The sequence below is a fragment of the Prionailurus viverrinus genome, chromosome C2 (genome assembly GCF_022837055.1).
Source record: "Prionailurus viverrinus isolate Anna chromosome C2, UM_Priviv_1.0, whole genome shotgun sequence".
Classification (NCBI taxonomy): Eukaryota; Metazoa; Chordata; class Mammalia; order Carnivora; family Felidae; genus Prionailurus; species Prionailurus viverrinus.
The window spans coordinates 42282473-42354049 of record NC_062569.1 but is presented as its reverse complement, the minus strand read 5'-3'; the positions used below and the strand labels follow the sequence as shown (position 1 = coordinate 42354049).

The 71577-nt window shown below is 45.0% G+C and overlaps 2 protein-coding genes across 2 annotated transcripts; one reads left to right on the top strand and one right to left on the bottom strand.

The window, feature by feature from the left end:
* Positions 1 to 36741: 36741 nt before the first annotated feature.
* ZIC1 (Zic family member 1) lies at positions 36742 to 40196 on the bottom strand. The gene is made up of 3 exons (XM_047875894.1): positions 39215 to 40196; positions 37629 to 37792; positions 36742 to 36939 (listed from the first exon to the last, which is right to left on the bottom strand). Exons 1-3 carry the CDS (start codon positions 40194 to 40196, stop codon positions 36742 to 36744), a joined length of 1344 nt encoding a protein of 447 aa, XP_047731850.1.
* A 6174-nt stretch (positions 40197 to 46370) lies between these two features.
* On the top strand, positions 46371 to 59674 carry ZIC4 (Zic family member 4). The gene is made up of 4 exons (XM_047873993.1): positions 46371 to 46518; positions 47696 to 47780; positions 53895 to 54512; positions 59178 to 59674. Exons 1-4 carry the CDS (start codon positions 46402 to 46404, stop codon positions 59672 to 59674), a joined length of 1317 nt encoding a protein of 438 aa, XP_047729949.1. The 5' UTR covers positions 46371 to 46401.
* The last annotated feature ends 11903 nt before the right edge of the window (positions 59675 to 71577 follow it).

Genomic DNA, 71577 nt, shown 5'->3' with positions numbered 1-71577 from the left:
TCCCAGATCTTTAATTCCTGTTTTATGTGTACACATCCAGATATATCCTCTGCAATTATTTTCATAGATATTCATATGGAGAGATAAATGATGGCATTTGAGGCCTTTATATTTATATCATGCTGATAACATTATTCCGAAAGGTGTTTTTACTTAATCTTGTTTGTGGTTAAGAACAGCATAGAGTCAAATCCCAACTCTGCCCCCCCTTTATCACTTGTGTGACTTCAGACAAGTTATTTAACCTCCTCCCTGCCTCAGTTTTCCCATCTGGCAGATGGAGATAATAATATTACCTCCCTCATAGGGTTTTGTGAGGTTTAAATGCAAATCCTTTAGAACAGTGCTTGATACATGGCATAAACTCTATGCATGTTGGCTTACTATTATCAGTGCTATTGTTTCCCTTATTTTTCTTAATTTCTGAATATTATTCCAAATTCTGAAATGTGTAGGGATCTCCTCCATCTCATGACTTTAAATACCATTCACATGCAGCTCTCAAATTTCTGTCTCTGAGCTGTACCTCACCACCAAATTTTGACTCACATATAGAACTGTGTACTCTCCATCCCTAGCTGGATGTCTAGGAGATACCTCAGGGCTAGCATGTCAAAACCTATACTCTTGGCCTTCCCCCAGCACAGCCACTCATCCTACTCTCCTTCTAGCTGATAAGGCTAAAGCCCTTCGAATCCTCTTGGACTCCTTTCTCCCATCCAAGTACTAACCAGGCCCGACCCTGCTTAGCTTCCGAGATCACACGAGATAGGGCACATTCAGGGTGGTATGGCCATAGTGTCTGACTCCTTTCTGTATCTCTCACCCCATATCCTATCGATCAGGAAATTCTGGTGACCCTATCTTGCCTACATACACATCCAAACAATTCTCACTACATCAACAACTCCAACTCTGGTCACAGATACAATCATTCTCATTTAGATGATTGTAATAGCCTCCAAACTGATTTCCCTGCTTCCACCCTTGCCTCCCTTAGTCTGTTCTCCACACAGCATTAGCAAGATCCTTATAAAATACAAAGCAGACCTTCTCACTCTTCTATTTGAAACCCTGCAATGGCACAATGGCTCCTCTCATTCAGAGTCAAAGGCAGAGTCCTCACTACAGCCACCAGACCTACCTACAAAATCACCCCTACTTCTGACCTCACTTCATACTCATCTATCCTCAATCATTCTCTTCCATGAGAGTTACATGGCCTCCTTGCTATTCCATGAACCATCAGGCATGCTTTCACTGAAGGATTGTTGCACTTATTAGAACCCTAACTAGATGATCCAAACATCCACATGTTTCCCTCCCTCATATACTTTCAGGTACCCGTTCAAATATGACCTTTTTATTGAAGGCTCTCTGATCACAGTATTTAAAATTACAAACCATCCTTCCCATGTCCCAACTCTGGCCCCACACTTTCTATCTCATGACCTGCTTTCTTTTCTCCATAAGTATTGCAACTTCCCAATACTTTAGTTTTTAAATTTGTGTTGTTTGCCTATCTCTGTCTACTATAACACAAGCTCCCTGAAGGTATATATTTTTGTCTCTTTGTTCAATGCTTTTATCTCCAGTGCCTAGGATAATGCCCGGCACAGGGTAACTATTCATAAATGTCAATAATACTGAGTGTCAGAAAATATTTGGCAAATAAATAAGTCAAGGCACTATGACTTGACTTATTTCTCTAATGAGTGACATTTAAATTGTCTTCTGTAATGTGAATATCTGTGCATGTCTTCCTAGAGTAGATATTAAACAGGGGAAATGCAGGGTCAAATATTTGTACAAATTCATCTTAAAATTTACTGACCACCTGACCTCCAAAACATCTATAATAACTTATATATCCAAGAACAGTATGTAAAAGTACTCCTTCAAAATCCACCTCAAACACTTGTGTCTTTTAATCTATAGCTCTTTTTGTTTAGAGTACCCTGTCTTTAACTCCCATTCTCTCCCTAGTGAAACTCTACTCATCCTTTAAAACCCAACTCAACTGTCATGACTGAGAGGCAAGCAATCCCCTCTGATTTACCTGGTTGGGGCAATTAGCCACTTCCTCCTCTATGCTTTTACAGCACACTTTTATATACCTCTGTTTTAATCTTTATCGTGTTGTTTTGTAATTTGTGTTTCTGGATTTTGCACTACACAATGAGCTCCCAGCATCTAGAATATTAGTCTACCTTTAGATCTGGTGGAATGTAGGCAGAGAGAAGTCAATTTCTTCTCTAATATATTTCCTTGAATGATGTTGATTCTTTGTCATCTCCTTCCAAAGATTCTGATTCAATAGCTCCTAAGGAAGACCCAGGTATCTGAACATTTATTCAGCACCTCCAGTGATTCTAACTTAATCCTTCCACCAAGCATGCCTTGAGGGATACAATTACTAAGAAATACTAAGGACAGTGTACTAGGATCAAGCATTGTAGAATTATATCCTGATGTACCACTCACCATTCTTACAGGTGTGTTTGTTAAAAAATCATTTTTTAGCCACTTTATTAGGCTATGATTGACAACAAAAAACTGCACACATTTAATGTATACAACTTGATAAGTTTTGAGATAAGTATACACCCGTCAAACTGTCACCACAATCAATGCCATAAACATCCATCACCTCCAAATGTTTCCTCCAGCCCTATTTTGTTGTTTAAAACCTCAGTATTATTAGGTATCTTCCCCAAAGCTCATGAATATCAGCCAACTGATATCTTCCCAAAAGCTCATGAATATCAGTCAATTGATTCAGTGAACTGCACATGAGAATAAAGAATTTACTGGCTACAATTCAGTCCAATTAAACTAAATCAAAGAGTGCAAAATAAGTCTTGTTGTTTTAGTGCTATGCTTCAACTTACTGAAATATGAGTCAGCAGAGTTATTGTAGCTTTCAAATGGGAGGAAACAGGAGTATATGGGAGGAGAGGATGCTGTTCTGCACATACCAGACAAACAGAATAACTAGAACAGATATTCTTATCAATCTTTTATAGAGATGAAAACCAAGGTTTAGAGTGGTCGAGTGATTCACTCAAGTACACACTTCCTAGTAACTGATAGAATTTAGATTTTAAACCAGGTCTTTCTGGCTCCAAAATTGATGCTTTTTCCCATTATACCACATTTCTCCCATATACTATCATGGACATTGCATCCCTAGAATGAGTGAAGAGAGCAGTGCTTAGGATGACAGCCATGTTATGTTTTGGTCCTAACAAGTGGAGACAAAGTGCCTAAGACCCATATTGAAGTACCTACTTCCAAATCCCAGCCCCACCACTTCACTGGCTATTTGAAATCTGACAAAATATTTAATCTCTCTCAGCTTCAGTAGCCCATCCACCAAATGGGGATCGCAGTATCTTTTTCAAAACAGGAGTGAATGAGCAAGAGAAGCTGCCACAAACCAAATCTCAGTTGTCACTATTTTTATTATACGACAGTGTAATCAAGTAGTCAATGTAGGCATCTAAAATTTCCATTCTCTTACAACCAGAAAGAAAATCCAATATGTTCAGGTACCAGGGGTTAGCAGAGAGTGTATGCTCCATGTTGATGCCTGTAAGAGCCTAGAAGTTTGACTTAAGGTTTCAGTTTGTGTTGATTCAGCGTTGCCTAAATATCACCTAAATAAAATTCTCAGGGAACTGGCTACTTTGCATTTTATGTGCTAATAGAGATTGTGACCTTCTTATCCAGGTCTGGAAACCTTATCACATTATCTACACTGAGCAACAATGTATGCAATATTCTATTTATCTACTTAACAAGATCACTTATTTAATATTTTAATTATTTTCTTTATTTTTTTATTCTCCATGTGATAAAAGCTAAAAGAATATTTTTTACATTAGTGCATTAAGATAATGTAAGCCAGGTGCCTGGCTGGCTCAGTCGATGGAGGATGACACTCTTGATCTTAGGGTTGTGAGTTCAAGCCCCAAATTGGGTGTAGAGATTACTTAAAAATAAAATCTTTGCAAAAAATAAATTAAAAAAATTTAGACATGTAAGCAATCATGGCTTATAATAAATTGGTATTTGTTTTCATCCTAAAAGTCCTTATGAAATGTTCATGGTAGAAACAAAGCTTATGCTATTTAAAGAAACACAAAGGGGGCGCCTGGGTGGCGCAGTCGGTTAAGCGTCCGACTTCAGCCAGGTCACGATCTCGCGGTCTGTGAGTTCGAGCCCCGCGTCAGGCTCTGGGCTGATGGCTCAGAGCCTGGAGCCTGTTTCTGATTCTGTGTCTCCCTCTCTCTGCCCCTCCCCCGTTCATGCTCTGTCTCTCTCTGTCCCAAAAATAAATAAAAACGTTGGAAAAAAAAAAAAAAGAAACACAAAGATATTTGTGTACCTTAATATAACTTTTTAGGGTTTTTTTTAATGTTTATTTTTTGAGAGAGAGACAGCACGAGTGGGGGAGGGGCAGTGAACGAGGGAGGCAGGGAATCTTTTTTTTTTTTTTTAATCAAAACATTTGTTACCATTTTGTTTGTGACAAAACAATTGGGTGACCTATGGAGACTCCGAATCTGAAGCAGGCTCCAGGCTCTGAGCTGTCAGCACATAGCCCAACACAGAGTTCAAACTCACCCATGGTGGGATTATGACCTGAGCTGAAGTGCAGTACAAGAAAAGTTTATAACACCATATTTTAAACAAGTGTAAGCAATTTTATAATATTTGATATTATATTCTACATTTTACATAGGAATTGTTGAATGCCATTATTATACATTATGTTTGTGAAGTATGTGTGCAATCCTCATACAAAACTAATGTTTAGTTTGTATTTTATGTAGTTATTTATTTATCTTTAAAGGTTTATTTATTTTTGATGAGAGAGTGAGCCACGGGAGGAGGAGCAGAGAGAAAGGAAGACAGAGGACCCGAAGCAGGCTCTGAGCTGACAGCAAAGAACCCGTTACAGGGCTCCAGCTCACAAACTGTGAGCTCATGACCTGAGATGAAGTTCAATGCTTAACCAACTGAGCTATCCAGGTGCCCCTAGTTTATATTTTAACATTGAAATTAATTACGGAAAAATGTTCTTTCTGGTAAAATCTATTACACATCAGAAGGCATGACTATGTAACTGAATTAAAACATCGTTTGATCTGGTTAATTTTAATCTATATGTGCTGTATATACAATACTTTGTAGAGCAAAGGAAATTGTTATTTAACTAAGGTTTGAGAAAGCATGTAGGCATATTCATTCCCACACAAAAAGTTGAAGGGAAGACAGGTTATATTTACATTTTATTAAGAAGTAATGACTATAGTGTCCTGTGAATTTTTTGGAAAGTGGATGTATATTGAGACTCATTTTTCCAAAAAATAACACATGATTTTTCCCCTTCTTTTCTTTCCTTTTTCTTTATTTTTTCTTAGAGAGAAATAGCAGGCACGCGAGCCCGCGAGCAGGTGGGAGAAGTGTTGGGGGGGGAGGGGAGAGGGGCAGAGGGAGAGAGAGAGAATCCTAAGCAGGCTCCATGCTTACCATGGAGCTGGATGTAGGTCTCCATCCCACAAACTTCGATTATGACCCCAAGCCAAAATCAATAGTCAGTTGCTCAACCAACTGAGCCATCCAGGCACCCCCCTTCTTTTTTTAAGTAAGCTCTATGCTCGAACTTACTACCCTGAGATCAAGGTTGCATGGTCTACTGACTAAGCCCGACAGGTGCCCCCAAATGATTTTTAATTAAGTCAAGAAAATAATATTAAATGTTATGAAGTAACCAATCTTTTTGGAATATCAGTCATGTAAATCAATTGCCTGAATCTATAAACCACGTAAGGCCCCAAAAATGTCTTAGCAACAACTTCAGAAGCAAATTTGTTTACTCAATGTGTAAGAGTGATAAAATAATTCATCTTTAAAATTTCCAATTATTTTAATTTCTAAACTGTCTTATGAAAAATAATTGAAAAATGGTAAACTTTTTATATGATTAGCTACTACTAATTACAGATTACTTCCATCCGGCATCTTAAAATAGTTTGGAAAATAGATGAAAGCTACTCAAGACTTAGTTCATTTATTTTATCTAACTTTATTTCTCATGCTATCAATGTTATTTCACCTAACTTTCTACTCGTAACGTGTTATAATAAAGTAAGTTCATATTAGAACAATAGATTGCTTTGTAAATCGCAAATGTCTCAGTTGTCACGTTAGAGGACAAATGTGGTATTAAATTAAATTTTTTATATTTATTTTCTCATAAGACCCAAACTTACATTTCAGGGACTTTTATTCAAACTCACTACTGCTGAATTGCAAAATGTTGTCTTTGTCCTTAAGACCATGACAGAGAACTTTATCTGCATTCAAATTGCCTACTGGTTTGTGGTATTTCAATAATAAAACAGCAGGATTGAAGGCTCATGATGAGAAATCTGACTAATTACCTGTTAGATGATAGATGGTTGTAACTAGGCAGTGCCAGTCACTGAAAACAAAACACTTCGAGATATCAATCAGCTTCCTGACAAATCCAATTTCCCTCACATTCAGCGGACAATAAATGGGAATTTTACCTCTACGTCTACAGAGTGCAGAGTTATAGCTTTAAAATATGCATAATGATATTTTAATAAAGTAGTTTTTTTAATAAGTTAGTATTTAAATACCTGACATATTCATATTTCAATCTCAGGGCTTTTAAATAGATAGATGGTGGAAATAATTAACATTGTAAATCTGTATTGTCTTCTATTGAGGAGGGTAAGGTGTACTTAATAGTAGTTTTCCTATTTTCTTTCTGCATTTACATTTAACTCAAATTATTCACAACAACTCTAATGGCTGTATTCGCTCTCTTCATTTTTTTTTTAATTTTGTGGTAAATTAGTTGGATGTACATTCTACATGAGATTCAAAAAGCAGAATGCCCAATTAACACTGCCACATATCAGCATGTGGGCAGAGTTAAAGCAAAGAGGGATTGAAGCATGGAAATTGAATGTCGGCCCAGAGAAACACCTCTTTCTCCCTTATAAGGAGTGATTACATAATCAACATTTGAAATTTATGATTAACCCTAATAAGTTATGACCTTCAATATCCAATTTTGTGATAAAAACAAGAAAATTAAAGGCAGCAGAGAAATGGAGAAAGAAAGAGGGTTTGTTTGCTTCCTTTTTATTGAAGAAAATTGAATTTGTAGGCAAAGATCTAAAAGTTTAATAGTATATAGCCTGATAGAGAACAAACTGAGGGTTGATGGAGGGAGGGAGGTGGGAGATGAGCTAGATGGGTGATGGGGATTAAGGAGGGCATTTGTTGTGATGAGCACTGGGGGTTGTATGTAAGTGATGAATCACTAAATTCTACTCCTGAAACCAATATTGCACTGTATTAACTAAAATTTAAATTTAATAAAAAATAAATTATTTGTTAACTAACTAAAATTTAAATTAAAAAAAATAGGTGGGGCACCTAGGTGGCTCAGTTGGTTAAGCATCAGACTCTTGGTTTTGGCTCAGGTCACGATCTCATGATTTTGTGAGATTGAGCCCCATTGGGGGCTCCACACTTACAGATGGATCCTGCTTGGAATTCTCTCTCCCTCTCTCTCTCTCTCTCTCTCTCTCTGCCCCTCCCCCACTTGCACGCGCTCTCTCTCAAAATACGTAAATGAACTTAAAAAATTGTAAAAAATAAAAATTAAAAACTTAAAGTATATAGTCTGACACTAGGACCTTTTAAATGTTAATGGAAGGTAAGTTGATACAACTTCATTGAGGGACTATTTGACAATAACTATCAAAATTTAAATGCGTAAATATAGCAATCCACTTTAAGAACGTTTCCAATAATTATACTCCAATATCTCTTTGAATGTTCACCGTATACCATCTTTAATTTTTTTTAATTATTTTTGAACTGGAAATAAGTTCCCTCCATATGGGCGAGTTCAAGAAAACATTTACACCCATACAATAGAACACTATGTAACCAAATATAGACCTGAAAAAGGATGAGGTAGATCTGTATATGCTATTTTGGAATAACATTCAAGACACATTTTAAGTGAAAATAAGCCAGAAACATTTGAGCTTTTTAAAAGAACTTAAATTAAGGGGTATAAATATAAATAGATGTTTGATTAGTAATCAAAAATTTATGGAGGGATACCTAAAATGCTAGCTTTGGCTGCCTTTGGGAAAGGAGTCTAATGTTGCCTTGGGCAGCTCATATACTAAAATTGGGAGAGGAGTCTAGAGACCTGAAAGGGAGGGACTACTTACTGTCCATTGCATACTCTCTTAAATTTTTTGAAATTTTATCATGCTGCTTTATATCCATTCCTATAATAAATAAACAAATGAAAAAAGAGAAAAAAATGAAAGAAAGAAAGAAGGGAGGGAGGAAGGTAAGAAGGAAGGGAGAAAGGGAACATATGCACACAGATGAGTCTGTTTGACTCCAAAATCCAATCCTCTCTAGGTGTTCTGCAGTCAAAACTTGAGAAGACATGATTAAATTTTTTAAAGCAGCCTAAATTCTGCATGTTCTTGACATAACCGTGAGAACAGAAACAGAAGACACAGCCTGAGTTGATACTAATGAGCTGAACTTGAACATGGCCATCCCCCGAGGCTGACTGCTTGGCTGTGACCTAGTCTCTGACTAAGAACTGTGAGTGAGTGTTTGAGGACTGCAGTATCTAATCCCAGCCACCTGGGAGAATGAAAGGTCACTCTGGCAATGAAGCACTTCAAGCTTACACTTTGTCTACCCAGCCAGGCAAGGAAGGGAATATACAAGGACGGCAGAACTTAGAAAAGTTCGAAAAGTTGAAAACTCCTCCCCAACTCATCCTATACCAGAACACTATGAAGATATTGGAGAGAGATACCCGTTGTTTCAGGACAAGAAGACACATGTTGGTACACCCATACCCACAGACACATATACATACACACGCATACCAACATCATGCTTTGTCCTCTCATGCATTCTTTGCAGAATTAGATACCTGCAAAAGTAAACCTAGAAATAACAAAATATATTATCAGAGCTAACTCTATCAGTAGAAGGGATAAGCCTTCAAACAAGGCATGATTAAGGAGCATTTATATATTCGACTGGAAATTTTGGTCACTGAAGGCACACCACATTAAATACAAAATCAGGAATCTAAGGTCTAAAAAACTCTTGTCTCAACATGATGAAAAACTGAGGTAGAGGTATGACTTATTTAATGACAAGACACCTTTGAATGATGAGGCACAGGAAGAAGAGATGAACTTCAAGAGGAGAGAGGAGATTTTAAGCAAAATCTTCACTTGTTTCTAAATTTAACCCAAGCACAGTTCTAACCAGAAAATTTGTGGGGACAGTGAGACTACTTGTGTAAATAACTAGAAAAAGAATAATTCCTTTACCTTCTAACATCTTCTTTTTCATTCATTCATACACACACACACACACACACACACACACACACACATATGTATATAACTATGAAGATCACAAAGAATTTCAAAATTATATTAAATAAGAAAATAAGATAATTATGTGCCATATGAGGACATAAAGCAATTGGTACCCTCCACATGAAAATTGAATATTGGGGAAAAATGCAGATCAGGATTACCAACACACAAAAAAAGAGGAAAAAAAACGTAAAACTCAATTAAAGAGAAAATTTTAATATGTTATTTAAAAGTTTGGCTTTTGGCTTTTGGCTTTTGGCTCAGAGGAGACAAAGGTGCAACTGTCTTTGGTCATCCCAAATCTGGGTTCATCCATCACCAGCAGCCTCCACCAAGCCGCCTAAGTTTGACTTCAACGAGATCAGTCGTATACCTGAGGTGTACCAGTGAGGAAGCATGTGCCTATCTGTCCTGGCCCCTAAGATCAAAGACTGGCCCCCTGAGTCTGTCTCCAAAACAGGTTAGTGATGACATTGCCAAGGCAACTGGTGACTGGATAGGTCTGAGGATTACAGTGAAACTGATCCTTCAGAACACATAGGCCCAGATTGAAGCGGTACCTTCTGCCTCCGCCCTGATTATCAAAGCCCTAAAGGAACTGCCAAGAGACAGAAAGAAGCAGAAATATCACTTTTATTTTTAAAGGGAAGGGAAAGAATTGACTTTTTTTTTAATTTTTTGATGTTTATTTATTTTTGAGAGAGAGAAACAGAGCATGAGTGGGGAAGGGGCAGAGAGAGAGGGAGACGCAGAATCCGAAGCAGGCTCCAAGCTGTCAAGGACAGAGCCAGATGTGGGGCTCAAACCCACAAACTGTGAGATCATCATCTGAGTGAAATCTGACGCTTAACCAACCGAACCACCCAGAGGCACCAGAAATAGCCCTTTTGATGAGATTGTCAACATTGCCTGACAGATGCCACACAGATCTTTAGCCAGAGAACTCTCTGGAGCCATTAAAGAGATCCTGGGGAGTGCCCAATCTGTGAGCTGCAATGCTGATGGCCACCACCCTCATGACATTACAGATGACAGCAATAGAGGCACAGTGGAATGCCCAGCTAGTTAAGAGCTATAACAGAAAGTAACTCAATAAAGGATCATTTGACAACCAAGTAAGTAAATAAATAAATAATCATAGAAAAGAAAAATATAAATACAACACAGAAGGAAATGAAAAGAGAGTAAAAATATAATACATCTCTATTCAAGGTTTCTAAATAGGTGAAATGGAAGTTAACAGAAGTAGTTTATCTGAGGAGTCAATCATTTTTATTATCAAATTATATGTGTGTATTATATAACGTGCCTTCTTAAATACTAATCCAAAAAATTTGAACTATGAAAAAAATTCTGACGTAAGAAAAGTATTTTGAGTCTTTAATGAAGTTCTCAAAGAAGGAAGGGAGGGAGAAAGGAAGGAAGGGAGGGAGGAAATACATGCACACAGATGAGTTTGTTTGACTCCAAAGTCCATTCCTCTCTAACAATCATGTCTGCTGTCTCTCTTACTATTTGCAACTCATAAAATTTTTCAAAGGACATAGTTACCAGAATTCGCATTTTCCACCAAAAAGTGTCAAACAAACCTTGAAATTAAGGCCCAGGATTAGCCTACAATAGATAAGAGATCATAGAACTGGAATCTGGCAAGCATCTTTCCACTTTATAACAAGGCAATGAGATAATTTCACCAAGAATCACTCAAGGGTGGGCAAATCAGTAGTTGAAAAGATGGATGAAGTCGAAGGACTAGAAAAAATAAATTTCAAAATTATCTTTTATTTCTAATAATACATATAAGAATAATTTATTTTTAGACACAAATAAAGCAGCAACAAATATTCAATGACTCTTGAAAAGTTATTGAGAAATGCTAATGAAGTATCTCAGTACTAGTACTCAGGAACAAAAGGACTGACTCATGGTGCACAGTGGAGAAAGAAAAGCTATAAAGAAGTCAAGGAAAAAAGTAAGGACAACTTAAAACAAAATGAGTTATAATCCAAATGTTTAATGTTAGACTGGTACTTAGACAATACTGACTTAAGGTGCATAAGAAATTATGGATGAAGTGATATGAAATCGGGACTTCTCTTCAAAATAATACAGGATGAGGGAGTGGGTGAGGGTATGGAAGAAACATGTGGCCATTAGTTGATAGGTACTGAAACTGAATGATGGCTACATGGAGGTTTATGATATTTGTCTAGTGTTTTTTTATATATTTAAAATGCATCATGATAGCTTTTATAAAAAGAAATGAATTAAAAAATAAGTGAGCCAGCACCTGGCTGGCTCAGTCGGACAAGTAGGAGACTCTTGATCTCAGGGTCATGAGTTCAAGCCCCAGGTTGGGTGTAGAGCTTACTTAAAGAAGAAGGAGGAGAAGGAGGAGGGGAAGAAATAAGTGAAAAATGGGAAGCGGGGACAAAAGAGACACTTAAAGTGTCCATATAATGTTGGAAATGAAAAGGGGTAGCATTAATCATTTTAACTGCTACAGGCCTAAGCCAGTGCTGTCCTGGGAAGTCCATGATATATGATCACTCTACTTTCCACCAGCAGGTTTCAAACATCAGGCTAATGTGATTTAAAATTTGCTACCAAAACAAAAAGAGAGAGAACGACTTGTAACGATGAACATTTAGATAATTAGCAACCACTTGTTTTTTAAGTCTTTGTGAAGAACTGGTCCCAAAGCACTGCCTAACCACCGATCCTTCTGGACCAGAAGTTGCAAACTGGTGGCCTGGGGTTGGATCCAGCCTGCAGATGTGTTTGCTTTGGCCTGAAATGTATTTGGTTACAGATTGCTTTTCTTAAGACTTTGAGCTCATTGCCAATATTTCCAAGCTGAAAGATGTCATGTTAAAATCCAGATTTCTATCTTCTTTTGAAAAACTTGAGGAGTTTTAAGACAAGGCAGACATTCTCATGCGTCAGCAAATCCACCCCACTCCTCACTTCTCTCCAGTGAGTTCTAATTCTGGGCTGCTTTGCTTAGTTCTTTCTTTGGCTCCTACAGATACTTGACTTCTCAACTTTTGGACTAGATCAAGCTCTCTTCATTAGAACAATGAAAATGAGGTTGCCTGCAGAAGCTGCCATTTAATAAAGCAATTGAAAATAGAAATCAATAAACCCAGACAATTAATCTGGAAATTCCTGAAGATCTGTAGACTTTTAAATAAGTCCAACGGAAAGAAGCTAATTCTATTTAGAAAATTCCTCTTTAACTTTTCTACTTTTTTCCACATTTCAGATCACTTCCTGTTTACCAAAGTAATTTAGCATGAACTATGTGAGTAGAGCTCCCAGAAATTCTCTTACCAAAAAAGACAATAGCCAATCTACAGCCCATTGGCAAAAGGCACAGTTACAGGCCCCAGCCCAATGACTGTTGCCCACCCTATTTCTTTCAACAAGCCCGGAACATCACTGGGTGTGTGATTATTAGCAACTCTTCATTAATTACAAGCCTCATAAACAGCTGTGCAATGTGGGAGGTTGGGGAGAAACAGCTCCTGTCTTCATGAAAGAGACTTGGAACTAAAAGGGGTTTCTAGCTACAAAGCATTCCAAAATAGGTTGAGTTGTTTTGAGAGTAGACAGAATAACATAAGAAAGCAAGAATGTTCATCCTGAAGATTGGTACCGAAACAACAACTAAAAAACCTTCCACTTGATCACAAAGGATAATGGAGAACTGTAGTTGGTTTCATAATCAACTTACACAAACTTAAATGTTTTGAAAAAAATACAACTGGTAAAATTATCTATGACCTACGCTTGTGTCTCTTGTGAGACAGAGAACTGCATTTGCCTGCTTAGTGTTGGCACTAAACCAAGGAAGAGTTATCGGGGAAAAGTTTGGGAGAGTTTATTTCCAACCGGTTTCCACTATGAAATCCCCACCATAGCCAGGCTTATCTCAACTCTTGTCTGCACATGGTTTGGCCTCTCCTATTATCTATGGATTCCCACTGAACATTTCATCTATATTTTTGTTTCAGGGGAGGGATGATTGATATTCTTGGTACTAAAACAAAAGAGTTAAGGTCTATTTAGAGAACTGTCTTAAACACTTTGTGGTCATCCGTATAATTAAAAATCACATGATCATTAGGAGAAATGAGCTAGAGCTATAAAGAATAGTATAAATCCCTAGCACATATCGCTTCATAAAAAAGTTCCCAAAAAATAATATTACCATTTTATTTATCCTATATACTCATTATCTCCAATTCCTCTCCCCCTTTTGTCTCCTTCAAACCTACTCCAAAGAGATCATTATCTCTACCATTACAACTCCCTGATTGTTCATGTCAAATCACTGGTACGCTCTGTTACTGAATTAAATGATCACTTCTCTCTCCTACTCCGACTTGGCCTGCCATCACATTTGACACAGCTGATCACTCCTACCTTCTTGAGATACTTTCTTCACGTAGCTGTCATGACACCATCTCTCCTAGATTTCTTCCTCTCTCACTCACTGCTTCTCTCCTTTTCTAGTTCTTCCATATCTCTATGACTTCCAAATTTTGGAGAGGACAAGACCTGAGCCTTATACCTCTTCTTTCTTTATATTTGTTTTATGGTGGTCTCATTCAATCTCAAAGCTTTCAATACTATCACCATGCTGATGACTCCAATCCAACTGCCTGCTCAGCTATTCCACACAAATGTCTAAAGGCATATCTAACCTACCATTTCCAAAACTGAGTTCCTGATTTCCACTCCCTAACACACATGCCCTAAAAACTTCCCCTTCCACAATCTTCTTTATCTCAGTTAATGAAAACTGCATCTTTCCAATTATTCAAGGCCATCCTTGTTGTCAACACTGATTTCTCTTTTTTTCTCACATCTGCATCTAATCCAGAAGAAACTTTGTTTGCTCTACCATCAGAATCAATCCAGAATCTTGACTACTCATCACTTTCTCTGCTACTCTCTTGTCCAGATCACTATGATCTGTTGCCTGAATCATAGCAATAGCCTAACATCTGACTGCTGCCAGCCTCTTTCCGTCTAGTCTCAACTCAGAAATCATGATGATCCACTCAAAATAAGTCAGATCAAGTTACTTTGCTCAAAATATTACAGTGTCTTCTACCTCACAGAGAATTAAAGTAAAGGCCTTAAACTTGTTAACAAGAACCTCAGTGAGTAGTCCCAACTCCTCCCCAGCTCCCAGAATCCCATAGTTACTCTGACCTCTCCTACTCTTCTCCCCCTTGTTCATTCTGCTTCAGACTGACAGAACTTCTTCATGTTCTTTGAACATGCAGTCACCTGCTGTTCCCTATGCTTATAATGTCTTTTCTCTAGATGGCCTCTTACAAGTCTTGGCTCAAATGTCACCTTCAAATTGGTCTGTTCTCTGGCCACTTCTTTTCCATTATCTTCAGAATTTATTTTTCTGCATAGCACTCATGATCTTCCCAAGTACCATGTAACATATTTATTTAGCGAGTTTTATGCCTGTCTGTCTCCTCTGGCAGGTAAACTCCATGAGGGCAATAATTATTGTTCATTTTATGCAATGCTAAATTTCCAGTGCATTCAATTACTATTTGCTAAATAGAGAAATAAATTTATGTGATATTATACTATTTTCTATAGAATGTGTGTATGTGTGTATATCTCTAAAGCACATTTAGCTCTAGGGAGAGTACTGAGTAGGGAGAGGGTAAATGGTATCAGGATTGGTGTGGGTGGAAGAGGATATCAAAATGGTACTTTATCCTTATTAACTATTATTTCAAGTTTTTAAATGTGAGATAGTCCTTATTTTTATATTATGGGAGATCGATTGTTTGTTAATAACATAACACATCGCAAGAACATACTGTATAGCTCCTATCTCCTGCTCCCCTCCTCCAGCTACAGCTGATTGGACCAGTGTATATACCTAATTTAAACTGGGAAAATCAAAGTATCTCTCCCAGGAATTTGAAACTGGTCATTGTAAGACTAAGGCAGTCAGAGAGCTGTGAAAATTGGAACTAGAGGCCACATGGAATTTGAGACCAATGTCAAACAATACCACATGTAAAGTGAATTTCTGGAGAAACAAAGAAACATACATAAGACAAGAAAGATTATGGGGGTACCTGGCTGGCTCAGTTGGTGGAGCACACACCTCTTGATCTCAGGGTGGTGAGTTTGAGCCCCATGTTGTGTGTAGAGATTACTTAAAAATAAAATCTTTAGGGGCATCTGGGTGGCTCAGTCGGTTGAGCATCTGACTTCGGCTCAGGTCATGATCTCACGGTCTGTGAGTTTGAGCCCCACGTTGGGCTCTGTGCTGACAGCTCAGCCTGGAGCCTGCTTCGGATTCTGTGTCTCCCTCTCTCTCTCTCTGCCCCTCCCCCACTCATGCTCTGTCTCTCTCTGTCAAAAATAAATAAACATTTTTAAAAATTTTTAAGAAATAACAAAAATTATAAATAAATAACAAATAATAAAAATAAAATCTTTTTAAAAAAGTGTATGCAAAAAGAGAAACAGGAAACTAGTGGAGCAGATATGTAGATAAAGAGATGTTTTCAGTGTCATCCACATGCAGACATTACACTTTGTTTCCTGTCCATGTTCTTTCCTATCAATAAACACCCTTCAACATGAACTACTTTAAATAGAGTTCTATTCCCTGTGATGTTGAATCTTGACTTAAATACCAATATCGTGTTGATAGTAAAAACTAAGACAATATCCCAACATGGGAAAAATTATAAAATATAAGAAAATGTGCTCAATGGTGAATTTGCTGCTTTTAATTAAAAAGTATAACAAGGCTAAGACCAAGGCTGATTCTTGCCTTTGCGGGATTGCTCAAATCTATATTAATTTGCATACTCTCATTATTTAGTTTTAAGTTTCATCATTGTTAAAGCTTTTCTTTAATATTTATTCAGCAAAAAATTCCTTAATTCTGCCATACGTTCCCAATAATTAAAACAGCTGTTTTAAGCCTGAATATCCCAAACCCCCAGTGGGGAAAGTTTCATGTAATTTGCTACTACTAATAAAGTACATAAATTTATGAATTTTTTTCCTGTTTTATAAACTTGAAAATTTACAGTTCCTTGCATTCCCATATGCATTCATTAGGGGAAGAGAAAATGGTGGGGTTACAGGTAGACCAACAAGAGCCACACATTATCATCAGCCTGTTTTACTATATCCCAAAACATAATTCGAAATATCCAAAGGTAGGATGTGACACAAATGTGAGCTTCCTATCATACCAGTCACTTACTCAGAAAGGCCTTTTCTAGTCCCTCAAGCTAGGATATCCACCAAAAAAGTATCTATCGCACTGTTCCATCCCACTTAGTATGATCTCATTTATTATTTTCTGGTATTTTTTCTGTTTGCTTTGTTTGTCTTTCTGTTTCACTAGAATATGGTTCCATGGGAGCTGGTATTCAAGATATCTGTCTTGTTCGTCACCATTTCCCCAGCACCTTAGAATACATTGCATCTGATACAGAACAGGCACTTAGCAAATATTTGTGGAGAAGAATAAAGGAATGGATTAATTAACATGCCAAACTAATTACCACTCCAGCACCTTTAGATTTTGTCTTTCCTTAGCCAGAACCCCCTTCTCCTTGTTCCTTCACATCATTTAGGTCTTAGGTCAAACGTCAGCTCCGCAGAAAGGCCACTGATTACGCTAGCCTCTCCACCCTGCAAGGCCCTCCCTGTCCCACTACACTGGTTGAGTTTAAGCACAACACTGACAACTATGTGAAATTCCCTTTTATATGCATTCCTTTCATGTTAATTGTTGTCACTGCTCTCCCCACTGGAATGTAAACCCCATGAGGAAATTTGACTTACCACTGCATCTCCAGAATGGGCCTGGGATTTAGGAGGCCTTCGATAAATATTTGTTAAATGAGTGAATGAAAGGTTGAAAATTGCAATTTTAAAATATACACTCACACACGGTATCACTGCTCTTCAGTATTTGGAAACAGGCAACAAACTAAATTGCTATATGTGCAAATAATCTTTGAACAATTAAAATTTCACACGGCATCTAGATGAAAAGATTGTCAAATTATGTTTCCAGCTCTATTTAGAATCCTGGTTGGGTTACTTGCTTATAATCAGTAGCCTGTTCAATTTCGACTATCCTCACTCATTAGTTCCCAAGAGAAAATGTTCTATCTTTCCTCAGATAGACTAGAAAATGAAGTTGCAAAGGAGAAGACTTCACTACAATTAAACTACAACTATTGACATTTGGCAAATATATGTCACTGCCCAATGTATCTGTGTATACAAACAGACACAATTCCTAAAGGAAGGAAATGCCACGTTCCAAAAACAAACAAACAAGCAAACACAAAACCTCACATGTTTATCTCCACAAACAGAATTCAGTTACACCTCATAACACAGATCTAAAAGGGGGTGGGGCGACTGGGTGGCTCAGTCAGTTGAACCTCTGACTCTTGGTTTCCACTCAGGTCGTGATCTCATGGTTGCTGAGTTCAAGCTCCACCATCTGAGGGAATTCTGTCTGTCCCTCTCTCGTTGCCCCTCCCCCGCTCACGCTCTCTGTCTCTCAAAATAAATAAACTTCAAAAAAAAAAGTATAAATAAATAAATAAATAAATAAATAAATAAATAAAAGGGAGGTAGGAAGTTCCTCCTCTGAGCCAGAAAATCACAATTACAATCACCCCAAGTCATTGGTTACTGAAATGATCCATAGTGGGCAGACTGGAATTGTCAAATATGGAGATTTTCACCACTAAGCCAATTCTATCTTATGTCCTATGGCCCTTTCTCTACACAACCATTGTCAACCAATAGGCGGGCACTGTGAGATCTCCTTTACACTCATCGCTCTTCGGAAATCTTTTCTAACTAATTTCATTCAGTCAACCACTAGGACAGTCAGTCAGACAACAAACACTTATTGAATGTCTATCATGTAGCTGGCACCATTTGCGCAGTGAAAATATATCAGTAAACAAAACACAAAAATGCTTACCCTCATGGAGCTTATATTCTAACTGCATCACATTTACTTTAAAGATATTTAAAAGTAGAGGTGATGAAAGCAGATGTTTGATAGAGATGAATACACAGAGTCATAGATACATCAACAGAGACAATGGTTGGTACATAAGCACATAGTTATCCTATATTTCCCAGGGCACTCAGAATTATATCACTAAAGAGTATGTTTGGGATATAAATCAAGTATGCTGCTTTCCAATTGTTTTCCTATAACATTATGTGTGCATGTTATCCTCATTATGGGCTTCCCCTGAGCAGAAAACATGTTCTTCATTTTCTTCATACTCTGTTCAGGGGGCAAGTTGTACAGTGTCCCCAAACAGACTATGAGTTCATTAACTGAGTGTTTGTTGAATAATACATTGCATTTATCAGGTGCTTTTTAACTTTTTAAAAGGCACTTTGATGCACATTATCATTATTAATATCACACACATATTCTTCCTCTAACGCTAGATCAAGAAGAAGACAGTGATTATAGTAAGGGTAATGGTGGTAACACAAATAGTATGTTTGAGACCACCAGCTTTGTTTGCTAAGAACCTGTCCAACATCATTACTGTTGTTGGCTTTTTGTCTTATGAATCTCGATGGAAGTTCAGACTCTAGAAAGTGCAGGCACCAGGAAGTTTAAAATCACAACAATAGAAGCAAGGCCCAGAGAAAAAGTCACATCCAAGGGTACAGTCTAGGACTTCAATCAAATGAGTTTTAAACTTCACGTTGTTAAAATGAAGATTCCCAATAACAGCCTAACCCGGACATTCTCATTCTCATTCACTTAGAACTGAAGGCCAGGAATATGAATTTGTATAAACAGCTGATGCAAGCCCCCTGAGAAATACTGGTCCAGAGAGAGCTTACCTGACTTCAAAGGCTGGGCTGGGGATGGTTAGTTAGTTCAATGAATGGCTTCCACAGCTTGGCATGGTCAGATATGGCTTGATATGAGAGACATACATACATACATTACAGCAGACATAACAAAGTGATAAGAAGAGCCATCATTTCTGAATGCTGTTACAAGAACCACTACTGCTAGAGATGTAGGACCAGGATCTAGTCCCATGGAGGAAAGAACTAGAATGCTTCAAATGCTCTAGTCTCATGGTACTGTCTAGGCTGGTTTGCATCCTTGGGGAGATTTGGGTTGCAGACAGGAAAATCCAGCATAGTGAGAACATGGAAGAAAACTGAGACGGAATGCCAACCTGGGCAGGATAGGTTGAGAGGAAGATAACTTGGCACTTTGAAGGATTTACTTATTCTTATCCCTAATATTCTAGAACTGGTTAGGAAATGGAGAAGGGCAACATAAGTCAAAACTGGAGGCCCACTATGAAAACTCAAACCTGAAAATCATAATTCAATTCCAAGTTCCATAATGAATTACATTATGAGGATGCTGTGTTTTCTACTTCCATAAGGAATGGCCCAGAAATGAAGTCTGAAGGGCAGATGTGTTATGGAAGGAGAAACAAGAGGCAGGAGTTAACCCTGAACTTCAAGAGTCTCTATTTCCCATAAGAAAAGTAGAAAAAGAAAAGCATTATGCTATAGCAAGAATCTCATTTTAAAATCTATAACTGTCATTATTTTCTCCACATACTGAGAAATGTTCTACCATAATCAATGCACAAAACGACCACAAGTAGAAAGTGACAACTAGACCTTTCCATAGAGCTTGAAACATTTAGATGACAAACATTCAAGTAACTACAAGTTTAAATTATCAAGCAACATTTTTGCTGGCAAGGTGTTATGAATTCCTATCTAATACATAGGGATATATGGAAAAAACATTAGCATTTATTTAAACCAGAGGGAGTATTTTCATGTATGTAAAAACTGAAGTTGAAAGAGATTCACTGGCTTCTCCAAGGACACTCTTGGGTAGTCCAGGACGATGCAAGTAAACTTTTATCTTTTTAATTTTTAATATAATTTCATTCCTTCTTTTGACTTCTCTACTGATAGATAGAAAAACACTTTAGTGGAGTTCTTCTTGACATTTTATCTTTTTCATTTTTGCTAGTTTATTAAGAAAAAATAAATATATACAGAAGTAGAGAATATTACCATACTCCCAGGTACCCATCTCCCTGCAATAAAAGTCTTGGTTCTTACACTCACTCATTCCCACCCCTCGCCCAAGATTATTTGAAGCAAATTCCAGACATCACATAATTTCATACATAAATAGTTTGGCATAGAGCTCTAAAATATCAGTACTCTCTTTTGAAAAATCAACAACATATGGCTTCATGTGACTTAATGAGATAAGGAAACAATACATTTAAATCACAGTGCATAAATTCATATTTATTATTATATCAATAATTGGGGGATTACCTTGGGTGAAATAAAGCTGAAACCCAATGAATGCATTTAAGTGATAGTTTTTCAAGTACAATGATTTTTCCATACCAGTACAAGTTCATAGGATTTTTTTTTCATTAAAAGATTCCTAGTCATCACTTTTCCCCAAATCAGAAACTTTTGAGTGAATTATTCTCACTCCATTATGACTACTAGACTCTAGAGATTATGAGATTTCCCACTTGAAGCTTGAATCTTCATTGATTATGATGATAATCAAGTGAATTATTCTTTTGCTCTTGATAACTACAGAGCTCCTTGATTCCAGTGGCTAATAAAGGCTCTGGTATTGGAAGCAAAACTGTTAAAAGGATCGAGAACAGCAGCTCAAAGCTCAGGCCAGGCAGTGTTTCAGAAAAACATACTAGTTGACTTGAAAAAGCCACTCTGCTTTGTAGCAAACATTAAGAACTTATTAAATAATAAATATTTACATATTAAATAATAGGATGTCTAGGGTGTGCTTCAAAATAATTCTGGGGGAGAACGGTGGATGGAAATATTATAAACTGGGCTATTTGTTGATAGACGCTGAAGTTGGGTGATAAAGATTTATTACATTATCCTCTCTACTTTTGTATGTATTTGAAATTGCTCAATATTAAAACTTGTTACAAAAAGGATTAGAATCACATGACAATGACACAACAAAGTCCTCAAACACACTTTGTGACCCTTCCTGCTTGAATCAACTCATCCAAACAGCTAGAAAATACAAATCAAACTGATCTGAGTTGCGCCACTTCCCAAATGACCCAAAAACAGCACAAAGGGAAAAAAAAGGAATGTGAATAATATGTAATTGGACCAGTTACCTCTAATTCTTTGATTGGTTACAGGTTAGTCCTACTTTGAGCTTCTAAAGAACCTGATTGGAACCCTTTTCAGAAAACATGAATTATTTCTTAGTTTCATAGGGTGACTATCAAATGTTATAAAGTGGACATAAAATTTCCTTGGAAAATACTGCCAGAGAATCACATCAGCCTTAGGGGAAGGGAAAACATGGCTTAATATTTCAGAACAAAAAATAGTCTTGAAAAATTAGTCCTATGCTGACACTTTTATAGTGAATATTTTAAAAACTGAATTAAAATGAACAAAAGAACCATAATGAAAACAAACAAAAGATTTATTTGTTAGTGACAAGGGAATCTGTATTTAGATCAAACAAATAATAGAAAAGAGAGAAACCCTGCTCAATTCTATAAAGTGTAAATGTCCTGGTGACCAATCAGTGTTCTCTTTTCAGATATTTACCTAGAGTTGTCAGAACTTGGTCTCTGCTTGGTCTGACCCACTTCGACCATTAAAATGGACACCCTGGTTGCTGAAAAGCTCTGACCAGCCCCAGATCCCAGCATTCCCAGAGTTTAAGCCCATCCATGGGAGCCCAGGCTAGCTGACTACAGATGGGCACTTGGACAAAACTTCCCCCAAAAGACAAAGGCCTGGCAAGGATTCAGGCAGTGAGCTCACAACACCACTGCCACCATCCTGAGAAAGGTCTTCTGAAAATTTCATTTTACCTTAGGTTCTAGAGCAAGGAAGAGAAGAAGAGAAGAAGGAGGAGCTAAAGAGAAGGAAAAGGAGCAAAAGAGGGCATGAAGGAAAGAGAAAGAAAAATCCGTGATACGACATTTTGTTCTGATTTTCTAAAGCAGCAAGTGACATCCAATATCTTCTAAAGAGAATGAAAAAGTAAAACATTCCCCAATTTTGTGTATGCCTCTCTTATGACAAGTACCATATTTTACCTTATATTTTGAATAACTGTGTATATTTCTCCTGTTATATGCCTGGAAGGAAGAAAGCATTTGAAATTTAATTTTGAAATGACATAGTCTCTATTAACAATAACTATACTTATCTCTAATGTTTGTCGGGGTAATTAATTAATCAATTAATTGGTCTAGTCAAGTGCAGTTAGCTGACAGGTAAGTAACAAGCAACAGCTGCAGAACCTGTGGATTGAATAATATACTCAATATATTTAGCTCTTCACACTGATCTAGCGAGGAGAGTGTGCAGGAGCATTGTGTTTTCCTCTTATTCTTGTTACTTACATGGTGGGATTTGTATCGCCTTCAAATATACATCTATCTGTATATGACCAGAACTTAGTTTACACTTCCTAAATTCATGCTCTTAAACATTTGAATTTAATAGTGTTTCCATCTCTTAAGCATCCTCTGCCCCTGTTTACGAAAATACTCCTTGTAATTCACATAAACAAAACACTGGAAATGTATTTTATTTCCTTTTCAAACTAAGAAGGAGAAAAAGAGGTTTCCTGTAGCCTTCCTTGTTTAGTAGAACACATTTCTGAAACAAGACTCTCAGGGAAAAAAAAAAAAAAAAAACTTAACAATGAGGTTTTACAATAGGAATTGCTAGTTGATTTCATTTATATCCCAAATCAGTTAAGATTTCCCTGGTTTATTTTTTTTCACAAATAAAAAGTTAAAAGCTTTGTTGTTGCTTTTTTTAATCCATAAGCAAGACTAAGTGAAATCACTACTTTGAGGACTACATAAAAATTTAGTGAGCATCTTGTCTAGGACACTGATTTCACAAGTGCAAATCTAAGTAAGAGCCAAGAATATCAACTGACTTCACGAGGTCAGCAAGTGAAATCATGTTTAAAGCAGCAGAAAAATCACATAACCTCCATAGGATATTGTCTAAATTGTACAAATCACTTATTTGGAGATATACACACACACACATAATGACTTTCAAATGTGGCCCTTCAATTCAATTATTGCCTTAAATCTGTAAATATTTATTGATTCAGGAACTGTAATAATATTAGCTGACTTAAAAAAAATCTAATGAATATCCTAGGGTTTTTCTCAGCCAGGGTGTTATAAACATAGTCTGGAATATATCTTAGGCCTATAAATTTCAGCCTGCTGTACCAAAAATAGCAGAACTCTCTGGAAAGATTTGTAGTATATAAAAGTAGTAGTACGTAAAATAGAAAACAGCACCGAAGTTGTTGAATGCCAATTAACTGTTGTCCGCAACTCCAAATATTTTTTATTCCAGCTAACACACATTTTTGGAATTTTAAAGAAAAGTCTAGGTATAACAAGCCATAGAAATACATAATAATCATAGCAGAAAAAGTAAATGATGGACCCTGGACCTTTGTTTGTTTTTATTTCCCTAAATGAGGTTTCTTTTCATTTTTCTTTTTGTGTGCAGTTACCTCTTTTCTAATATACATTTAGTACACAATTCTTGGAAATTTTTATTGATGGATGCTTGCGGAATTTTGCACATTTACTAATGTGACTGTTGACACTTTTTAAAATTCTCCTTCACAAAGCTCTCAATACTGCAAATATATGTATCTGATGTATAAGAGTGAGCTCCATTTTTACTCATATTTTAGAAAATAATTATTGCACACTTCTGAGAGATTGTATATATTTGTTAAATATTTACCACATAACTATTGGTTAAAAATAAATTATAAACTTGAGAATAAAATGGTCACCATCACAGTTCTGAGTCAAAAGCTGCCTGCAGGGCTCTAAAACTTCCAAAAGAAAAATTAAAGTTCGGTCAGTTGTTTTTCTGTCTGTGAAACACTAAACAAATTACCTGCCTTTCAGAATACTTTTCAGGATATTTCTACCTCCTATAGATATAACTAGAGAGGCTTTTCATTCTGGCCCTGTGGATCCTGACAAATACATTTTATATTCATATGTATGAAGATAATTTTATATTTTTGAGAGCTGCTACTTCTTGGTCTTATGCAGTGATACATGTGAACTTTATTTTTATATACAGGATCTTTCAAACAGCTAATATAACAAGAGAATTGCAGAGAAATTATTTATGACAAGTAAGATAATATGCAAGACGCTTAAATTTGTGGATTATTGTTTCCACTCCTATGAAAATTGTCTTGATTCAAATGGGTTAGTTTAATTCTTATATAATTTCATTCTTTTTCCAGAAAATCACCTCACCATCACCTGTGGAATTCCATCATATATGGCATGATTTCTTTCTTCCTTTTGTAGAGAAGAGCCCAAGAGAGAATTCGTGCCACAGTGACCCTGCTGTGCCCTATGTTTATTCGGCAGTAATCCTCGGGGAAAGGATTTTTAAAATGTATTAGAGCTAGCACCGAGAACGAGTGTTATTTTGAAGAAGTTACTGCTCCTTAACATTCTATTTTAAGTAGATATTATAGGTGTGATTCCTTTTAAAACAAAAGAGAAAGGGAGAGCTGTGTTTGATTTTACAAATGGAAGGTTTTGTTCCTGATACCGAATGGCATTATTCATTTACCTTGGCCCTGTCGGTGTTTGATAGGGTTTTTTTTTCCCCTCCTTTTCACTCAACAACAACAATAATAGTATGAGATCTCGGACTAAGAATCTGACGAAACAGAAAAGGGGATGTGAGCATCCTAGATCCAGCTTTATGAAGCAATGCCCACACACATCTCACCCCCTTGGTTGATAGAGATGATTAAGCTCCTCAAGCTTGAATCTACAGGGAAGTTGTAACCATGCAGTTCCCACATGAACAAATATTGGCGCTTCCACCAAGAATCCCCAAAACCAGTTACAAAGTGAAGAGCTAAAACCTACAAAAGTGTGGACCCAGAGGGCAGACGGGACCACAAGAAGGTGCGAAGTTGGTAACTATGCTTTGAGAAACCGAAATATATATATATATATATATATATATATATATATATATATATATATATCCCGCCTGAATTATAGCTTGAGCTTTCTTTGCAATATTTACCATCTAATAATTAATGACGCCCACGCCGGGCGCCTTGTTGCCAGGACTGGGGTTCGGGCCACCGGGAGCCCCTGACGTCAGCGGCAGCGCGGCCTGCGTCAGGTCCCCCGAGCAGCCCCGAAGGTGGCCCCGACCGACCTACCGAGGCCCTGGGGGCTTCGGGGAGGGAGCCCCGGGCAGGGCTGGATGATATCCCAGAAGGGGCGAAAGAGGCTTTCCTCAAGCCAGCCAGTAAGTCACGTCGCATTTAGAACTTCAGGGTTCACGGCTCCGGGGTACTCGCGGGTACCCCAGAGTTGCGACCGGGTCCAGAGGCCCAAACCCAGGTGTAGGCTCCCGGGGCTAGACGAGGGTGGAGGCTGTAGAGAAGGGGGCCAAAGAAACTCGGAGCAAGTCTGTAAGCGGCAAGTGCTTCCTTCCTTCCACTCTTACAAGCATCAGCATTGTAGTAATCCCACCGACTCCCAAAAGTGGACCTTAAAATGAAATAGATCCACCGTTTCCACCTCAACTTGACACAACTCGGAAGTTGGTGGTCCCGGGCAGTGTCTCGCCCTTGCACCAGTAACTGGTGATCGCAGACTGGGTAGGAGGGTGCTGGGACCCGCCACTGGAGGAAAATGAACTCGATCTCTCAGTTAACTGGCCACAATCTTTCCTTTCTCCATCCTCTACCAACCTTTCCCTTCTTTCTCCATTCTCTTCTTAACTCTTAGACCATTTTTGCAACCTTCTCAAGCCTGCGGGGTTCTCAAGAGTCTGGAAAGGTGTGATTTTTCCAAAGGGGGCCAGGACGTCTATCGTCTCGAAAAGTGTTCAACCGGCTCAGTTGCCCTTGTCCTAAGGGTCGGGAACCAGAATTTGGCGAGCCGTCGGCCTGTGCGTGGGGACGCTATCTACAAAACCCATTGTGGAGCAAGTCCTGTAGCTCTCATAGGCCCTGTCTGTATTTCTTCAACATAGGCTCTTGGAGAATGACCTCTCTCCCCTAGATTCCTTATTTTTAACCTATCTTTTTTTCCCATGATAGTAAGTGCCTTTCTCGTTTAATTTTCCGTCTTTTCATCTACACTCAGAGGACACCGAGGAATGGAGACAGAGCCTCTCTAAGCAAAGATAGGAGGCCAAAAACTGTTTCGTGTACGTTTTCCCCTGGATTAAATCCGCATCCCAGGAACCGCCCCTGCGTAGACCCAGCAAAACCCAGCGGCAGAACCCAGCACTCAGGTGCATAAAACGTCTGCGTCTGCCTCTGCGATACTCTCCCCAGGACAGCAACGTGAAGAAGCCAGCGGTTAGAGGGTTGCCAGGTACAGAGCAAGAACACCGTTTCGCTTCGCCCTCCCCCTTCCACTCCTTGAGTGGCTGGAAACTTCGACAGGAGAGAATTTCTCCCCCCTTTCCAACTGACAACAGCGGGCTCTGCTATTGGGGGAAAGAAAAGAAAAGCATTTTCTGGCAGTACTCTTTTTTTTTTTTTTTTAAGTTCGAGCTTTAATGTGAGCTTAGATATAATGACACCTTCCCGAATCAGTCAATAAATACCGCGGGAGCCGCCGCACCCTGCAAGTGGCCACAGCAAAGTCCCCAACCTCTGCCCCATCCGTGCGGCCGCTGCGCTCCAGGCCAGGGTGCTGGTGGCCAGCCTGCCTTCCCTTTCCGGGCTCCAACGTCTGGAGACAAATCGAACCAAATCAAATTGAGGGACGCGTCAACTTTGAAACGGCTTTAAAATCTGTGACTCCCTCCTCTGTGTGTGCCCCACTGCCTGGCGGATATAAATTGTCATACTCCAGTATCTCCACCGAGTAAAACAGCATCTCAAAATATACGGATCTCAGAAAAGGATTATTGCCCTAACTGTGCCGCTGCCTTCACAGTCTTGCTTAGTATTAGGATTTAACACAACAGAATTTATTAGAACGAATGATTAGCTTTATTTATAAGCATTTCGTCCAAGTGGTGACTTGGGAGATTTCAGGAATTATTCAGAGAAGGCTTTTTGGTTTTGTTTTGTTTATTTTTTAAGGAGCTAGGAATGTGTCTTTTACCCTGTGTCCTCCACTGCCCTTTTCGGGCAGCGATTGGCCCTCCTGACATTTGGTTAAGCCTCGGGACTTAAAAAGATCATTTCCTCGTACACTAATTTGAGCAAAATCTGGATTCAGAGTGTGGGTTTACACGCCCAGCTCGAATGTCTAATGTATCAAATCCTCGTTAACGAACGGCCCGCTCCGTGGCCGTGTCAGCCAAAGGTCAGTCCCGTGCAACAGGGCAGCACGGTTCAAAAGCACTCTTCCAGAGCCCTGCCTACCCCTCCCCCCCAAAATCCATCTTTCACGTTTCAATAATAGAGCACACAGAGTTCCAGCGAGAAACACCAAGGCTGCTTTTCTTTCTTTCCTTCTTTCTTCACATTAGTGACATGTAAACGATGGGTCCTAGGGCAACTACTGAAAAATTACGTTTATTTTTTTTTTCCAGGGGAAGGGAGGGGAGTTAGTGGACAAGGTAATTGTCGAAATGTCCTCAAGAGGCACGTATATTTGAGAAGCGTGACTTAGAAATCTTCACTTAAAATAGTAACAACAACAACAACGACAAGGACTTCACAGCATTCGAATGAAACCTCTGAGTAAACTTTGTTGGAGACCTTAGGGATTAGACACTGCTTTAGGGAAGGGACAGTTTCCCTCCCCCATACTCCCCCAACTCTCTCTCTCTCTCTCTCTCTCTCTCTCCTCTCACTCTCTCCTCTCTCTCTCGCTCTCTCTCTTTAGAGACCAGCAGAAAGCTTATTCTTAAAAGGTAGCTTTTGGTGTCCAGAGGGACAAAGAGGATCCAGGGGAGCGAGGCTGGACCCTTTTTGCTCCCGCCTCACTGGAGAGCCCCGCGACATTTCTCACTACCTTGAGGTCCTAGGCGTTCATACACACCAGCCGCAGAGGCCGGATTCGCGCGGCTGCTCCAAACCAGCCCAACTTCTCAGCGCGCGCCTCGGGCCACGCGCGTGCACGAAGTCGCGGGCCCAGTCCGCTAGGAAGGTGGCAGGGCGGGGTGGGGGAAGAACGCGACTTACCAAGTCTGGGGTCTAGGTTTCGGGCAAGGTTGGCAGCAGACAGAAGCCGGGCAGATAGTCCTACCGGAGACGGGCAATATGGGCAGGGACTAAGGCGCGAGTGGTTGGGTGGGGGTGGGGGTGGGGGGGAAAGCGCCTGTCTGGTTTGGGGTCCATCTTGGCCCCGGCCAGCTCCCCCGCCGTCGCCTCCGCAGACTAAACTCGGACTGACCCGGGGAGGCCACAGAGCCTGCCTCGCCTCCATCAGGCCAGAGCCTCTGGGCCTCTGGCGCCGACCCCGAGGCGCCGTGGGGTGGGGGTGGGGGGGGGGAGAAGCGTCCCCACTCTCTGGCCGGAGAGGAAGCAACCAAGTCGCAGGCACTGATGCTGGCGGCCAAGCTGAGCAGCCGGGCAAGTCCGTCGCGGCCGGCCGCTGGCTTGCAGACCCCGGCCCGCTCCCGCCTACGCCCCTCCCTTTCGTCAAGCCCCTCGCCAAATGAAAAGGGTTCTTTGGGCTTTGGCCTTTTGGGGAGGAACGCAGGAACCCACGCTGGGTTTGAGCTTTCTGCTCAGAGTGTGCCCGACACAGGTCTTCATCATTAGCATGGAGTCCGTGGAATCGCCCTCCCCATAACACGTTTAAACACAAAAGGACCCAAATCGCGAAGGGTTTCCCGTGAGGTGGCTCTTGTGGCAGGGGTTCAGTGGATCAAGGGATTTTGCACCCGGGACTAAACGTTGGACGCTCTGGCCTCCGGGGACCTCAGACAAGAGAACCCCTTGCTCCAGCCCGTTCCGCCAAGTCCCTGGGTGTGGGAGTGAGGGGCTTCTGCCAGGCTTCTGTGGATCCAGGTCCGTGAGGCTCTTCTCAAACCATCTTTGTATTATCGAACTTTGAGACCTAAAGGCTGGCAAAGAGAAAAGGCCTCGTCCTGGCAGGAACGTTTCCAAAACCCCTCTCGGCTGCACCCTTCAGCGGAAGACTTGGCGACTGGTGACTGTCAGATGGAATGATGCTACGGCCCCCCATCAGAACTGGTAGGGTGAAGCTGGCCCTCAGTAAGACTGCAGTGGCACAAGGCCTCTCCTGTTGGCAGTGGAGGAAGCAAGAGGGATGGGTGTCATGGAATGGGTCCACCCGTTCAGTTAAAAGTAAAATCCTGAAGATTAGAACCTGTGGCAGCCATTATCTGATGCCATGGGACCTAGGATTTTGACCAACACACTCAAAGACAGGACTCTATAGGCGTCTGAGAATAGAATGATCCAAGGGCCTTCCACCACCCCTCCCCTTTGTTTAAAAGCGTTGGTCACTCCACCAGACAGGTTATTCACTCGCTCTGGAACTGTCAGCACATTGGCCACAAAATGTCATGCACCGTGCAGAACCCCAAGAATGTCACCAGCGCCTGAACTCCGGATGTCTCTCAGCAAACCCTACACTTGCCAGGTCTCTCAGCCAGGGCAGTTCCTCCACCAGTCATCACATAAGCACGTTTGAGGTTAACAGAACTACATCAGCTCCTAGACAAGCGAGCTGACGAGCATTATTTGGGAAGGGTCAAATGAAAACCTTAGAGCGAGCTCCTGCTAACCCCCTAAATGGGTAACTAGGGCTAGGGCACAGAAAGAGGAAGAGGGACCAGGAGAGAGAAAGGAAAGGGGGAGAGAGACATACAGGGGGACATTCAGGCCTATATCTGGGCAAAGAAGTGGGCACTAGGAAACCCCTACTGCCTGCTTCCCCCTCCCACCATCTCAGGCTTGGGTTCTCTCTATGGGCAGAGGGGAGAGTGCCCCGTCTAGGAGCTAAGGGATGAGAAGAGCCAGGATGCCAGCTTCCGGTTTGGGCGGGGACGGGAGGTGGAGGAATCCTCAGCGGACTTGGCTCTCGTCTGGGACTCTCGCACCTCGCAGGCCCTCGGGGTAAGGGAGACTGCCTGGCCGGCTCAGCTTTCGGTTCTTTCTAAGTTCTGCGAGCTTAGGCTCGAGCCTACTCTGTCTGCCTGGCTTTGTGAACTCACTTAAACCAGCGCGGCTTGAAAACAAGCACGTGCAGCTTCCTCGCCGCACTATTTTGGCAGCCCGGCCGGCGGCTTTCACAGGCCTGAGCCTCTGAGAGGTTCCCTCCGCAGCCCGCGTGGGCAAAGGCGCCTGCTGCATATTCATCAGCACGTGGAACCGCGGGCCGCGGGCCGCGCATGCGCACTGCGTTCCCAGACGCAGCCCCAGCCCGCGGCAGCGACTTGGAAAGCGCCCCGCTGGCCTGCAGGGTGGCGCAAAGGACCCCTCAAAAGCTGACCGCCTGGCCTTTGGTGGTGGTGCTGTGGGGAAGTCTTGCTGTTCCGCACCCTCCACCCCCGACGCACACGTCCACCCCCAACCCCTGTGTTTATATATTTTCAGGAAATTCTCTAGGACAAAAATCTCCCTTGACACATAGACTCACCCACGCCATTCTCTTGGTTTTACCTTCCTCCACAACTCAGTTTGCTTTGCGAGAAGGTAGGGTTTTTCCGAGTGGACAGATGATTTTTAAAAAGGAATCAAGATGTGAGCTTCTATCACTGTCTTTACGTCCTTATGTTTTCTGTAGCTTAATGAAAATTGTTACACAAAGGATAGATTTGCTAAGGTATCTCGCCTTCAAACGTCTGGAGGCTTTTTTTTTTTTTAAAGATACGATTCCATTAAGTTTATATCCACGCTTAAGAGTAGGCTGTAGGTGCTGTAGGTGAAAATATCACTGTGTAAGTTTCACAACCAGTGAATTTCCCTGCATTTACTAGAGATGCCCTGCAACCATTAGAGGCAGCCAAAATATCGTGGACAGTTGACAGTTTTAAGTCTCTAGCATCTTCGCTGCCAAACAATGTTATTTCCATACTGGATAGCTAACTCTTATTTCTCATTCTTGAGAAACCCACCTCCAATTTAACATCAATTGGAAACTTTATACTGTTCTAGCTCCTCCTCTAAAGTGGAAATAAACGTTAGGAACTAATGCCAGAATTCAGCTTGCATGGTATAAATAGTCCCTGGTTTGGCCTGGTCTTGTTGACTCTTGCTTAGGCAGAGACTCTGGAGCAACCAGTCTTGCATAGATTAATGGATAATATTGCCCATTCTCTGTGTATATTACACCATTATATTTGCAATAAACTTTGAAGAAAAGGCTCAAATGTGACATGTCATAGGAAGTTGTTAACATTTTTTATTTTTTCTAGCCCCAAACTAGTAATTGTCACTTGAAAAATATATATATAGGTATCCTTATAAAGTATTACTTTCTATATCCAACCAGTTTGAATGGATACATATTACTGATGGTGAATGAGGTGGTAAAAGCTGAAAGAGTACCATAGATAATGTCAACCTTTAGTGGCTCAACTGGCATAGATGGGATATATCTTTTCATTGCCCCTCTATTTTAAAAAATTCTAAAACCAGAGAGTGCTGTCAACTGTGACCATCTTTATGAAAGCAAGACTTTTTTTTTTTTTAAGCCAATAATAACACAAGGTTCTAAGAACTACACTTGGTGCTAGGAGGAAGTGAGAACTCTGTATCTAGAGAGGAGATAAATTTCTAATTAGTATTTCACATTAAAAAAAGAGAAAGAAATGTGAATTGGGAATCTCTGAAATCTGATGGTTTCATATCTAGTTCACAAATAATCAAAAGCCCAAGCTCAGGGCTTTCCTTTTGAGTTTGCCAGACCATATATAGTTACTCCCCAACCCATCTTAAACTGATGCTGTTCTTTAGGGACCAGGGCCTTCTCCAAGCTTCTTCCTGGAAAGCAGTATGTTTAGGTACTAACTACACCAGCACTGATTCACAAGGGATCCAGCACACTGGTTACATCTTGGCCTCAAAAATGGGCTGTCTGGAAGGCTTCAGAGCTGGGGAGTACAGTTCTGTTGCCAGTCCTTAAAAGTTCTGAGAAAACTTCACAATCAACAAATAGAAACATCTAAATGCCAGGCCCATCACCAAAGAAGGTTAGTGCTATTTTCATTGTCAGCTAAAGAAAAAAAAAAAAAAAGAAAGAAAGAAAGAAAAAGAAAAAAAATGATAAGCATATGGGCCAATTGAAAGGTTACATCTTTCTTTTGGAGGTGGTTTGCTTCTTAAAGGTTAACTTGAATGCTTGACTTTAAAAAATCAAAATCATCAGCTGCAAATGCTTAAAGCAGTTGGGGGTAGCTTTTGAAGAAGAAAACAAAGGATCTGAAATGGTTGAAAATTACTTAGCCCCCATATAAATGGTGCTTGTATATTTATATGCTTATTCTGTAAATGTACACACACACAAACCACAACTCATTTCTCTTCATTTCTCAAATATGATTGCTTGTACTTAGGCATTTTTTTGTTGACACAATATAACTTTTTAATAACTTGTCAGCTGTTCCAATCATTTGGTAGTATCCAGATTACAATGCAGTTGAAATATGAATCAGGATGGCTTTCTACCTAAACCAAAATCTACAGCTACACACAGAAACCAGCCATTTGCAGCATCCTGTGCTCCTGCTAAATAGGGTCTAACAATATATCTCGCTGTTCACATTCATGTATTTCAAAACCTAATAGCCCATGAAGAAAAGTATGAAGAATACATCTCAAGAAGCAGACATTAAAGGTACCAGCAAAATAATAGGCTACATTTAAGTTTGAAGCATTTTTTTTAAGCGACCTACATCATTAATGACTTTTTCTTTGTGGTGGGTGTTGGAGAAAAGAAAGCATAAGGGGCTTTGGCATAAATATTGGCTTCTGCTGTAAAAGTTCCTTTCCTGTGAGTGTTATTCACAGACACAGACAGTATTCCTCAAATGTTTTTTTAGAGTAAATATTGACCCCTAAAATTTATATTTAAAATATCCTACTTAAATCATGTATCATAGTATAATTATTATACAATAATATTAAATAACCAGGAACATAACAAATAATGACACATTTATATTTCCAAATTTGAAGTCAACTGCTTTTATGAATGGTCAAAAGAAAAAATGCACTCATTTACTATCTTCTCAAATATACTAAAAAAGTTAAAAAGTATTGTTATTATTGTGATTGTGATCATTGTCATAAATACTCATGTCAGGCTCCCAGACATTCTGATTCCTAATGGGAAGAGAAAGGATTATTAATTGAGGTGTTTATCTGACTTTCCTAGAGAGATGGAGCTATCTTTATTCTTCTTTCCATGTTTAAAAAAATTATTGGGCCTAATGTCTGGTGTCACTTCAAGTACTACACTGTTAATCAATCTGGAACCTCCAAAGCCAATTGGGGCCAGCTTTTGGTCTCACAAATCTTAGGAGTTAGAAGCAATGCTTATGTAGGTGTTCAACGTCCTTAAATATCGCCAAACCTTGCAAGGTGGCGCTCTTTTCATGGAAGGTTGATATTTACTCTTAGAATCACAATAGTATTTTTTAAAAAGTTAAACACCACCATCTCCAGTTTTCCATGTGCTAAATAAAGTGCAGCAATCCCTTCCACCAATAAAACTTTGTCAGCTAAAAGTGACAAATACAAATGGCAATAAATGAAAAGCCACGTCAACAAAGAATTTTTAAAGAGAATTTAACATTTTGATTTTGTAATTGGTCAATGGCATACTCTGAAAAATTAATGTCACTTTAAAATAGATGTGAGTATCTGAAGGGGTTCTTACACTTTTGTAGGGTTTCCCCCTCTTACTTTGCTTCACTGAGTCAATATGGCCTGTGATTCCCTGAAACACAGAGTATATTAAAAAAGCAGGTCCAGGTTCATCCTTGCCCACAGTGAGGTCAGTTTCTGCCTCCTGCTCTGACACATCCACACCCTTGCAGCTACAGCCAAGGCCCTGATTTGTGATCTCTCCTACGTTGTCTGCTTAATGGGGCGATCATGCAAGCTACAACCAGAGACAAAGAAGCTCGCGTTCCTACCAGCGCAGCTAACTTCGAAGGAGCAGCATAGCTTGCAAATCTATCAAACTAAACTGCAAGAAAGACAATCTGATTTAGAGAAAAGGCGTTCTGCTACAGTCATTAAGCACAAGTAATTTAGATTTTTTATATTGTCTCCTCATTTACAAATTTACTGTATCAACGCCAGCCAATGGAACGAATTTCTTAAGTAAATGAGAAATAAATAAAAGAGATAGAAAGATAATCAAATTACATAAAATAATTCTCTTCCCTAGATGTATTTTTGAAAGAACTAATAACAGTGGCAAAATTATAGGAATAATAACATATCATAGGAAGTAATTAATTTAAATTAGCATCACGTTTGAAGAAATATAAGTAAGACGCTTTATGGACGTTTACTTTTGTACAAAGAAGGAAGGTCTGTAAAAGCATGCATCAACATCCTGAAAATTAGTTATAGCCGTAAATGGTTTAATTGAAGACAGCAACTTAAAATATGATATTGTAAATCTGCAAATCGGTTTCAGCCCGGGGAATTTAATTTGGGGGGCAGTGGAACCCTCTGCTTCAAGTTCATTTGCAACACTGCAGAGTGAGCCCCTGAGCTTCTGACAATTCACCTACATTAATATTGATGTCGCCTGTGCAATCTATTTCTGTTATTTTTATGGTTGTTATTCTACGTCTGCAAAGGTCATTTAAATTATACAGCGGCCGAAAATTTGTTTCATAAATTTTGATATAAATACTAATTACACCCTCTCGGAGAGCCAGCAGGGTAGCGTTCATTTATCACGTTTATACGACCTGCGATGACAGAAAAGAAAGGCGAGGGAGACTGGAAAGCTTTTCTCAAGACCCACTAAAGCTGGCCGAAGAGGCAGCAGGTTGCTGGGGGTGAAGAAGAAATTCCTACCACAATCACTGAGATTTAAGAATCTTTAATAAGGTACGAAAGGTTACCAAACAGTTCTGGAAACTAAAGTGTACATACGAGTTTTTCTAGCCATAAATATTGAATAGCTGTAACATGAATAAACCGGCCCTTTACATGCGGATAAATATGGAAACTAGGAATTATATACATTATGTGGTTGTATCTTTTGCCAAAAGCAACGGACAGTTATAGTTTATATCTTTTTTAATATCACTTTACATAAACAAATGGAACAGTTTGACACGCAGATCCAGGCTCGTACTATACGAATTCTTGACAGGACGTGAAACAACATTTTACTGCACTAAAGTACTTAGACTTTGGGACGAAATGTTTGCACTTTATACAAAAAAAAAAAAAAAAAAAAGCACATTAATACCAATAATATTCTGTTAGGTCGACGTGGAGACTGAAATCGTACAAAGTAATTCACATTTTGGTACACATTTACTAGAACATTCTTGCCATTCAGTACAAACAGTTGGCTTTCGGCCGCCCACCCTCCCTCCCCTCCCCCACCCACCCAGCCCCTCCCCCCTCCCCCAATGCAAAGACCACAACGCCACGAACCCACCCGCCCGCTCCAACCGAGATATAACTATTTACAGAATCCAACAGTACATTTTTTAAGCTAGTAATTCTGTATTTACAAGAATGCAAAGAAAAACAAAAACAAACAAACAAACAAAAAACAAAAACGGAAGCCCAGAGAGCCTGTTCGATTCCGACGAGAAACTGGCCCTCGGTCGGGGTTGGCGGCACTTGGTCAGGTGGCCGCCTTCTCCTCGACCACCCTCCCGCCCCTCGGCTACCAAACCTTTGCCAAAAAAAAAAAAAAAAAAGAAAAGAAAAAAAAGGAAAAGGAAAAAAAAGGAAAAGAAAAAGATAAATCAAAGAAAAAGAAAGAAAGAAAGGAAAAAAAATAAAAGGTTTGGGGTATTCTTTCTCTTACTCGGTCCTGGGTCTTTTGGCAGGTTAAAAAAAAATAGGACTGCGGGGTCTGGGGCGAGGGGGTGGGGGGGCTGTGTTGATTCGCAGGGTTCATTCAGTAATATTTTGTGTACGTGTGTGTTCAGTCTCTTAAATAGGGTTTTGCTCGGTGTTTTGTTTCTGAGTTTAAACGTACCATTCATTAAAATTGGAAGAGAGCGCGCTGTGGCCGGCTGTGTGGTGGACTGCGGAGGAGGAGGGCGACAGGGAGCTGGTGGTCGGGTTGTCTGTGGAGGGAGACACGATGGTGGGCGGCGTGGAGGACTCGTAGCCGGAGCTGGCGGCGGGCGAAGGCTGCGAGCCCTGCGAGGAGGATTCGTGGACCTGCGGGAATAAAGTCGCGTTTTTACGGAGACACCGAGCGCGCGCGCGGCGGCCGCCCAGCAGGGGTGAAGGCCGCGGGGCCCTCCCCACGCCGCGCTGAATCCCGTGCAGCTCGCGGGAGGCCCGGCGGGCCGGAGGGAGGCTTGGCCGCCTCCGCCCTGCGAAGGCAGCGCTCCAGAGAGGCACAGCGCCCCCGGGACTCACAAAAGAAAAATGGAACTGGGAAGAGAGAGGCTGGACTGGAGGCCAGAGCCCGCGATGGTCCCTCCCGCAGCCGCTGGACTTTGCTTGCTCAGAGTTAGGTAAGCAAACGCTCAGGCCTGCGCGCAAGAGCCCAACTCTTCTGCCGACGCCGGCGGCTCCAATGGCGGCAGCTTCGGCAGAGCCAGCCCGCCGGTACAGCCCTAGCTCCCTACCTGGGCCAAACTGCCGCGGCTTCTGCTCCAGTGCACACTGCTTTTTACTTTTCTCATTCGGCGGTGAACTTAGAACGCCCTGGGGTGCCCCCATCCCCCCCCCCTTTCGAGCCCCTGCCCTCTCCGCCCGGCCCCACTCAGCAAAGTGGGACCGGTTCCTGTCTGCCTGCGCCCCCGCTCCTCCCGCCGGCGACCCTGACTCGCCGCCCGACCCTGGACGAAGAGCAGGGCAGGCCCCGGCTCGAAGGCGGGCAGCGAGAGCGCGGCGATTACCTTCATGTGTTTGCGCAGCGAGCTGGGGTGCGTGTAGGACTTGTCGCACATCTTGCAAAGATAGGGCTTGTCGCTCGTGTGCACGTGCATGTGCTTCTTGCGGTCGCTGCTATTGGCAAAGCGTCGGTCGCAGCCTTCGAACTCGCATTTGAAGGGCTTCTCCCCTGGTGCGAAAGGCAAGAAAGAAGTCTGATTAGAACAAATCCTGCAACTGTTTTTAAAAATATAAACCATGGAAGAAATAAAAACCAAAACAAAGCAGCCCAGTGTTAATTCTTTGCAAGTTCAAAAACCTGGGTCTTCAATAAAGTCTTATATCTTCAGCGGAATTATTGGTATCTGAACCATTTTAACTCCTAATCCAATCAGATCCGGATTTAATTTTTTAGTATTATTATAAGTAGTGGTAGTTTTTCTAGATCCCAGAGCAGCAGCAGGTCTGACTGCTGGTTTTTCTGCCTGAGGCTATACAGACGATTTCCGGCGGCGGCTTCTACCTAGCTCTTGGTTTCTAATTTTCACATCGCGAGCTGCTTCTCCTGCTGTTTTGCTCTTCTCTCCACCCCCTACCCCCTCCCCGATGCTCCGCACCCCCCTGGTCGCCTCCTCCACCCCACCCCACCCCCTACACACACTCACATTTTATAAGGTAATCGGGGCCGAGAGCTCGGCGCCGCAAATTCTTCCCTCACTCCGGCATTAAACCCCAAGTTCCAAACGCGGTTCACAGAAATCACCCCGGCAAACCAGAATGGGAAAGCAGACAGGATTCCCGGCCTTGTTGGCGCTAGAGGCCTGGAATGGCCTAGGACTCAGACCACAGCCTTGAGCTCGCCGCGAACTTTTCTTTTAACTGTTCCCGACCGGTCTCTTTATTTTTAAAGGCCAATGCAGAATATTCGGTGTTTTGAAAACTACCTCATAGAATCTAATTGACAAAAAAAGACTTCGCCTTCGGCCGACTATCCCAACTCTTCAAGCCTACTCAAAACCAAGTCACTGCTAAAATTGGGCTCTTTATGCAGAAGTCTCCAAAAGCCTCCTCAGGCCCAACTTACTTGCTTTCAATCCTCCGCCCCCCCTTTCGGTTTTTGTTTCTTTCTCTGCGCCTTCGTCCTATCTCTTCCAATTTTCTCAGTTCCTTCCTTTGACAAAGTCCTCACTAAGGTGCGTGGAGAGAGATGTTGGCTGGAAGCAAACGTTTAGATTTATCTGCAGCTGGAGCGGCTGGCGCCTCCGCCGCCGAGAGCCTGCCACCTCTCTCGGCTTCGCGCGCACCAAGGTCTCCGCAAAGCTGGGCTTGTCTCTCTGCTCTCCCAGGCTTTTTAGTCCTCATTTTAAAATCTATATTCCTAGATACATCTTGTCCGATCCTTTCTATACCTCTTCATAATTTCAAGCCTCAAACTGAAAACAACAACAACAACAACAAAAAAAAGCAGCACACACTTTTCACTGCCTGCCTACTGGAAAATGACGCCCAGACCCAATCGCGGCCGGGTTTGTGCGCCCCGGCCGCTGACTTTTGGATTTCGGGTCCCAGACCCGGGATGAGGGGTGAGGATTCAAGAACAGCGTTTTCGTACCTGTGTGCGTCCTTTTGTGGATCTTTAAGTTCTCAGAACGCGCGAAGACCTTGCCACAGCCAGGAAAGGGGCAGGGGAAGGGCTTCTCGCCCGTGTGCACGCGGATGTGGTTGACCAGTTTGTATTTGGCTTTGAAGGGCTTGCCCTCGCGCGGACACTCCTCCCAAAAGCAGATGTGGTTACTCTGCTCAGGGCCGCCGACGTGCTCCACGGTGACGTGCGTGACCAGCTCGTGCATGGTGCTGAAAGTTTTGTTGCACGACTTTTTCGGGTTGGCCAGCTGCTCTGGCTCGATCCACTTGCAGATGAGCTCCTGCTTGATGGGTTGGCGCATGTAACGGAAGAAGGCGCCGGCGCCGTGATGCGCGGCCATGTTCACGTTCATGGGCCCATAGCCGTGCAGCTGCGGTGCTGCATAATGCTCCGAACGCGGGCTGGTCACCTGGCCGTACTGCTCGGGCCGCGGGTACATGTCCCCGGAGAAGCCAAGCCTCATCTGCCCGTTGACCACGTTGGGCGACGCGTGGCCCGCCGCCTGCTCGTGAAGGCCAGGGAAGAGGAGGTGGCCCGCGGCGTCCGTGTGACCGTGTGGGCCCCCGAAGCCTCCAGCTGAAGCAGCGAACAGACTGTGCTGAGCGCTGGCTGCCGCTGCCGCGTCGCCAAAGCCCCGGTTGCGGAACAGAAAGTCCCGCGTGGAGTTGAAGGCTGCGCTCGAATAGGAGCCGACGTGGCCCGGGTGGTGGTGATGGCCCAGGGCCGCGGCAGCCGCATAGCCGGGCGCTTGAGACGTGAAGGCCGTCTGGCCGGCGGAGGCCAGCTCGTGCGAGCTGGGGTTGAGCTTGAAGGCGCCCATGCCGTCGGCGAACGGGTTGATGCCCAGGCCCACGTCGCGCTCGGCCACGTCGCCCGCCGAGTGGTGGCGGGACGCGCCAAAGGTGGTCACGCCGATCGCGGGGTACTGGGGGCCGGCGTCCAGGAGCATCGTGGCTGCTCGGGGCGAGCCCCGGCCTCCCCCGCCCCCCCCACCCTCGCCCGCCGAGGAGGGAAAATCAGGAGGAGGAGGAGGAGGAGGAGGAGGAGGAGGAGGAGGAACGGGAGGCGGAGGAAGAGGAAGAAGAAGAAGAGGAGGGAGGAGGAGTCGACCCACCTCGCGAAGTCCTAGCCCGCAGGCAGCGGCGCGACGCGCCGGGACGCCCGCCTGACCAAGCTCGGGGAAGCCGGACGGCTCCGGGCCGCAAGCAAGGCGGGCTCCGGCTCCCGCCAAACAGACCTTGCCGGCCCGGCTCGCACTTTCTCGCCGCTCAGTCTCTGCCGAGAGGACCTTGCGTCAAGGCTGCCCAGGGAAAGGCATGGAGCATCTCAGCCCCCCAAAAAAAACTTCCTCCCGGATTTGTAGCATAGAGGAATGTGAGCGCCGGAGCCGCGACTGCTCGCCCTTTCTCCGCCTCGCGCCGTATGCCCCTCCTTACTTCTCCACTAGCCCCTCGCCCTTTCTTTTCTCTCTCTCTCTCTCTCTCTCTCTCTCTCTCTCTCTCTCTCTCCTTTCTCTCAGGCTCGCCTTCTCGCTCCTTCACTCTCCTTTTTCCCCCTCTGCTTTTTGCGAAAAAAAAGGGGGGGGGGAGAAAAAAGAAAGAAAGAAAAAACCAAAGAAAAGGCGCAAATCATGCACAATATTGTCTTTTGCGGTTTATCTTCCTGGGGAGAAACTTTCACCTCCTCAGCCGGGCGGTGAGCGCGAGACTGATAGCAGCAATCATTCCTGCAGATAAATGAATTGAAAGGACGACACCGTCCCCCCCTTGATGAATGGGAGCAGGGGGAGGTGTCACGTGCTGCTGACGCGGGCGCCCATTGGTGTGCCCACACTCCCCCCTCCTGCAGCCGCCGCGCCAACGGAGGGCGCGCCGAGGCGCCGCGCGCCGTTCATTGGCCCGCCCGCCTCATCAATCCCAGGTATTGTAAAGCGCTTGACATCCCCTTTTGACAAACAGGGCTGCCAGGAGTAGCAACTTTTTTTTTTTTTTTTTTAGCCAAATTTTTCCCTCTTCTCATGGAAGAATTGTTTTGCCACGATTCCTTTTCCTTCTCGCAGTGATATACATTCCTTCTCTCTTCTGATGCCTCTCTGTCTCCCATTCCCTCTCCCTCTTCCACTCCCTCTCACTCTTATTTCTATCTCTATCATCTCTCTCTCTCTTTTTCTCTATCTAGTCCTTCTTCAGACCTGCTCTTAGCTGAGCGATTAGCTACTCCGGGCGTCTCCGAGAGTAGGAGGTGGGGATGGGGCTGGTAAACACAGCTAAGGCACTTCCAGAATGTCCCGATTCAGCAACTTTCTTTTCTTTCTTCTCCCCTCTACCCCCACCCCTTCAAGGGCAGCAAAGGAGGCTTTTGTTATTTGCTCCTTTTGAAGTTTGCTTCCCTCTTGCCTCGTCCCCCTCCTGTTCATAATTTAAGATCTCGGTAGCACACGGGCACTCCACTATGAATTTACAAGAAATGTGATTTCTGAGGGTAATCGGCTGCCTCGATTTTCTCACTTTTATCAAATAAACCAGGCTTCCCGCGCTTCCCTCCTCCCCCCCTCCCCCAATAAGCACAGGTGGATGAGCTCTCTTAACTTTCCAGATTGTTAAGGTGACATATTTTTGTGTGTGGCAAATGGGAAACATTGTTGCCGAGTTGGGTTTTTTTTTTTTTCCTTCTCCTGGGTTATTCTTCTTTTTTCTTCCTTTTCCTTAGTCTCCCTGGTTTGCCCCCGCTAACCCCCTCCCTCTGCACTCCTGTTCCCAACCGAGGCCCCTTTCATTCAGGTAAAACTGTAAATTTCCCAACGCGCCATTGTTCTTCAATACTGCCCAAAGCTCCCTAGAAATCCCCGAATACTTTTTTGGTATTTAAATCCCCGATAGATAGGACCAATGTAAATTTTGTGACATTCAAACCTTTTCTGGTTCACAAATCAGTCACCCTTGTCACAGTTATTGAAATTCCGCAACTCGCCACACCAGGACGGTGGAAAAAGCGGGCGCGGTCTTTGTTGCCGACCAGGCTTTTGATCGCCAGAGAAAATTTACTTACCTTCAGATGAGTGAGCAGAAAAAGAAATAACACTCCCTTTGATTTAGTTAGGAAAATGCAGACATTTGGATTCAGTGCAAACATACAACACTCGCTTGTTTTCGCGATGCGGCCCTCGATTAACCTGTCTTTGCCCAGCGCAAAGTCTATTCAACAACTGCGCGTAGTTGCTTTTTGTCCCGTCCACAAAGAGCCATTGACTATATATTAAAATGATTGTTGAAAGGTAGAGGAGTATGGCACTTAAAAGCAGGAAAAAAAAAATCCCTGTGACTCAATCAATTAAGGCGAGCAACATTTATGCATTTCAAAAAATGCACGCAGATGCGGGGGGTTGGGGGATGAAGGTTGCATTTCTGGAAGCTCTGTTTAAAACCCAACAGCCCCGGCCGGCCGGCCGAGGGTTTAGCTGTAGCGTCTGCATATTCATTAGGTCTAATTATTTTCTAGTAAGGAAAACACAAAAAGCCAAGAGTCGGAATCCTTCAATTTGCCCTTTGTTTCTAACTTCATTTGGCTTCTTTGCAGCTGAATCAGAGCCCTAAACTCTTCTCAGACAAAGAAACCTCAACTCATCCTTTCACTGGCGGCCCCGTTAGGAAACTCACCAGTGCCCCAGTGAGAGGAAAAAATGAAAATGAATATTTTTTTGCCCAGTCGCCCGCGCGGGCCGCACCGGTGGGAGGAAGGCAGGGTCAGCGGCAGCCTCTCCTCGCCTTTCTAATTTTCTGGTCTTTTCATCGACTAGATTGTCGCTTGGTGTTGGCAAGATGAGTTGCCCTTTCCCTGGGCTCTGCCGGCTCAAAACTCCGCTTGTGTATCTGGGATGGTTTCCCGGTGTCTGAAGGGACCTGGCCAGCATTTGTGCTTATTGTGCTGGGAAATAGAAATTTGAGAAAGGAAAAAAAAAAATCATATGTTCTGTCCCCAGCAACAAGTCAGTATAGCAGCCCAGTATTCCCCACCAACTTTGAGTGGAACCAGGTTGGGGAATGGAGGGAAAAGGGCTATGGCTTGAGGGGTGGTTTTTCAAAAACAAAACAAAACAATTAGACAGTTTGTTCAAAAGATGTATCAGAACTACTCAAGGGGAAGTTGGATCTTGCCTTCATTTCAGTTGTAAAAACCTTATTTGCAAGGAGAAGTTTTCTCTAGAGGCTGTAATAGTGTTCTCACTAGGGAGAACAAATATTGAACCCACCTCGCCTGCCGTTCAAAAAAAAAAAAAAAAAAAAACAAGGGAGGGGACCTGAGGGGGAATGGTAGCCGTTGGGAGGGGGAGAGGGAAAATAATTCTTCAAAAAAGAAAAGTCAGTCCTCTCTCTCCAGTCCGTGGAAAATCCAAGGGGGACGTTGACAAGAGGGTATTTTTAGGAAACGCTTCCAAATATACAGGGTAAGAGTGAATGTGAGGAAAAAAAAAAAAGTTGTGGGTTGTAGAAGTTATCAAGTGGGATTTGCGGCGCTCTCTGCAGGAAACGCAAGCGGCTCCAGTTCAAAGCCACATGCACCAACGTGACATATAAGCCATTAAAATATCATCCTGACGGCTCATTTCTGCTTCATCATACATTCCCTAACTGCTTCCCGAAAGCTGGAAAAGGAGAAATGAAGGATGACCGCCTCGCTGGAACCACAAAAGAGAGGCTTGGAGGGGTTTGTGGTTCCCCCTCGGCCACCCCAAAGTGATGTGCAGAAATGAGGCGATCCCGGCAACAGGTGGAGCGGGGTAAGTGTGTGAGTCCAGGGGGCAGATAGACGGGACCTGTACAGCCAGCTGCCGGGTAGCAAGCGCCCTTCGCGGGGCCACTGGCACCCAAACCCCACTGGAGAAAGAGGCCCAGCTAGACTTTCTCCCCATCCCCTCCCTCATTAGCCCCCCAACCGTGGGCATAGGCCCCACCCCATTGACATTGAGGGGAGGAGGGGGCCCTTCCGCCAAGGGCAGCGCTGGGGATGAGTCCATCTTTTCTTCCCAGGGAGGGGGGGGGGGCAAGGAGGACGAATGGGGTTCCCACTGGCACCGGGACCAAGTCCAGCTTCTTACCCACCCGCCTTTCCTCCCCTCCTTGTAAACTGCCTGGGTGCCCCACCATAGGCGCAAGGAGGCGAGTCGTGGCGGAGAGCTTTCTTTTCACCAAGTGAGCGGGACCCTCTCCAGGAGGAGGACCCCCCCCCCCCCCTTCTCCAGGCAGCTTCTCGCCCGTCCCTGCGAGGATGGCAGAGAGGGACCCGGCTTCCCCTTTCCAGGGTCAAAGGAGCTAAGTCAGCCTTGCTGGCAGCAAGATGATGGAACTTCTCCGCCCCAACCGGAGGGGAGATGCTGGCTGGGTCAGCCGCGGGGCCCGGATCCTCGCCCTCGCGTATCCTCGTCCTGCTTCAGGAAGTTGACCGCTGGGATCCGCTCTCTGCGCGTAGCGGGCCACGGGTTCGGGACTTGGCTTTCTTTCTCCCAGATTCGAACGAGGGCTACGACTAGTTCTCTGGGGAGCAGGCCGCAGCCGCCTAGAATTCTGATCAGTATCTTAGACATTTAGGGACACAGGAAATTTGGGGCAAGTAAGGTGGGAACTGAGTCGAGATGTGAAAGAAAGCTAGGACTGCCTCAAAGGCTCGACCGGAAAGTTTTGGGTTGATGAATGAGGTTGGCGGTCCATGGGGACAGCTGGAAGCCAGCGAGGTCTTAGAAATGGAGAAGGGGTATTGAAGGGCTGTACCTTGGCCGGCACTGTCTGCAGGAGGCTCCCTATGGATTCCAAGGCCATATTTCTACCCACTTTCGAACAGCATTGGCCTCAGAGCGACCCAAGGCGAGGCACCAACTTCCTTTCCTCTATCTAGCTGCCGGCAGGTGGGGGTCGGGGGTGTTCAAAGAGACAGTTAAATGTCCCGGCTTGTCCTGCTGGCAACCCACTAATGCATACTCTTCTTTGAGCCCACGGAGGTCACCCAGCCTTCAGCCCGCAGCCGGGAAACCCCGGGACTCTTTCCTCAAGGGAGGAGAAAAAGGCGAGAAGGCCGTCACACAGTCCAGCCTTGTCTCTGTGCTAAAGGGCCTGATGGAGGGGAGTCGGGGAGATGTCGGTGCAGCTGGCAATAGCAGACTGCGGGTAGAAGCCAGGAGCTTTTTTTGGTTTTGGCTTCAGAGCTCCCTGGCAGGCTGAAGGGCCCCTGTTCTGCACCGTCCCAGCTGAGCCGTGGCCGAGAGGCCGGCATGCCTTTGCCTGAGTGCCTGCGGGTTAATCAGTGCAGAGCAGCGTTCATGGCTCCCGGACTAAAATCTCTGGCTTGGAGAGCAGGCTGTAGGTGACCTCTGACCTTGGGCAGGCTTGAGCAGTCCGGGGCGACCCTACAACGTTCAGCCTCGGTGTTCCCCCAAAGAAAAACAGTGTCTTTTGCATGTACCCACTGGCCCACCTGCTTGGCTCTCCCCCAAACCAATTAATTACGGCAGCTGGCTGGCACCCTTTCCTCTTCTCAAAGTGTGAGGAGGAAGGTAAGTTCTGATGTCTCCAGGTTGTGCTCCTGACTCCTGATTAAATAGCCATGGGAGTGTGCGGAGACAAACCAGGAGCAGTAATTTGAGGAGAACTTAGCCAAGCATTTTCAGAGCTTTTATATCCCTGGCTTAGTGGGGAACTCATGTCTAGGGGCCCAGGGATTGTTCCCATATTCTTTCACCCCTCCTTCTGTGAGATAACTGGCTTGCTAAGTGGGACCAGAGTTTGAACCAAAGGAGGAGATATTTACCCTGGTTCTCTACACCAGCCTGGTGATGGAGCTGCTACAGAGCAGCATAAGCTCTCAGCTGCCAGGCTGCCAGCCCAAAGCCCAGCCTCTGCAGCATTTGTTTGCATGCCTGTGGGTTTGTAATGCACAAAAGACTGCCGGGATCTAGGGGTAGAAGCGACCCAGGCCTCTTAAGCAGGGAGGGACTTGGGCAGCATTGTGGGTGGATGGGGCTCTCTAGGGAAACACACCCATTTTCCTCTGAAGCAAAAAGGTAAATTCTACTAATCCCAACCAACCAGAATGTTTCCAGTGCCAGATATCCTGCCATGAGGAAATTAGAGCGAGGATGCCTCGCGTGCCAAACTTCCGTAGGAATGCAACGTTGGGCCCCGTTCTTTCCTGATTTGTGCAGGGAAGAGCTTATTACTTTTGGGGATAGAAGCCTTTTGTTTAGAAAAAAATTGAAAATAAATAAAACCCTCTGGGAAAAGGTGAGTCTACCCCCCCCACACACACACACCCCTCAGGCTTGGACCTAGAAAAGACAGAGGAAAGGGCAAAAACACACAAGCTAGTTCAAGCCCAGGTTGAGGGTTGAGGGAGAGAGAAAGAGATCTTTGAGCATAGAGAATTGGAAAGCCTTTGAGATAGCAGAGCCCCATTTGGATTTGGCCTGTGGTTCAACAAGTTAAACAATCACTTGTTCTGTGGGCTGGAGTGTCAAGACAGGCAGACGTCCTCATTGACAGAGGGCGTGCTGTGTTTGTCCAGCCTGAGACCTTTTCAATGACTGTTTGTCTTTCTAGGCCAAATTGAGGGTTGGGGCTGGGTGGATCGTCTCTCTTTGGCTGTTCCACTGTCTTTAGTGTTGCCTGACAGATGCAAAGGTCCCCAGGATGGGTTTCAGACTTTAAGATGGCCAAAGGTTTGGTAGCATTATCCACAAAGTGAATTTGATAAGGGATGCAAGTATTGCGGGAGAGGGGAGGGGTTGCAGTTCTGACATTCTTAACTAAGAACTGGAGCCAACCAGGACCAGATGATAGAAATGATACTTCCCCCCCCCCCACCATTGTGGTGAATTTTATACTAACTTTAAAAAATCAACCAATGAGGATTTCCAAATGGGTTTGAGGGTGGAAGCCATGTAAGGATAAGGGATCCCACACCACTATGGGCAAGATCTACAAATCCACAAAGAAATTTCTCTCTTCTCAATTTCAATATTTGTACCTCAATTTTTAACCTGTCAACCTCCCAGAGGACACCTAGCCCTCCTCATTACATTTTACTAAACTCAGTAAACTTAAAGAAAGAAATGGGAACTTCTCATACATTAAATTCAAATTCAAGAAGTTAGAGGTATTTGAACACTGGCTGGTGCTTAAATCCTATTTACAAGGGAAATCAACAAATGAGTTTCACAAAAAAATGTCTAGGAGGAAAATGATTTTTAATATTTTGTATCATGAAGGATATATTGTTTTGCAATGGTAGTTCCCAGCAGAGTGCTTTCTCTCACTTTAAAATTTGAAAATGGTTTAAGAAAGACTGAAAGACTCTTCAGACCACACTGTTTTTCACTCATATATTAAGGCCACACAATCTTGCCATACAAACATGTATGAAATTGTTTAACCAGTGACCATCTCTCTTCTTCTCAAACAGGCTCAAAGTCAGAAAATGAGATACAAGACTTCCTTGGTGATGAGGAAAAGATTACGGCTTTACCGAAACTCCCTAAAAGAGTCTAGTAAGTTAAAATCCTCTTTCGAATATTGGTTTGCTGAAGTTATTCTTTTATAGTGGGAAGTTTTGTTTGGTCTTCTGGTGATGTTGAGTTGTGAGCTTGGAGATATTTCTTGAGTTCCAATGAAACTGAGAACAACACCTTGGCGTTTGATGCATTTGCACACAAATCAGTGACACAACATCCCACCAGCAGCCAGCTAATCCCCCTCAATGCCTACTCATCTGGACATTCTAGAATTAATATTTGACGACTCTCTCATTGAAACAACCACCCCTGACCTTCTGCAGTTCCACTGTCACATTATTCTATGACATATTCATCTTGAATTCATTTCCAGACGATTTGATTGGAATGAGGTTTGACATGTATTGGCTTCCATGAAAGGAGCAGACTTTGATCTTGGTGATGGGGTTTACATGATATGCATCATCTTTACCAGGGACACCAGCCTTCTGCAATGTGGCGGCAACTACGTTCCCACAATGTGGTGTCTGAACAGGGAGTGACTGACAGCCACTCTGTCAGGAATACCTTCATTGTGAAGAATTTAATTTAATATTCCATTTAGAATAAGCATATGATTTAGGGTTGGGTGTTTTCCCTTCCAGGCGCTTCTAGTTTTCCTCATTTCAACTATACCACCAACTGATGATGCTTGCCTCCAAGGTATTCCCTTGGTGGAAGGAAAATCAACCTTCTTAACAAAAGTTAAATGGACAACTCAGGAAATGGCTTTCTTCTATTATTTTGGGATAATTCGATGGTAGAATTCTCAAGAGAGATGTGCTTATTATGTAAATTCACTTGTTTTAATCCCTCAGTGCTGTTCTGGAAGGTCTTTGACCATGTTTCTTAATCTTTTGTCAAAAGATGTTTAGCAGAACCCTTGCTTGGAAATTAAATTTTATCCAAGTATATTTTCTTTCATACTCAGTTCCATTAATGATGCTTAAAGCCCAAACTTCCATAGCAGAGGAGGGAAATCTCTTCCTTTATCTCCAAAATCCTAGATCTCATCTCCTTTGTACAATTTGGGCTGGGACATACAGTGGGCTCCTGGGGCTTAAGTTATTATTTTTTTTCATAAGACTAGAGACAACCTCTCACTGCAGGAATCTAAAGTCTGTCTGTGAATAGCCTATAAAGAGATATGTTTCTTGTTTGGGGTGGTAACCTGGCTAGAAACAGGGAAGAAAGGATTGAACAAGTGACTGCAGATCTAGATGCAAATATTCAGACAAGAAGGCTTGTTCTCGTCTAGGCTCTGTGTGGTGGCCCTCAGCTCCTGAGACCCTGCTCTGGGCATAACCTGCAACAGATAATCATCAGTTAGCATTGCTTAAAAGATCAAAGTGGAAAAATAGCCTAGCTATTGATCTGAAACCTCCCCCATTTCTTTCTTTTCCAAAGGAGAGAGGTCAGACATTCCCCTATTTGAACCAGTGATGTGAGGAGCTCTGGCAGATGGCAGGGCCACCAAATGTCATATTTCTATACAGCAGGGCTAAAAAATCACTTTAGTGTATGCTGTTGCTTTGGCCAGGCTGAGGTGAACAAAGGTTCTTAGGGCAGGATTCTGGGCACTGGATGGATGTTTGGCATCTGGTGGTGGAGCTTGCTCCACACAGGCCCCTACAAAAGCCTCCAGTGCTTCTTTGAATTCTGCTGAAGATCTCTGGACTGCAGAATGTGGTGGTTTTTCTCCTGCAAATCAAGTAGGAAAGTGAACTCAACAGGGCTGTAACTCCCAGCATGGTTAGAAATAGAATGCTCCAGCCAAGCATTTGGTATTGGGAGTCAGTGTGGTGAGATAACTTTCTGAAAGAAAAATTGTGAGCACCACTGAGGAACACCACTCCTCAGCCTGCCCTGTCAAGTCAATGAAGTCAGGACTCTTTGATACTTGGCACTGGAAGACTCAAAGAAACCACCCCGAAAACTAAAATATACCTCCCTGCCATCGGCGTTCCACCTGTCATCTGTGGTTACCTGGATACTGCTTTGGGTCTTATTTCGGAGATATGCCTTAAAGACCCTCGTGTAATCACCTAGAGTTCCCTGTCTATATTAGTGGGTAAATGGATTTTTTTCCCCTCCCTGTCTCTGTCCCTGGGAAAATGTCCCTCTAGGAGAATTCCTTGTCCCATTTCTGTGTTTAGCCAACGTGTGAACCATGTGGCTCTAACGAACTTGCAAGGATCAGACAGCCTTACTGACCTGCAGGTCAAGTAATCCCTGGCTACTCAAGAAGCATCTACCCGGGATGGGTCCATATGTTTTCAGTACTTCAAGAGAATGCTGCATCTGGGAAGGAGCTCCATGGGGCCAGGTTACTATCAGTGAATTTGGCTGAATCAGACATATCTGCCCTTTCGCTGTTGGCACAAAAAGCCATGCACATGTTCAAAGTTTTTCAAGGGTAAAGTTAGTAAGGGTATATAGCGTACTAACAGTCTACAAGTATAAAACCTCTGCTTCTTATCCCTAGAGTCTACAGAGTCAGGGCTTAGAACTTAGGGGGTCCACGAACTTGAAAGGGAAAAATTGCATCTTTATTTTCACCACTTTCTAATGGAAAGTTACATGTTTCTTCTACTATATGTATTAACAAAAACAAGACTATTAGAGTCCACTGGCTTCACAAAGCTTCCAAAAGGGTCCATAGACTAAAACAATTTTAATACCCCTCTTCTCTGCTGTTATTCCAAGCTTTTGATGTAGGTGAGGTCACAGTTATATATTGAGGGATCCATTTTTGTGCAAATCAGAGATTTAATGGGAGCAAAAGTGGATGATGAGTTTGACAAACATCCTGAACAGTAAGTTGTAGATCATGTAGGTTCAGGTGGAAAAGAAGATATTTTTATTGCTGGACCACTGCAGAAGTATCCCTGCACTTAGGCCTGAAAGCTACAGGAGGAGTTGACTAAGCTCTATCAGAGTTGGTTAGGAGAAACATCTAGGCAAGGGGTCCCAGGGAGGAACACATTCATTTTGGGTTTGGGTTTTTTGTGTGTGTGTGTGGGGGGGGGCTTTTTGTTTCTTTGTTTGTTTGTTTGTCTTTAGAAGCCCTTCATGGGTTTGGCCCACACTTGCCTAGACAACTGCGCATTCAACAGACACCTCAGCAGTGAGGAGCCTTGAAACCACTAAGACTAGGCCTGGCCATCACAAGGGGGAAGGGAAAACAGAGTGAGAGACAGGAGAGGAGGCTTCTGTGGCAGAAGGGTAAATCCCAGAAAGAGAGAGTATGGGAGGAGGTAAAAGCCAGGAAGGAGACAAATCCTCAAAGTCTAGTCTCAACACTATGTACACATCCTTGGTTTCCAGAGCAGAAAGGATTCGACTGTCAAAAGCTCTCCTTCAACCTTTCTTTTCCTTTTCTTTTTCCTTTTCCTTTTCCTTTTCCTTTTCCTTTTCCTTTTCCTTTCCCTTTCCCTTTCCTTTCCTTTCCTTTCCCTCTCTTCTCTTTTCTCTCTCCTCTTCTTTCTTTCATTTCCTTTCTTTCCTTTCTTTTCTTTCTTTCTTTCTTTCTTTCTTTCTTTCTTTCTTTCTTTCTTTCTTTCTTTCTTTTTAATGCTAACGCAGCATCTATTGGTCGCATTGCTTAAGCTCTTCCGGCCGGCCAGAGGAGCAAAAGACCTGGACTTGTCAAAGCCAAGGGAAATTGTGTAAGTTAATCCCTCGCTAAAATGCGGCCCAAGCGGGGAACAATGTATTAAATGAAGAACGTCTCAAAGAATCTGCCAACCATTATAAGTAAGTTAATTATTTTTTTAAAAAATTTAAAAGAAACCCTTTTTACTGACCAGGAAATGTATAAGAATAGTTCTCCGTGCTGGGGGTGGGTGGGGCAGCTCAATCAACTCCAAGTCAGAGTTCCTTGCAATCTGTCCAAACTTCTCACCTCGGCTAGGGATATGGGATCTTTTACTCAATCCTTACAACTTCTCTTAAAAATCCAAGCTTTCCTCTGCTTTGGAGGCCCTTTCTATGGCCGCTAGGGAGGCCCAAGTACCTAAGTTGGCATTTTTGGCTTCAGAGAGCAGGGCAGGCGTTAGGGCGAGCAGCCCTTTAAATCGCCAAGCTGTGCAGCCAGCCCTAGCCGGTCGGCGGCGCAGACAAAGGACACTCCCCCCTGTTCAGGCTGTACTAGGCTAGGCCGAAACTGAAAGGTTTATTTCCGCCCGCCGACCCCCACCCCAAGACGGTAGAGCCTCAGCCTGGGAGGGCGTCCGGCGAAAGGAGGCCGTGGGCCCGCAGTCCCTTTCACAGCCTGGGCTGGGAAACTTGGTGTCCACTCTTCTCAGAGCCCTAAGGGCTAGCGAGCATAGACGCAGAGACTCCGGCCACTGGCAACAAGTGGAGGGAGCTGAAAGTGGAAGTGATCGCGGTCCCGTTTCCCAGAGGCTCTGTTTGGCGTCAGGGTACAAAGCTTAAGACTGCAAATTGACACGGGGAGACCCGGGGATGAGGACCTGTTTCTCCTTGCAGCGTGCCCCTCGCCTCTGTTTCTTTGGCCAGCCGGCCCGCGGGGCGAAGGGGTTTGTGGCGGAGAGGATTCTTAGCCCCTCTCGGGAGAGTGGCGTGGGTTCGAGGCCAGTCTCTCCCAGGTCATTCTGGGTCTGGTCAGGGCCGGACTCTTGGGTTTAGGGGTCTCCGAGCGCCACTTGAAAGGAGAGGCTGGCAAGGCTAGGTGGGAAGGATAGAGTGGGGAGAAGGGAAAGGGTCGGGGAGTCCAAGGAAATGAGAGAAAGAGACATGAGGGACACGAGAAATTTCGGCAAAAGCGAGAAAAAATAATAATAAAGCTCAAGGGCTGCTAGCCTGAGAGTTTCCTCCGCTCCCGGACGCGTAGTCTGCAGTCCCTGGGTACAGCAGCCCCCTCCCCCCGCCTCTGGCTCCGGGGACAAACCCACCAAGCAGGCCGCCATCCCCTCGCGGCCGGTGCTGCCCCGTCCGCAGGGCTGGACTGCCCGTCTAATAACCCGAGTATTTTACGTAAGGCGCAACACCCCCTCCCCAAAGTCGTGGTGAAGGAAGGCATAACCCAACCCCTCTCACTTCCTGGAGCAGTGAGGCAGAGCAGATCTACTCAGCTTTCCAGAGAGGAGGGGGAGGGGGCTCAAGAGGAGAGAAAAGAATCCGTGCCCGGGTCAGAGCGCATGAGCAGTAGAAGCAAGATATGTTGGGGGTAGGGTGGGGTGGGGTGGAGAGGCGCTGGAGCAGGAGAGTGTGTGTGTGTGTGTGTGTGTGTGTGTGTGTGTGTGTGTGTATCTGCGTGTGGCGGGACCTGTCATTGCTGACGTCGGGCCCGGCTGCGGGCCAATAGGCGACCTAGGCGATTGTTCCTCTCCGCGGGCCCCGGCCATGGCCCCGAATCTCTATTCACTTCCTCACGCGCCCCGCTGCTACCTCTGTAGTGTACGGGATTTCAAGTAGGCATTAAAGACTGAGGGAGGGGGGAACACACCCCGAAACTTGAGGGGGAAAAAAAAAACTTTGCATAAGTTTTTTGTGGTTGTTCTTTGCCCTCCCTGCTGTCAGGTGACTGGCCTGAGCGACCTGACCTAGGGAGCTCTGGGGAGCCCCGGCCAGGATCCAGCAGGCCACCCTCTTTCAGCAGAGCTGGGCACTGAAATTTAAAAAATGGCTGGGGCGCTTCCGCACCACCACCACCTAAAACATCACCGCTTCCCTCACTGCCATTTCCCCGCAGGGCTCCGAGACCCCTGAGTGCTCCAGGGGATTGGCTGCCAGAGCTCTCTGGGGGCGCAGGTCGGGCCCCTCTGGAGCACAGCCCGGGGTCCCTGAGCAACCCACAGACTCAGCACTGCGCACCCCACTGCCCTTTCCACCTGCCCTGCAGTCTCTCTCCCTCTCCCGCTCATGGAGCGGCAGGGGGCTCTACCGAACTGCTGCCCAGCCGGTCCGCAGTGGAGGTGCTTGGCCTCTTGCTGTCCATTCCGTTCGCTGCTGCCTCTGTCTGGCTCGCGGTCCCGGCGCTGACGGCAGAGGCCGTGGTGTGGCTGGGCTGGGCCTGCCCCCCGGGGCCCGGTGGAATGCTCGGCCCACGCCGCCCGTTCTCACGCGCGCTATTTGTCTCCACAACAGGTAGCAGCTCCGGACACCATGGCCCCCAGCTTGCTGCCGCCTCCAGCCCCTCGGTGTTCCCGGGCCTTCAAGAGCAGCCACCGCAGGCCTCCCCCAGCGGCACTTTGAACGGACTCCTGCGTCTGGGGCTCCCTGGAGACATGTATGCGCGGCCCGAACCCTTTACGCCGGGACCGGTGGCCCGCAGCGACGCCCTGGCAGCTGCCGCGGCCCTGCACGGCTACGGGGGCATGAACCTGACCGTGAACCTCACGGCGCCCCACGGTCCCGGTGCCTTCTTCCGCTACATGCGCCAGCCGATCAAACAGGAGCTCATCTGCAAGTGGCTGGCAGCCGATAGCCCCGCGCCCCCGCGCCTCTGCTCCAAAACTTTCAGCACCATGCACGAGCTGGTCACGCACGTCACCGTGGAACACGTCGGCGGCCCGGAGCAGGCCAACCACATCTGCTTCTGGGAGGAGTGTCCGCGCCAGGGCAAGCCCTTTAAAGCCAAATACAAACTTGTAAATCACATCCGCGTGCACACGGGCGAGAAGCCCTTCCCCTGTCCTTTCCCGGGGTGTGGGAAGGTGTTTGCTAGATCAGAAAATCTCAAAATACACAAAAGAACTCACACAGGTCAGTATTCGGCACTGTCTGTCTCGTGCGGACCCTCTGGGGGAGCAGGCGGCCTCTTCTGGGCCCTCGGGGCTGGATTTCCTCAAGTTCCATCTGGGTGGAGGGAGGCTATCTTGGTATTTCCATGACCCAAGTCCATAAAATACTAATTATGCCCTTCTATTAGAATCACATAAGTTTCCTGAGCCTGTGTGTGGAGGAAAGCAAGTGATTTCTGCTCTGTGAGAGGGGGCGAGTGTGAACATACTTGGGTCTCTGTGTGTGCAAATGTGTGTTCGCTGATCGAGCTTGATTTGCAGGTTTTAAAACAGCACTGTTCCCCAAAGTCATAAGACATAGTACCAATTTCATTTTCTTGGTCCTTTTGGAATCCTGAGGCAAGTGCTCTTCCCCTGGTGGACTTGACAACCTGACTACCACCTGAACTGAGGGATCATCGGGCCCTTGGTGTCTTCTTGACGATTTGGGGGTCTCATGGGCTGACTTTGCCCAGGTTTTGGACCCTTGGTGACCTGACACTTGGGATGTTTGACAAACTCCTTTGCTTTAGCAGAGACCAAGGAGACTCATCTGCCTTATATGTCGTTTACTGAGCTGTTAAGTGAAATGGGGACATGTGTCAACCACATCTGTTAGTTCTAGTTAACAGAAAGAACAGGAGCCTGCTGAAGAGCATGCAAAGTTGAACTCCTCTGGCCAGAAGCATCTCTAATTAATGCAATTGCAAGGAGAAAGTTTTCACACTTCCCAGAACAGCCTGTGAAGTTACATTAATTAGTTTAGCAGCCGATGTTTGTATTCTCTCTAGCTAGGGTTTTCTCACCCAAACACCCTAGAAGTTTAAGAAGGCAACATCTCCTCTCCTCTATTTTGGGGGCCAGAGAAGGGGACTGGTGGGGAAAGGAGAAGATAAAATAAGTTCCAGCTTGGTGCCCCCGGCTTCTCTTACTCTCTTGGGGCTCTACCTTACTCACCTCTCTTCTTGGTGGCAATATCAGCAAGGATTGAAGTCAAAGGACTCCCCCAGGCTGATACTGCTGGGGAAAGAAACTTGCAAAGCCTGATTTCTCCCCCAAGCCCTGCAATCTTGGGGAAGGTCCTTGGCCAGGACGCTGGCACAGGTGGAGTCCAGACCAAAGTCCACTCTTAGTTTCCTTTATTTCCATAGTATATCTAGAAATGTACAATTTCCCCCCCCACTGTTTCCAGTATCTTTCCCACCCCCTCCGCAAGCAGTTGTTCCCCTTTAGCGCTCTCCGAGTTTCATCCCAGAGGAGGGGAGGAGAAGTGAGGCCCCATCACCTCCCACAGGCCCGCTGACTCCAGGAGTTGATGGCCCGTACTGCGAAGGTAGACGCGCAGTCCTGAGCCAGAGAAGGAACTCATTTTTAATGACGGGTTTTTTTTTTTTTTAACAAACAAACTTTTACTGCTCTTTGCCGGCCTACTGTTTGAAGTCCATGAAGCAGAAAATGGTTAAATTCTTAGTGCAATCGACCTACAGCAGAGAAGCAAGTTCAGTGCGCCCGGGCTGGCTCAGGTTTGCGTCCATTCAGGACAGAATTTTAAGTGCGTCCTTTCCACTGGCAGTCCTGACTCATTATCTCTGGAGTTGAAAGAAAGAAAGAAAGAAAGAAAGAAAGAAAGAAAGAAAGAAAGAAAGAAAGAAAGAAAGACAGGAAGGAAGGAAGGAAGGAAGGAAGAGAGAGAAAAAAAAAAAAAACCTACTGAGATTCTCCTGCTCCAGCGTTTCTCTCAAACCCCCCCTCCTAAGTAATGAAAAGACAGAGAGAGGGGGGGAAAAAAAACAACAAAATGTTTCTCAAATGGCAATAGACCTCACTACAAATTATTCATGAAGACAGTTCTCGATTCAACAGGAAAATAATTGCCTTTTCAAATATTAATGGCGTTTCATTTCCTCGAGTCGCGGAAGCGGCGAACAGGAGCTGATTTCTCAGGAGTTGAGATTCTCCCGGATCTGAAGCCTGGGCCCGGCTTGGGAGGCAGCTGCCCCAAGCCCCATGCCGAAAGGTTTCACTTTGTGGCGGTCACAGCAATCCCGGAACAATGGTGCCGCCGCGAGGGAGATGCGGGGCAGCCGCCAAGCTCGGCCCGACCCGGCCGCCTGTCCCCCAACCCCCCCTTCTCGGGACCCCTCAGCTGGGGGCTCGCCCCACCTTCCCCGCCAGTCGTTAGAGAGAGACAGGGCGGGGGGTCCCAGGTAGAGAAGTGACCGCGCCGCTACAGAGATGCTCGGTAACCTGGTCCAGCCACAAGTGCGAGAAAATGGCGCTAGCCGAACTGCCCCGCGGCTTCCGAACTTTGTCCGGCGGGCCTGGCGCAGGGCCGCGGAGGAGGCCGCTCCCGGGTGCTGAGCCTCTGGGAGGAGACTCCGGCCCCTCTTGACTTAAGCCCCAGGCCCCGGCCGCTCCGGACCGGCTGCAGGGTCCTGGCCCTACCCTGCCTCTGCACATCCACCCACCCACCCAGGGCGCAGCGCCCGGACACTGTGGGAAGGGAGGGGGCGGGAAGCAGTGTATGGGGGGGGGGGCGCAGTGTTAAGCGTGAAGTCCAGGGGGCCTCCTGCAGCTGGGGAGAGGCCGGGAGGGCGCGAGTGGGCGCGGCCTCACCTGGCATCCCTGGGGCCTCAGAACTTCCAGACTGCTCGAAGTGCCATGCTTTTTCCCCTCTGCTCCTCGTCTGGGATGAAATCATTGTTTCTGTTTTACGTGAATGTTCAACGAGGTGCTGGCAAGATGGGATAAGTGTGCAGGGGAATATTGGGGAAGGGGGGCGGTCAACCTCAAATTCTAGTCCTCCTCTGTGTTCTCAGCAAATCTTGTTTTCTTTTGCAGGCCCTGAATTGCATGGTTCTTGTAAGTAATCTTAGAAAGAAAAGAAGGAAGGGAGGAAGAAAAGTTTTAGTTTTGCAGATGCCAACAGGGATCAGAGAGGAGAAAACAAGGGGCAAATAGGGACACTGATGTATTCTGCATCTTTCTCGTTTTTGTTTTTGTTTTTGTTTTAATAAAATGGTACCAGTGTGCCGAGAAATGGCAGATGCCAGCACCGCCCAGTGTTCCACTGTATTAGCAGTACTCCTGCAGGGTCAGAACGCAACGACCCGGCCCTGCCAGAACCCTGGGCTCACTATCCGCAGCCGCACGGAGGCAAGGGTTGTGCGCAAACCTCTGAATCCGCCTGAGCTTCAGCCCGGCTCAGGAATAGGGGCTTTGTGTGTTCAAACCTGCCCCAAAGCACCCAGCCTTCCTGGAAGCGGCGGAGAAGCGACCACAAAGGCAACAGTCCTCCAGCCATGCATCGCTTTCTTAGCCAGACGCTTGGTAGCCTTTCTCTCAACCCTGGGCGCCCGGTGGCATCCATTGTTTAAAGCGCCTAGACACTTCCTCTCCACCTTGCCACAGCATCTGCAGCTCCAGCAGGAACCTGGGCTTCCGGGTTCTTGGGGTCCTTTCCACCCCCACATTCCAGCGAATCCAGCCGCCAGTGAGCTCCAGGATTGGGGCTCTGTCTTCGGCGAATATTTCCACCCTAACGCGCGCTCGCGCCTTCCCGCGGCTCTATAGGGCATCGCACCACGAATCCGAACCCCTCGCGGGTCTATCCCGGCTGCCCGCTTGTCCTGGCCTGGTCTGATCTCAGCAGCTGCGCTCATCCCGAAGCCGCCGAGCTCAAGGGTGCGATTACGCGAGAGGCCCCGGATCCCGCCTGGCGCGGGCAAACCCTGCAGCGCCCGCCTCTCAGCTCAGGCCTGCAAGGCCCGAGAGCCGGGCGTGGGTGGTCTGGGGAGGCTTTTCGACCTCTCAAGTCAGTTCGGACTGGGAGAGCAGGCTGCCAGCGGCAGCGTCTCCGGGAGGCTGCTGCAGCAGCGTAATAAAATATTATTGCCGGCGCGCGTATCTGGAGGGATCCCGGACGGTTTAGGCAAGATTTGAAGAATGCTGCTAAATGTTTGCCCTCAGGGGGTAGAAGGGAAGGGGGAGGGGGCTCCATTTCCCGTAAAAATCGCGTCTGAAGTGAATCATTGCTCAGAATACCTTTTCCTGCAGCACGAATCCACATTATGCACATATCGTGTGCAACGGCTGCGCATCTTTAAATTATTCCATCACCTTGGCGTTTGCACAAAATCTACTCTAGTAAATAATTTGGGCCATGGTAGGGTGCGTGCGAGGTTGACTACTGTGTGTGGGGGGTGAGGGGGTGATGGGAGGAATACAGACGTTTGGCTAGAACAGCAATTTTAAAGCAAACGGACGCTAGCTCCTCGGTCAACTCTATTCTCGGGCAAAGATACTTCTGGTTCCGAGTGGAGAAAATTTGGAGGAAAACAACCAGAGTGGATCAGGATGGAAACTCGACAAAGATGGAGTCTTCATCGCTCCTCCTCCGTACCCTCCCCCGCCCCCCGCTCCGGGCCGGGCGGGAGAGGGGGAGGGGTGACGGCGTGCTGGAGGAAGCTAGGGGCGCGCTCTGAGCGGGCGAAGGGGGTGCTAGTCCTGAGAGGCCAAAAGGAAAGAAGGTTTATGAAAATCTTCTGTGGGTCTTTTTCTAAAAATGACAGAGAAATTGAGAAGGGTGGTGAGGCCAAACTGGGGCCACGACCCACGCGCACTAATGTCTCTGCGTTGCCTCCACCAGGGGAGAAGCCCTTCAGGTGCGAGTTCGAGGGCTGCGAGCGGCGCTTCGCCAACAGCAGCGACCGCAAGAAGCACTCGCACGTGCACACGAGCGACAAGCCATACACGTGCAAAGTGCGCGGCTGCGACAAGTGCTACACGCACCCCAGTTCTCTGCGTAAGCACATGAAGGTGCATGGGCGCTCGCCGCCGCCGCCTAGCTCTGGCTACGACTCAGCCACGCCGTCTGCCCTGGTGTCGCCCTCATCGGACTTCGGCCGCGACCCGCCGGTGGCCTCCTCGGCGGCGGTGGCGGCGCGTGGCGCCGACCTGAGTGAATGGTACGTGTGTCAGGGCGCGGGCCCCTCCGCAACCGCCCCCGCCGCACCCCCAAAGCCCCAGCCACCACCTGGTCCCGCCGCTGCCGCTGCCGCCACCGCCTCCGGTTTTAGCGCTGCTGCTCTGGTTGCCGCTTCCGGTACACTGACTGCTTGTCTAGGCGGGGTTACTGAGTCTTGAAGAGAGGGTGAGGAAGGAAGAAAGGATGGAAGGGAAGGAGGGAGAGAGGGAGGAAGGTAACCGCTAAAAGTTGTTAGAGCTCATTGAATATGCTAATATAATATCCATTATTTTAAAATATAAATATGGTTCCCATATTTATTCCGCAATCACACCCAGCACCCTGCACCCACCCCCATCGACGCCTTCACGACTGAGTAGCGTGACACCAGTGTTTGGGTGGAGAAAGTACAGAAAGAGACGAAAGAAAAAAAAAAATACACATTAGGAGAGTTTATGTGCGAACTTGGCAGCTGCAGGCGGTGAAATTAAGACCACAAAGTCCTCTCGTGGTTCACAGAATGTGAAATGTTTTCCTCGAGGCCTGGGCGGCTGGGACTGCCACCGGGACTCCCTTCCCAGCTTCCATTGGGAGCCTCCTCGAAAGTTCCAATCGCAGAAGGTGGCAGAGGGAATCCCTGAGCCATTATCTTGCCTATTTCCTTCTACTTCTGCCTCCCTACATTCTCTCCTCCTTCAGCTATCTTCTCAAACAAAAATGCACAAGTCCCAGGCCCCAACATTTCCAACTACTTATACAAAGGGTTAAAAGGGAGAGAAGTTTAAGCACCTACCCCTGTGGATCACATGCCATTCTCCCAAGAGCTGGCCCAAGCACCCAGAAATATCTGCTCCCTATACTTATACCTCTGGGATAAGGTGTGAGTCCTAACAACCGAAAATGCAGACAAAGGAGTGCTAGAGGGGCTTTAGGATTCAATGCTCTGAAGCCTCCTGGGAACAATCACCCTCTCCCCAGCCCCCCTACCCTTGTAGAAGAGCTGCCTTTGAAATCTTGTGGGTGCTTGGCATTGGGGGTGCAGAGTGGGCCAATGACGTCACCGAGCCAAGGCCTCCACAGTGAAGGGATCTGGCCTAGGGAACAGTGCCTGGATGAATCTCATCAATTCTGGGATAATCTTTGTAAAAATTCATACAATTGTTCGTCTTATTTTTTTAAAGGTGTTGGGGGGGGGAGGACAAGAGAGATTAACTTCAATAATAAATGTTTTAAAGGCAAATACCCAATGGGTCTAGATCGAATGAGTATTCGATATTCTGCGGACCAAGTCCCCAGATAAAGAACCAGATGTTGGGGGCAGAGGAGAGGAAAGTCTGCAATTGTTGCCAAGGAGGGGAGGAATCAAGTCCTGTTGCCCAGCCTCCACCCTCTGCAGGGAGGATGGGGCTGCCCCCAAATCCTTGCTAACATGAGGGAGGGGGGTAGAAAGAAAAAAGAAGGGTGAAAAAGCTTTGGTAGACCTATCCCAATCCCCTAAGAATTGGAAGACGGGCACTCTGTTAGTCCCACCTAGGGGGAGCCCGCTAGACTGCCCAACAAGTCCTGGCCCTGCTACTCTGCTGGGTTTTCTTCTACAGCCTCCCCTTCAGACACTATTAGACAATTCTCACTCCTGCCCTGCAGCCCCACACTTTCATCAGATAAACAATGTCCTAACTGGAATGGGAGTGTTTTCAGTACCTCTCAAAAAAAAACCAGAATCTTCCAAACACACACTTAGTGAATCCATTCTTGTGGAAGTGGCCCGCAATCCCCTCCCCCCACTCCTCTCACCCGTACAATGGAGTCCAGAGGCCGCCTGGCCAAGGGCCGGCGGCCTGCAGCAAACGACTCGTTCCCATCGGGGAAACACCCGCCCCACCGCCAAGGTGGAGAGGGCATCTGCAGAACTTGCTTCTTCTGACGTTTAAAAATTCTTCCCTCTACAAATCGGACTCATTCCTTTCTCTTCTGTTTCTAGGCCCCTGTTTGCCTTCCACTCCCATCCAAAATAGTGAAATAAAATAAAAATGCTTGGTCGGCCCCTAATAGCCTTTAATTTTTCATTTGCTTGTTACAGATGTCCACCGCGTTGCTCGCAAGGTAATCTCGCCCAACGCAGCTGAGCGCCCGCATCTAGCGCCTGCGACATCAAAGGGTCCGCGCACAAAGCAATGTTTCTTCGCCACGGTGCATCTTCATGGTAAGTTAGGATTTCTATGGCAATGGGCAAGTTGCACTGAAATCCTGAAAGGCCGAGCCTGGAGCCCGTCCAGGCTTTTCATTAAGGACATAATATTTACGTCTAACAGGCCTTTTTTCTTGTGTATACAAGTATATATTTTTGTTTGACGCGGACTAAATCATTTTCATTTAATTTCCGGTAAACAAAACCCACGCGAATGGGCACTTGTTCCCGATCATAATAAAAATGGATAATAATGTGAGGGAAGAAAAGGGCCGCTTGAATCGCCGCTCAGCCCCCTTTGTTTCTGCTTTCTGCGGTGATCAGAGGGCGCATTTGGGTTTGATGGCGAGTTTCTAAAGGCGAGGAAATGGTTTGTAAGAGGGGAAAGAAAAGGAGAAAGGTCTAATCAAGCTCGGGTTGTTCAAAGAGTCGGGTTTTGGGGTTGAAAGTGTGAGTTTGACGGTGCATCAGCATGCCGCGTTAGGCTCGCCATGGAAATGCGCGCGGGGAGCGGCCGCTTCAAAGGCGGCACACTTCACTGCAGACACTCTATTAAGATACATTTGCGCTGACCTTTGCTTTCACGCCATTTAATACTGTCACTACGTTCTCCAGTATATACTTCCTCTTTGGAACCAGCGTCGCCCGCGTTTAGGGGTTCACCCTACACTCCTGTGGGGAGGGGGCGTTTTGATGCCAGGGACGCATTCAGGAAAGGAGGAGCTGGACTCCGTGCACCTTGACTGCGCCCCCAAAGAAGCTCCAGGGTCAAGAGTAAATAACTTTAGGGCAACCTCAGAAGCTTAACAAATGAGCATCCCCAGCTCGATTTTGTGCAAAACGCCTCTCTGCCACTTGAGCAGGGTAGAGGCCTGAATTTGAAAGGGACTTGTGGAGGGGACACACTGGATGAATCTAAGGAGTTCAAACTGTGCCTTTGGGACATTACCACTCTGGTCCCCAGATCAACCCATTCTGCCCCCTCTATCCCAGAGGTCTCTTGCAGGCCCCCATATTGTTTTTCCCTAGTGTGGGGCATAGGATACCCATCAGGCCTAGGCTGGCCCTGGGCATGAACTCAAGAGCCCAAGGCCAAGGGGATAGGGAAGATGGCAGGAAAGTTAGAAGTCCATGTTCCCTTAATTGTCTTGTTGTTTATTTTATCCAAGTACCCCAGTGAATAGGGGAAAAATAAACACGGTGAAAAAAAAAATCAAACAGTAGAGTCTTCTTTAGTGCCAGTCCTTGTGGTTGAATAAAAAGGATGGTCCGCTTTCTATTGAGCTGAGAAATCTTTGAAGTGGGAGTTATTATCTGAGACATTCCTGCTTGTCGTCCTAACAACGCTGATGAAACGTAAAAGGTTCTTTGTCAGCGATTTGTTCTCCTCTCTGTCAAACTCCCTCTGCCCCGTTAGTTTCAAACCGTTTCTAAAGAGATAAAATCAAACTTCTTAAAAAAAAAAATACATGCACAGTACACTAACTGATAACTTTAGGACTCAGTCCTGCTAAGGAAAAAACAAAAGCAACACAGAGACATCAGGCCCAAGGTCTGTGGAGGCGCACAGATGTTGAGGGGCCTTTTGCACAGGCTCTGGGACATGGGGGAAAGAATGCAGAGGAGGTGTAGGCAGAGGGTACATACCCCAAGCACAAACTGTGTGTCCGCTTCTCTCTGCACTGGCCTGCACTCATCAGTCCCAGTCAGGTCACTTGGATGAACCTCCTTTGGGGACCCCTCAAACTCCCAATATTCTTGCCAAGGATGCTTGGAACCTTTGACTGCAGCCAAGCAATTGTTAATATTTTCTGCTCCTTCAAAGACAATCTCTTCTAAAAATAGACCCATTGTGTGTTTCTTCCCACTAGCAGCAATCAGCAAGCCCTTTTTGCCATTAATAGAAAGTAGAGTGGCTTGAAGGAGAGACATTTTTATCATTTCCTGTTTTCTTCAGAGTCTTGGCAATTGGAGTTCAGAAAGTTCAGTTTACAAGATAGTGTCCCCAAAGTGCATGCAAATACCCTCCTCCCATCCACGTATGCAGTTCTTCATTTAATATTGTGCCCAGGAAAGAAAATTTCACCCTGTCCAGCTTTCCCCAAACCTCCCGATTTGGTTTTAAAGGTGGTTTACATACATAAGGATGTACTGGCCTCCCTACTCTGTGTGTGCTGAATAAATGATTTGTAAAGAAGTTTCCCCAAGCTGTAACCCATGCTGTTATTATAGTTGCTGCAAAATGTTGTCTCTTATATTGATTTTTATTTGTTTACTGGAAGTCCCCATATGTTTGTTTATATCACTAATTTATGGGAAATGTAATGATTGCAATGAATGTGAATTATACAGACAGGCAAATGTTTTGTAATCATAAATTCACACACACGCACACACACACACACACACACACACACACACACACACACAAGAAGCCTGACTGAAACCTTATACTATTTGGTACATCTCTACCCACACTGTTTGTGATTTATCATCTCTCCCCCTTAGATCCTTAAATTATGAACTAACCTGAAAGAAAAATAAAAGTTGTTATGTATTTGATTGAAAGTGATTGTTGAATGAAAAAACATAGTCGAAAGCTGTGGCTTCATCTTGCTGTAAATATGTAAAAATGGATTAAAATCTGTGATTCTCTTTCCCTCCAAAGAGCGTTGTGTACATGGAGCTCCATTTTGCTACTTTCTTTGGTAATAAATGTTGTGACGTTTCCCTTCCTCTTTTGAATTCGAGTGTCCTGTTATTACTTCATCATCCAGGGAAAGAATTGGGGCCCTCCTGAAGCCTCCAGTCCTTTTCCCTGCCTCTCCCTCAGGGCTTTACAGAAACACCTCGGAAGCCTAGTGGTTCAGGACAGCAAAACGGAGGGCCCCACCAAAGCGGCCTTTGTGAAGGAGGCCTTCTCCGTCCCCAATTTCATCCCACTAACACTGGCACTCATCAGCCAATTTCCGTCACAGAAGACAGAAAGGTAAAACGATGCTCTCAATGGCTTCCTGGAAAGGTAGCCTTCCCACCGCTGGGACAAGTCGCACCCTTTCACAAACCACTTCTCACTTCCCAGACAAGAGCCCAGTAGTCATCCGGAATAAACACAGGCAAAGAACAAGCGAGAGTGAGCTGGCTTCAAGCCCTGCCTACGTCCTGATGGGGTACCTCGGGCACAGTTGCCCGCAGGAGTCTTCCTAGCTGGATCCCACTCCCTCCCGGAGTGGCGGGAGCTCAGACCTCACGACTCCCTTCAGAGAGCTGCGAAAGGCCAAGCCGTTAGACTGGCTACAGCCCACAGCGACTCTTTCCTGGGTCCTGACCGGGATCTTCAGTGGGCTGTAGCTTCGAGTGCGGAAGCCCTATTTGGTCCTGACACTAGAGATTTCAGATGTGTCAGAACCCCCTGAATCGTCAGAGCCTCGCTCCCACCTTCACCGCGCTCACAGAGCCTGGAGGGCTCCTGCGACCCCCTCGCCCGGCCCCCCTACTGCGCAGGCGCCGCGTCCGCACACGCTCCGCCTGGCCTCTTTCAACTGGTTCCTGTGCGTCTGGCGTGGATCGGGGGCTGCGCTCCGTGGAAGGGTCACAGCTGTTGGGGTTGGGGTATTAGGGCTCCATCGAGAACACCTTAGAGATCAGCTCTTGGGGCAAAGGCTGCAGTACCCAAGAGAAGGTTGGGGGAAGGGCCCCGGCTCGCAAAGGCGATAGGGGGACGCGCGCGTGGGAAAAGAGCGGCCACAAGGGGAAGGCCCCTGGGGCCGCCAAGACCCGTCCGAGTCGCTGGGAACCGCGAGGGAGGAGGGCCATAGGATGTTAGTACTGGGATTAGCGCCCCCTCCCGTCCCTCTCGAGGAAAGGTCCCCCTCCTCCGGCTCAGGGACAGGTTAGAGGGGCCTGCCTCCACTGCCGCTTCCGTCTCCCCGACCCGGCCTCCTGGAGAGAGCGCTCGTTAAACCCGTTTCACCGACAGAATCGCTGCGCTGGGGAGCATGGGGGTTGGGAAGGACTCTCGGGCTCAGCGCTTCGCTCGGTGCGCGCCTGGAGAGAGCCCAGAGCCAGGCCTTTCCCCTGCCCTCTGTATCCGTCTCCGGACAGCAATGTGCCTGCCGCGAGGGCCCCGGGGGGGGGGGGGGGGTCGGGGGGTTAGGGCTCGAGCCATTCCTGGGAATGGAGGGAGAAGAGAGTGTGAGGAGGGATGGCTGCCCTTGGCAACTCGTGCTGGTCGTGCTGCGAAACACCTCAGCAGCCCCTGACGCCAGGAGAGCTCAGACTTCCTTCCGGAAACCACTATTTTTTGGCAGAAAGTTGAATGGGGTAGCCTCTGGGGGAGGTTGCATTCACCGGTGCCCTAGTGCCCTTGGCTAGCCTCACCCTAGGAGACGAACTCGCGTGTCCTCTGGGGGTTACCCACCTCCCACCGCGCAATGGCGGCGCCAAGGGCAGTTTGGGGGTATCTTAGCCTGCTAGTGGTTTCCACTGAGCTTTTCCTCCACTGTCCTGTGCTTCAGTTTCCTCATCTGGTAAAATAGAGTTTGAAAGACTCTCCTTCACTTTGTTGGGTTTTTTTTTTTTTTTTTTGAGCGTTAAATAAGATAATCCTTGAAACATTTAACATTGACATGTTGTTAAGTGCTTGTTAATGTCACTATCGTTACTTTATATGACTCCGACTGCGATTTTCAGATATGTCCCCTAGTTCCTCCCAGAATCAGATGTCCAGACCTGACCGGAAAATGTACCGCCAGGGGACTCAAGCTCCATAGCAGGGTGTACCTCTCCAGACAGCCCCGAGGCTAGAGGAGGGTTCTGAAACCAGGTGAGGTAACGTTCTCTGAGAGTTCCAGAGCCTGGTGCAGCAGGGCGCTAAGGCAGAGACATTTATTTTTTAAAAGGTCCAAGAAAAATGAAAGGGAATCGAGTTTATTTCGGTGCGAGATGAAGCTGGAGAAACCCAATCGTCTTAATGTCACCCCCATGACTTGTGAAGACACTGGCACTGCAGTGAACTCTACGGCCTGCCCGGCCCAGAGGTTGATTTATTTTTGTCTTAGGTCGGTTGGGTTTTTCAAGATCCGGGTGAGAAGAGAGGAAATATGCGATTGGGGGGTGGGGGGGGGGAGTGCCAGGGTGGGCAACGGAGGACAGAGCGTTTGAGCAAAAGTCACAGGAAAACATATTTTTCCCAGGAAGGCATCAGAACTTTTGTTTTTAAGATTTTTTATTTTTAAGTAATCTCAACACTCAACCTGGGGCTCAGACTCAACCCCAAGATCAAGAGTCGCATGTTCTACTGACTGAGTCTCCCCTAGCGCGCCAAAGCCTTTTTCTATAATTATAGTTTCCTCATACTGATGTTTATTGTGGGGAAATCAATCATGTCTTGATATCATTAAGTGACCAAAGATCCCATGATAGCATGTTCACTTTGTCACCAACTTCCTGTTTGGGCATCAGGACAGCACCACTTTTTTGCTCAAATATCTTCAGTGAGGAAAATGCTTGAGAGTTTTCTAGGAATCTTATCAAGTTCAGATCCCAAAATCATTCAGGAAAAGGAAACTCATTAGACAATTAGGAGTGGTCTTGGGGGTTGCTTCTGAATCTTCCAGTAGTCTTGCAAACATATACAACAGCTGCATAGAAAAAAAGAAAGAAAAAAAAATCATCTTAGGATGCAAGTTAATCAAATGTAAATATGAGGAGGGAGATGGATTTGAAACTTGTCTTGCATTTTTGGCTTCTTTAGATCCAGTGAGACTCTGTATGAGCCAACATGCAGGGCAAGAATATTGATCAATTCAAAACAAGTCAGGCAGGGCTGTGCATGGTTCTGAACCTCATAATGAATGGGCAGACTTGGGAAATGTTTGCAGAGGGAAGAAAGCAAAATTGGGTAAACTTCTATGGGTTTGGCTGTACCATGCAGTTGTAGGATAATGGCAAAAAGAAGGGTTAAAAAAAAACACTAGTAATATTATTGGATGATTTATATAGAATATCAGAAGGATGACCCAGTTTTTCCTTGTTTGTGGCTGACGGCTGGCCCAAGCAAGATCAGATTAGCCAGATGAAGATAGTGTTTCTTGCCAGAACAGGGGAGAAAATGCAGACAGCTCAAACTCTGGCTTAAGCCACTGCAAGGTCTTGCTCTGGGGGAGGGCAGGGAGGTCTCTAGCTTTTGCACTCATCAATGTATTCAGTAAGTGTTTAAAAATGCACCCAGCATATTCTCAAAAATGTTCTGCCTGAAATGTGCATATTTCTAAGTCATGAATAATAGGTATCTGCCCCTGAAAGATTTGCTTATTTATTTCCTCTGAGGGAAACAAGGAAAGTTGCCTAATGCATGATGCACAGAAACAATTCTCAATCACACTGCAGCCACTTTCACCTGAGAACGTTTAAGTGTTTCAAATGCGCTATAAAAATTTCCCCTACATTTTCTGCTGGTGCATTTAGTAAGCAAGGAATCCATAGTCAAATGCTTTCTATCATTCAAAAAAAACCCTGCCAATTAAAAAAAAAAAACTGTTGTAGAAAAACAGAGCTTTCTTTAAGTGTGAAATATCATTTCATTGTAAAAAGTTAAAAAAAGGAGCAGTAATCCAACTTCCGGATACTGTTCTGAATTATTTCACCAGACCCTTTTAAAAGGGGATTAGCAGGGCTTTGGGAGCAAAATCCTTCTGTTTTATTCAATCTCTGATTTTATGTTATAATTACTGGTTGTAAAGACTCTGGAATTAGTATGCAGGCACCGTCAGGACACGATGCAGGTGCTATTCTAATGGTTCAGCTTTTTTAATTAAGAAAAGAGGTAAGAAAATTGAATCATAAAAACACTTTTGTGAGAGCTGAGAACATTGAAACGACTGCATGAATAAAGCCTTTATACCTTCCCCTGACAGGTCAGCTACCAAGGCACTGACTTACGACCTTTTCAGGGCCAGACAATAGTTAATAGCTTTCTCACCTTGTCCCCACCAAACCTTTTCTTTTAGGACAGACCTTACGGAAATCGTTTTAAGTTGCTTGTCTTCCACACACACACACACACACACACACACACACACACACAAATATTGCAGTTAGAATAGATACATATCCATATTGAAATGCCTGTTCCCAGGTTCTAACTACAGATGTCTTATTCTCTGGATCTTTTCTCATGAGTGGAGGAAGAGGGGTGTATGGGAGACACAGATAGTGTATGGGGGAATGGAATCTTCCCTGAAATACCCATATAGGGTATAGGGAGAAGCAGGACCAAGGCCAAGGTAGATGCCCCTCTCAGTTATTGGGAAGACAAAACTAGAAAGATTGGCAGGGGCTGCCTGCTGTTCTGCACATCTCTGAAATGGGCTCTTCTTGGAGGATTTAGCTTGAAAGCAAAGCTCTTCTTGAAGACAGCCTGTCAGTGGATGTTTCTTAGTCCTTTGTAAGTTCCTCCAGCTCTCCAGTCACCCCTAGATGATCATCATCTTTGAGTAAAGTTGTTCTTGCCCGTGACACTTCAATACATGTCCCCAGCTTGCCCCCAAAGTAATGTTGGAGGCCCAGCAAACTTGCCACAAGACCATGGACCATGGGCCTATTCTTGGGCCAGGGGACTCCCATGACTCTCCTATCCCAGATCTGAACTCTCAGGGAAGCCCTTACTCTGTTCTCCTTAGGCTCCTGTAAAACTCCACCCATCACTTTTTCTTTTCTTTTCTTTTCTTTCTGAATCCGAACAGGGTATGTGACTGGGGACCTGGTCCACGACCAGCAACCCAGGCCTTGCCCTTTCTGAGGAGGCCTGTCTCGCCAGGGTCCAGCCTAGGACAATGCGAGTATTAGGATATCAGCCGCCCTCGAAATGATCACGCGTTCAACGATTTTGTTTTCACGGCTGAGGGGGCTTTTTTCCAATGTAAATCAAGCGCTTTAGTTATTAAGGCCGAACACTAATCTCCAACAACCTTGACATAATGTGGCCGGGCGCGCCGGCCCACTTCGCACCTGCAGTCTGAATAGGGCGCCTTGTCAATGGGGGACACGCTTGTTGCCCCGGCTTGCAAAGGAGGGGAGTGAATAAGTCAAGCTTTGTGAATGCCCATGCGCGCTCTCCCTCCCGCCTTTGATCACGGAAAATGTCTTCTAATTTGTCCCTTTTTCATTGTAACAACGTTTTCAAGGCCCTTTCTATTTTTTCCGATCCACATTTTTATAAAGAACATAAATCGCCCCCCAAAACAAAAGGGGCGCGCCCCGGCCAACTGGCGCCATCACGCTTCAGTGTTTTGTGGCCCTGGAAAGTTTGTCGCTTCTTGAAGCTGCCCTCATGGCAAACCCTGGCTGGAAGGCCCCCATAGTCTAGAGCTCCAGATCCCGGTTTCTGGGAGGAGAGTGATAACTGTCTGAGGGAGGGGAATGTAGAGAAGACTTTATTTGGGGGGGAGGGGAGAAGGATGAGGCCTAGGGTAGGCGTCAGAAGGGCCTTGGAGCTAAGATTCATGTGATCAAGACCCAGAAGCAGATGTGTCCCTAGGGGAGGTTATGCCACTTCCTGGCCTCTCCTGAACTCAGCAGGCAGTTCCCCGACTCCGTGGAAGTGGAAATGAGTTATCCACCTTTTATTACGCGAGGCACACATAGGTGCTCACAGCACTCTAAGCACAGCATTTCTCAACAGCTTCTCCCCTCTCATCCTGTTACTCCTGCAATTGGCAGTGGTTCTGAATCCTCCACAGAACCTGGGAACTGGGGAGTATCTGGGGAGGCTACCTGCCTGCAGATACTCCCCTAGGTCTAGTGTGGGAAGCCAGAGCATTTTAGATACACTCTCTCCCCATAAAAATCCTACAGGAAAACAGAATCGGTGCCATTTTATCCAGGGCCATGAAGCAAGTTCTTTGCGGAATGTGGATTTTATTTGCAATTGACTCAAAAGTCTCTATCTGTGAACCCACAGGCATTAATGAAGCTGATGTCTCATCTGGCGGGATATTAATTATCAAGTTGCAAATCAATGGGAAACCTCTGCTTCTCCTCCCCCAACCCTACTCCCAACATTAAGTTTGGATTTCCAAATGTTTTGCGGAAGCTTTTGCCAGGAATACTTTTATCCTAGAGTTTTAACTGTATCCCTTTCTCCCAGATTAAATAATTTTTCTTAGAGGCAGGCAGACTGCCCCCCCCCTTTTTCTCCCTGTTAGTCATTATTTTAGCGCAGACTCAGGGTAAGAAAACTAACATAACACACTAATACAGTTTAAAACACTTTGATGTCTTGCCAAGAGACACAGTTCCTTCAAGAGAGAAGTCAACATTTGTTTTTCACATTAAATGGCGTTTAGTTGCCATTGGAAGAAAAAATAATTCTAAGGACCACTTTTTAATTCGATGGATAACAACCGCAGGGGTCTAAAAGAAAATAACGACGATAGCTATAGACACAAATAACTAAATTACCAAAACGTTAGTATATCTCCCGGCTTCATTAATATGTAACAGACTCCCCAGTTAATCTCCAAAAGCTAGTGTTCCCCCTGTAAAATAGCACTCTGGGACGAATTGTACATGAGATCAATCACTGCTAATGCAGGAAGGTTTACTGCAGGAAAGAAAAAAAAAAAAGCTATTTACACCTTCAAATAGAAGCTTTTCAGATTTAAGTGTAAGAGCCATACATCACCAAGAATAAATGATTATGAATTGGTAAATGCGCCCTCCAGCGATTAGCTATGCGATGCTATTTATCATTTCTTGGGTGGTGATGGTGGTGGAGGTTTTTTCTTCTTCTCCTTTGCCTTCTTTTTAAAATCATCTGACTGTTTGGAAAGAAAAGCTTGACAAGCAGAGGAGAAGGGTGGGGGGGGGGGGAACACTGCGGGGAAAGTTTGT

Bases quoted from the DNA above. Each gene is read 5' to 3' on its own strand.
- ZIC4 (XM_047873993.1), top strand. From the start codon at position 46,402: ATGCAACGTTGGGCCCCGTTCTTTCCTGATTTGTGCAGGGAAGAGCTT. The intron at 47,781-53,894 runs GTAAGTTAAAAT...TCTCCACAACAG, and splicing joins AAACTCCCTAAAAGAGTCTA to GTAGCAGCTCCGGACACCAT. The intron at 54,513-59,177 runs GTCAGTATTCGG...TGCCTCCACCAG, and splicing joins ACACAAAAGAACTCACACAG to GGGAGAAGCCCTTCAGGTGC.
- ZIC1 (XM_047875894.1), bottom strand. From the start codon at position 40,196: ATGCTCCTGGACGCCGGCCCCCAGTACCCCGCGATCGGCGTGACCACC. The intron at 37,793-39,214 runs GTACGAAAACGC...CTTTCGCACCAG, and splicing joins CCACAAAAGGACGCACACAG to GGGAGAAGCCCTTCAAATGC. The intron at 36,940-37,628 runs GTAATCGCCGCG...TTATTCCCGCAG, and splicing joins CGCTGCGCAAACACATGAAG to GTCCACGAATCCTCCTCGCA.